At 42.3% G+C, this 72,089-nt stretch overlaps 3 protein-coding genes and 1 long non-coding RNA gene across 4 annotated transcripts; 1 reads left to right on the top strand and 3 right to left on the bottom strand.

Annotated features, from left to right (window-relative positions):
* The first annotated feature begins 9,054 nt into the window (after positions 1-9,054).
* LOC108882957 (early growth response protein 1-like) lies at positions 9,055-13,237 on the top strand. Its single transcript, XM_018675761.2, is given in 3 exon segments — positions 9,055-9,786; positions 10,625-11,008; positions 11,011-13,237. Coding segments are annotated over 3 exon segments (1,539 nt in total). The 5' UTR covers positions 9,055-9,575; the 3' UTR covers positions 11,955-13,237.
* Positions 13,238-38,745: 25,508 nt separating this feature from the next.
* Positions 38,746-43,615, bottom strand: LOC108882954 (cell adhesion molecule DSCAML1). The gene is made up of 14 exons (XM_018675759.2): positions 43,424-43,615; positions 42,967-43,305; positions 42,596-42,724; positions 42,023-42,190; positions 41,878-41,948; positions 41,467-41,713; positions 41,262-41,348; positions 41,065-41,136; positions 40,604-40,732; positions 40,321-40,485; positions 39,967-40,019; positions 39,652-39,754; positions 39,536-39,566; positions 38,746-39,443 (listed from the first exon to the last, which is right to left on the bottom strand). Exons 1-14 carry the CDS (start codon positions 43,485-43,487, stop codon positions 39,386-39,388), a joined length of 1,716 nt encoding a protein of 571 aa, XP_018531275.1. The 5' UTR covers positions 43,488-43,615; the 3' UTR covers positions 38,746-39,385.
* A 798-nt stretch (positions 43,616-44,413) lies between these two features.
* Positions 44,414-71,405, bottom strand: LOC108882956 (uncharacterized). The gene is made up of 4 exons (XR_001960852.2): positions 71,333-71,405; positions 68,868-68,989; positions 46,585-46,653; positions 44,414-46,504 (listed from the first exon to the last, which is right to left on the bottom strand). It is a non-coding gene; the product is annotated as an uncharacterized LOC108882956 (long non-coding RNA).
* LOC108882955 (hepatitis A virus cellular receptor 1 homolog) lies at positions 46,969-51,200 on the bottom strand. The gene is given in 7 exon segments (XM_051072231.1): positions 46,969-48,036; positions 48,196-48,290; positions 48,628-48,689; positions 48,919-48,963; positions 49,055-49,319; positions 49,321-49,397; positions 49,560-51,200. Coding segments are annotated over 7 exon segments (600 nt in total). The 5' UTR covers positions 49,603-51,200; the 3' UTR covers positions 46,969-48,023.
* Positions 71,406-72,089: the final 684 nt, after the last annotated feature.

The following is a 72,089-nucleotide window of genomic DNA, read 5'->3' as shown; positions in this document are numbered from 1 at the left end:
TGTGTGTATGATTATACAGTTTCCACACACACACACACACAAAGTTTATAAGTGGTGATTCAAGACGGTCATCTGAGGAGTCTATGTGCGCATCTGATTAGTTAGATAAGTGACTTAAATTAGATCAGTTTATTCGTCTGGCTGGCCTTAAACAAGACCACAGAGTCTGGGATGTCTGAGCCACAGCAACTGAGTGAGAATGAAATACAGACAGCTTCCTCTTTCCACCCATCAGCCGCGCTCCTCTCTGTCTCTCTCTCTCTCTCTCTCTCGCTGTCTTTTTTTCTTCCTTTCACTCTATCGTTTTCTCTCCAACTCAGCCTGGTGATATCACGGAGCAACGGATGTGATGTCACTTCCTGTTTTCAGTCTCGCTGCCAGCGACTACAGAAAGTAGCAGCTTGCTGACAGCTGTGAGTGGAGCTGGAAACATGCAAATAAACAGGGTCAAAGGTTAGAGCTCGCTGATTGTAAGTGTTTGTAAGCTCTCGCAGCTGCTTTTTAAAGCCACATTAGAGTCACTGAACATTTTCTCTTTGTTGTTTGGTATGTCAGCCACCTTAAGCTTGTTATTTGTGAGTTCACAGCTCCTCTAAATCAACTTCTCCAACAATACGGGTGCACACATCACTGTAGGTGAAATTTTTGCATAACACAACAAGCAAGGCCACATAGCTGGAGGCCAATATTCCTTCTTATTTACTGTATATTTATATATATATATATATAACTATATCCTGTATTATCTATTCTGCCAAAAAGAGCAGCGGTAGGAAAAGTCTAACTCCTTTTCCTCATCATCTGTCGCTAGTTGAGAGTCTCCTGGTGACAGACAGGCAGGCGCTGTGACACCCAGCCCTGGTAATAGAAGGCAATTATAAGCCCTGGCGAGAGCTGTGGCAATGGGGAAAACTTTTATACAGCCCCCCTCCTGGGGCGCTGACATGCAGACACACTGAAATTAATTGCTACAAAACATCAGACGAGCTTGACGCACACATGCGCATAGTCAAACTCCTGGAAAGGAGAAGAATGAAACAATACACATCATGCGACGTTGCATTGATGCTCGTGAGGAGGAAGAAGAAGAAAGAAAAGGCAGCAAAGAGAAGCAGCGAAAAAACAAGTAGATCCCTTCCAACAAATCATGTTTTCATCTAAATAAAGAAGCCAAAGACAATAGACTCGGGTACCTTGGAGACCAGGAGGACTATTTCTCCATGGCAACCAGTGTGGTGTGTGACAATGCCGCAGTGCGAGGGTTTGAACTGCTAAAGCTGTCTGGGAATGCAGAGATAGATGGGGAGAAAGAGAAAGAGAGAGAGAGAGAGAGAGAGAGAGAGAGACTGAGAGAGCTAGACCCATGGAGGGCTGTCTGTGTGCTCATAATGAGAACACACACTGTCACAATCCCACTGTGAGAAAAATGGAAGTTCACGACTTTCCAACTCACGTTATTTTCTTTCTTTGACTCTTTAAGTCAATACAGAGAGAAATCCTGTTCCTAACTAAATTATGACACTAAGCCTGTTTATGTTTCCAACAGTGCATATCCAAATATTCTCATACGTAAACATTTCTCTGGTGTTGCTATGGAGTTGTTCCCCTGTTTGGCTGTTAGAAAAAAAAAAAAAGCAGCACCATGTGGCCTTCGTAGGAGATTTATTTTAATTGTGTGGTGTATTGTGGCCAAGAGGATGTCAGGCTATACGCTGGGTGTGTGCTGTCAGCACACTTGTGGATACATGTACTCGCGTTGGCCCTTGGACATTATCATGTGTGTGTAAGTGGGTGTTTGTGTTCAATACGCCACGTGCATAGTGTGTTTGGATAGCTAGGCAAACACAAATAATGGAACGTGCTGGTGTATGCCTTTGTAGCAACTTGTGTGTGTGATCTCATTGAAAGGTGGGCTATAATAGGTAATATAAAAGCCTTACTTCCTGTTTGATCACTCCTCTTCATACGTGTGTTATGACCCTGGATTTAACTGAGATTATTGTTCCATAATCTTGACTCTGGCATCTGAAAAGAAGAAAAGAGGGATTTTTTTGGGTTCACATTGAGGCTACTGGATGTCTTTTACAAACTGTACATTACTGCAAGTTTCAACTCCATCCTCACCCATTTCTCTGTGTCAGCATCACCCAACAACCATCAACATGCAATGTCCTTTGTGTGTCTTTATTTTTATTTGCAGTGCGCTTTATAGAAATTCATTACACTGTCTGCCGCCAGCGTAGGCAGAAAAATATTCCCTCGGCTCAGCTGATCTCTCACCCACCTTTAATGTAAACACTGCTCACCAGTCACGTTTCTCCCATTAAGGTAAATGCCTGCATTATGTACGAATCTAGTCTCCTTAATCCAGTTGCACCATTAACCTGCACACCCAGTCGTTTCCAAGCCATAGCATGAAGAGAGGGAATGAGAGACAACTCTGACCCTGTTCATTTATAATAGATAATCTAAATTTAAAGCATTAGAGCAAATTGGATTAGTTATAATTACATATCACTTAAGGTGCTTTATGGTCTGCCTGCTGCAGAGTTTGAGTTTACACAATCTCCCGGTGAATCCTCAGTTCAGGTGACCCAAAGTGACATTTGACCCTCAAGCCTCAACTCCTGAAAAACCCATTGTCCCATAAGCCAAATGCTTCTGACAGTTATTCATTTATTCATTTCTCCCTCCTTCCAGTCCTTGTTTTTTTCTCTCTCCTTGGAAGCATACAACTCGTGTTGCAGTCAGTGTTGTTTGTCGTCTCTCTGCCTCGTCAGCCGTCATTCCCGTTGACGTGCGGCACTCGGAGTTAAATGATTATCGTGTGATTGTAAAGGATTGCGGGACTTTCTGATGGAGACCTGTCTCCTCAGCCCTGTAGGCTATCCCAGACTCCAGCTGGGGTAGAGGGGAGGTTTGGAGGGAGGAGGGGAGCGGGGAGAGGGGCTCTTACCTGAATCAACCTGTCGTACCTGCCCCCGGGCCCCCACCTGTCAACAACCCAGCGACAGGCGCTTTCTCTTTCACTCCCCATCTCAGTCGCTTTCTAGCTCCACTTCTCCATCACCTCCTCTGCCTCTGTAGCTCTCCTCACCCATTTATCTCGCTGCCTTTCACCCTCTCTACTCCTTCACTTTACTTTTGTTCCAACACTACAAAACAAATAACTCTCACCTGAGCAGATGTGCCTCTTCAGTGACTGTCATTTTTACTCTGCAGCAAGTTATTGGGAACAGCTTTGGCCATTGGACCCAAGGAGACTATTTGTCTTGGCAACTTCTGATCTGACTCAAAACTCAAATAAACTCTGAAGAACAACTTAAAGGTTTGTGTGCGTATGACTGGCTGTGTGTGTGTGTGTGTGTGTGTGTGTATGCCTTGCCTGTTTGTATAACACCAGGTTTGGACAGGTCACCCTTTGAGAGACAGGGTGATTTCAGGGTAAGTTTACCAAATTTTCAGTAGCTCAGTCTTTGTGTTTATAGCTCTTGTTTCAGAGAGGAAAAGATAAAAACCAAACTATCTTCCCTCTCTGGTCATTCTCTCAATAAACGTCAAGGTCCAAGAAGTGAGCAAGGGTGATGGCGTGACTGTCTGATGCAATAATAAACCCACGCTGCGTAAAAGCTGCTCTTCCACATAAACAGATGTGGACTGGCAGGGCTCCACCTGACTGTGGACGAAAGCAAAGTTTAAATTCTTGACAAAAATCTGAAGACTGTCGTAGAATAAAAACAGGTCTGTGAGCCTGGATGTTTTCTGTCTGCCCCGAGTATGTATGCGCATGAGTCACACCCATACGTGTTTCGCTAAAGACAACAAACCAGCTGCCGCTCCAGTCTGGACGCTGAGGCCACATCTTTCTGCCTCAGTCACTCCTCGTCTCTTCCTGTCTCGCTCTCTGCCCGTATGAAGACGTCAGCAGAGTAAAAGAGCAGTTGGGTTTTAGTCAGCTCAGTCACTCAGCCAAAAAGGAGCTTTGTCCCGGTGCAAAAAAGCGAAACATCCAGGGAAGCTTTGAAGTAAACTTAAAACAAATCTGGTCTGCTCTGTGCCTGATTTTCTTCTCCGTGAGCTGACTGACAGCTGATGAGGCTGGTTAACTGTTAAACATGTTAAACTCAGGGAGGAAGAAAAAGGAAAGCACACCAGAGGATGTTTGTGGTAGATGCTACACTCAGGAAAAATCCTGTATCATCGGGCTTTATCTCAGGTACATTTTGTACAAAGACTGTGAGAGGAGCCAAATCTTATCTTTCATCAGTCAATAGCAGCAGAGCAGTGCTTTTTTTTTTTTTACCTAGGCGGATAAAATTCAACAGCATTTTAAAATAGAATATTTTATTTTGAGCAGTGGCCTCGGTGGTCACTGATCTTTCACTTGATCTGCTAAGCTAATGTACTAGATTCTCAAGCACCACACACAATACACACTGATCTCTGAAGATGCCATACAACGAGCTGACCTGTTAAAACGTCAGTTCTGTCAACATGCTGTGGTTGTTGCCACCCATGGGTTATGGTATACACAGCCCAGACAAACACAGAAAAATGTTTTGTGACAACCTTTAAAATGTTACCCGTTGCTGTGCTGTGACTACAGCATGATGTGGGGAAGCCCCATTATTCAGAGCGCTACCGGTGACTCATCGAGAGCTAAAAGGTCAGGGGTCAGATCTTTTGTCACAGGCATCAAACAAACAGGCCGGGGGGCTCAGTGAGTCACACATCCTCGGGGACGCGGCGGGGTCGGTTTGGGGTGGGCTTTGCGCTGTGTTCGGTAATTGTCTCTCTCTCTTTCTGTCACACACCACCTTCAGGAGGCATCAACAGCCAGATAAGCTGATAGAGCGGGCATTCGATGCCGGGGTCCTGTTTCTGTGTGATACGCTAACACCGATCCTGCTCCACAGCCTGGGGGTGGGGGGTGGGGGAGTGGGGGCAATACGACAGGGAGGGAGGCCTGCAGTGACTGTGAAGTGCAAGCAGATTGTATTTCAAACATAAGTAGATCAGCTCCCATAGTAAAAGAAACAGCACAGTATATAGTATGTCGCTAACACAAGGCCAGCATTCCACAGTGGCATTCCTGGACTCTTCTGAACAGAGAAAATAATGTCTGACTGCTTCAGCACAGCAACAGGTGGTGCACTGTCTTCTACACTGTATTGTAATGGGCTGCGTTGGATTTCAATAAGTGAGCCAAGGTTTATGATGACTGGAGCGCTGAGTCAAAGTGTCAAGTATTTAAACAGACATACAGTACTGGACGTCTTCATCGACAGCAGTTTCCAGAATCCCATCAGATTCCTTTTGGCTTTTCATGCATGCCAATTAGTCCAGAGATTTTTCCGTGACCCCTTTTACAGCGCCAGTTTCCTCAACATTTGCGATAGATTTTTTACCCCTGTCACGCCACTTTGTCTTTTCCCAGGCGCATCTCACTATGCGTGTAAAAGGTCAGGCCGCACACTTCAGCTGGCGTCACCATAAAGCTGGGAGAAAAATGACATTTATCAAATACCCTCCTATCATGTCCTCTGCTCCTCTCCCCATCACTCGATGACTATGGGCTAATATTCAGCCTGTCACTCTGCCCGAGACGATCAGGCCTCCACTCTTCTCCCATTTAATTATCAACTCTCCTTGTGTGTTACACAGGCCCCAACACATCCAGGCCACATTTCATTTTATATCATCTTAAAGTCCACCGCTCTCACCCCCACCCCCACTTGGCAAAATCAAACTATGATTCTGCGCTCCAAAATAACCAGGTCCTCTCTCTCTTTCTCTCGCTCTCTGTCATTACATTATCCCTCCCTCCCTCCTTCTCCTCTGCCACATTATGTAACATCCAGGCTTTGGTAACTGTCATCGTCCACCTTCTAATCTTGGTCCGCCCATCATGGGAGCACACCAGGCTGAACACACCTGTATGCTAATGGGGAGGGATTGCATCACTGGTTGGTGTGGGCACCCAGGGAGCAGTGGAGGTGTGACGGAGGAGCAGAGGAGTGTCTGTCTCTCTATCTGTCTGTCTATCTGTCCTATCTCCCTGACTGACTGCATGGCACTGGCTGCTGACAAATGCCAGCACAAAGCTTGGTATTTGCTCCCACGTATAGCATGTGGGTGTGAGGATTCTCTCTCGGTCTCTCTACTTTCTATTTTTCTATCGCCCTCACCCTTCCTTCCCACCTTCTCCATCTCTTTTTCTCAACCTGCCTCCATCTTTTCGCTATCTACACATCTCTTCACTCCCTCTCCCCTTTCCCTTTATTTTTATGTTCCAACTCCTCTCTTCCACCTCTTCTCTCTCTTTTTTTGGCTTCCCTATCTACTTCCTTGACTTTTCTCCGTGGCAGATTGGAGCTTTATTAAATATTAACCAGCGCTCGTGCGGGGTGTGTGCATGTGTGTGTGTGAACAGGGGCGTGGTGGCTGCGTAGGTAATGGGAGAGCCTTTCTTTCTCTCTGGCTTGCAGCAGCGTGTTGGAGTTTCATCAGGCGAGGACTCCTCTGGCTGGTTTGTGTGGGCAGCAATGGGGAACACACCGAGGAGGACGAACCGGTTGACCCAAACACACACACACACGCAAACATGCAACAGTGTACACACATCATAAGCATCTACATTTCACACACACACACACACACACACACACACGGACTAATTCTCCTTCCCCTGCCCTTACAGCATCTGGCTTCCACCCCCTCCATGCATCAGAGTGAAGGGAGGCCCAAACAGCCACTGTGAACTGTTTATCATCTTTATTACTTTATTACTTTTCTGAGAGTTTTCCCTAACCTGATTTTATTACATTGTCATCAGATGATGAGTTCTCTCATCTGCTCTCTCTGCTCTTTCTTCTTTGCTTTGCCACAAATTTATCGACCACGGTAACTGATGCATGACGGCGGCGGTGGATGCAGACAGGAGTTTGGATTTGGTATCATCAGCTCGCCACACTTTGTGTAACTCACCATCATCACGGCCTGTCCTCTGGTCTTTTCCTTTTTTTCCCCTCCTTAAAGTAACGGGCCTTGTAGAGGAGTGGGTTGTCTCTCTCTTGGATGTTTGTGCAGTGGGAGCAGCATTTTCCTCCTAAAATACAACACTGCTGTGCAGTGCCACATACCTTCAAAAGTGATTAGATTGGATCATTTATACGTTTCTGACTGTATGAATAAACAACATTACACATTCTCCAGCTGCGCCTTCCACTTCGGGCTTATTTGGATTTTGTGAAGGAGCCTCTGCTCCAGATCATCCATAATATATGACAGAATTTTGCTATCAGTCTAATGGGGGTAAACAGAGAGATTTGCCAGAGGCTGAATGGGAAATGCCTGGGAGAGAATGCAATCCAGCAAAGACCAAAAACCTACTGTGTGTACCTGAATTATGTCTAACATTTTGTTTTGTCACCATAAGAATCTATCTATCTATCTATCTATCTATCTATCTATCTATCTATCTATCTATCTTTTCTGACTGTGATTCTATCATCATGCTGCACATGTAGATGAAGTTCAGCTTCAGCTCTGGTGTACAATCAGAAGACCTTGAGCGTAAACCCAATGACATTTGAAGAGCGGGGGGGGGGGGGGGGGGGTCTCACCTGCTCTGCCCTCTCCAACGCACCAGCAACATCTCTCTTTTCTCTCTCTCTCTGCCTCTTCTTCTTCTCCCTCTCTCTCTCTCTCTCTCTCGGGCCACCTCAAAGCGTCCGGCCCACGATGTTTCCCAATGAGGTTGCTCGCATATAGATCCAGTCAGCACCAAGGGAAACACATTGATTTCCCGTCAGCATCCGCCGAGGAGTGCTGGCGCGCCCGCCGAAGCTGGAGCAGCCGGGGAAAACATCGGTATCCCGCAGGCGTCCTGGCAGCTGCGCGCAGCGTTGTTAATGCGGCCCATTAGGCCGCTGAGTGGCAGAGAGATTCCCCGAATATTGAGCCGGGGACACCCCTCAATTAGACGGATCGCCCCGCACCTCGTCAGCATCCGCGGCTATCTGCTCTCATTAATCAATGACACAGCCGAGAGAGATGGAAAGTTAATTTAGAGGAACTTTGCTACCAGCCAGCAGAGTTTGCACAGTCTTATATTTTAAGCCCATGGCCTCAGAAATACCTACTTTCACTTATATCAAATGTCAAAATCAATCGAACATATCTGCTAATTATTCCTAATCAATAAACCTATAGGCCTATAGAAATGCATGGCAATGTAGCTTCCAACCATAACACTGTATGGAAATAATGTTCCAGGCTAAAAACATAAAGTGTAAAGTCACTCTTTAAACAAAGTCAGATATTATTTTTTCGCTTGTTTTGAATGAAAATGAATGTGTACCATAAACAGCCTCCACAAAACTGTTGCAATAGTGTTTGAAATATCCCGTTTGCGCTTTTTTAGCGCACGGGGAAGACAGTCTCACGTGTTCTAACATTAAGAAAATAAATGTAACACAGTCTGCCTGTTGCACAAAGTCTTTCATTTACAGTCTTAAAGCAGCCTTCATCTGAGGCTCGTGCCTTAAAACAGAGAAGCAGGATTCTGCTGCTGACATTAGTTATTGTGAGCGCTGGACATGATTTGCACTCCAGCCTCTCATTCACTGCCAAGCAGCGATCAGCGCTGCCTCAGGAAGTTCCAAATAAGGACAGGGAAATGGAAACCCACCGGAATAGGTCCTTATGTAGTCACGACCTTATAAGGCACGGCGGAGCCGAGCTTTCCGGCAGCAGCGCAGCCTGCTGCACAGATGGGAAATCCAAATCAAATCTATAGGGCGACGGGGAGAGAGCAAGAATTATGCTGCTGTCTCGCGGAGCTGTTCTGCTATGAAGACACATTGATTCGGGACAGAGGAAGAGCGGCGTTGTCTTCGCAATTTACTGCGAGAGCTTAATATAAAGTCTCTCCTCTCTGCTTTCCCCCCAGGCCAGCGTCATGTGTCCTCCACTGCAGTGCCTAAATATGGGCTTCCTCCGCTCCAAATATGGACATCTACGTCACGGCAAGAGGGTATAAAAGGAGCGGGGAAACCTCTCAGCTCAGAGAGAGCTCTGAGAGCCCACAAGAGCAACTGTTAGAGCAGAGATAGATAGAGAAACACATAGAACTCCCTAACTGAGAAATATCACACCAAAAGTAAAAAGTCAATTCAAAACAACATTCATCCAAAAAGGTCAAAACCTGACTGGATAAGTAATTTAAAACTGAGGGAAAAAAATCAAGATTAATCTGTTGATTAATTTTGATGCATTTTAGGGAATGAGTATAAAGGACACTTTTGATTTCTTCTGAAAAGACAAGTGGATCTTTACTCATCTCTGAGAGAAAAAGGAAAACAACGGGACAACTGGAGCACGAGAGTCAAAGGAGCAAGACAGAAAACAGCATCTTCCTCGGCATCAGCAGAAGTGTGCTGCGTTCCCTGAGCTGGGCTAAGTGATTCCCTCCACCTGCGAGGCACCGCTCTGCCAGCGTGCACCCAGCCTCCCTGCACTCTTCACCAGCTACCAGCGCAGCCTCAGCCCTGTAGCTCCAGCACCAGCAGAGGATGGCTGCAGCCAAGACCGAGATGATCCTCCCAGCCCTGCAGATCTCAGAGCCTCTGAGCTTCCCTCACTCCCCCATGGATAACTACCCCAAGCTGGAGGAGGTGATGATGCTCAGCTCTGCAGGGACCCCCTTCCTCACTGCCTCCGCACCCGAAGGTGCAGGCTTCGGCTCTGGAGAGCCAGGAGAGCAGTATGACCACCTTGCTGGAGGTAAGAAATGGAGATTTGCTTTTTTTTTTTTTTTTTTGCCTCTGGTTGTTTATGCTGCATGTAAAGCTGAGCTAAAAATTAGATCACATCTGCTGAGCTACACTAAACCAAGAAAAAATTCATGAAAAATGAGAAGCTATATAAACTGAATTATTATTTATGTTTTGCTGTGTATTATTAATTCATATTATTAACTGATCAGAAAACTAGAGCTGACATATTAAGAGATATTTTCTGTTCCGAATTTATATTAATTTGTTTTATCATGGCATGTGTTGGGAAATGGAAGTGAATTTGAAAATACTACAAATAGAACAAACACAGAGAAATTAGAAAGATCTGACTGAATTTATTTATTGATAGCTCTATATCCCTGTTGACTCTCAGAGGACTTAAACACTGCTCAGTCACCGCATGCCTCTAGACACTCCTACAGCTCAATTCAAATTGCATTCCTAAAACCAGCTGAACTGCAGTTTCAGTAATCAATTGCCTCGGGCTCTGTGATGGGCTTCAAGAATGCACGAGAGTGTGTGTGTGCAAGACAGGAAGACAGAAAGAATGAAAGAAAGATCGAGAGAGTGTGAGCAGAGGGAAATGCGAGTCTAGAAAGCTTGCGCAGCAGCTCTTGTTGAGGGTTTGGAAGAGACAGTTTTAGAGTTGAAGGGGGTAAAGAGTTTAGTTGGAGGGGGTTTCTCTGCGTGGGCACCTGAATGATCTGTCACAGAAGAGAGGGGTGACACACTGTCCATCGCTCTGGCAGGATTCCCCCCTCTCCCTCCCTCTGGATATTGACAGTTTGATTAATGTCTCTCCTTTCTCTGTGTTCCCCTTGCAGATACGTTACCTGATATCCCATTCAACTGCGAGAAACCAGTGGGAGAGCAGACCTACCCCACCCAGAGGCTGCCACCCATCTCTTACACGGGCCGTTTCACCCTGGAGCCCGCCACCACCTGCAGCAACAGCCTCTGGGCAGAGCCCATCTTGGGCCTGTTCACTGGTCTGATGAGTAACGTCGCACCCAGCTCCAGCTCTTCCTCCATTGCCTCACAGACCACCTCGTCCTCCTCTTCATCCGTCCCATCCTCCTCCTCTTCCTCCTCCTCTTCTACCTCTTCCTCGTCTCAGAGTTCCAGCCTCAGTTCCTCCATTCACCACAGCGAGCCCAACCCCATCTACTCGGCTGCCCCCACCTACTCCAGCCCCAACTCTGACATCTTCCAGACCAGGGCCAGGCTTTCCCCAGCTCGGCCGGAGCAGTGCAGTACCCTCCTCCTGCCTACCCCAACGGCAAGACTTGCAGCACTAGCTTCCCCGTGCCCATGATCCCTGACTACCTCTTCCCTCAGCAGCAGGGAGAGATCAGCCTGGTGCCCCCTGACCAGAAGCCCTTCCAGAGTCAGTCAAGCCAGCCCTCCCTCACTCCTCTGTCCACCATCAAGGCCTTTGCCACCCAGACTGGTTCCCAGGACTTAAAGAGTGTCTACCAGTCCCAGCTGATCAAGCCCAGCCGCATGCGCAAGTACCCCACCCGGCCGAGCAAGACGCCCCCACATGAGAGGCCATACGCCTGCCCTGTGGAGACCTGCGACCGTCGCTTCTCACGCTCTGATGAGCTTACACGTCACATCCGCATCCACACAGGCCAGAAACCCTTCCAGTGTCGCATCTGCATGCGCAACTTCAGCCGCAGCGACCACCTGACAACGCACATCCGCACTCACACCGGCGAGAAGCCCTTCGCCTGTGAGATCTGCGGACGCAAGTTTGCCCGCAGTGATGAGAGGAAGAGGCACACGAAGATCCACCTACGGCAGAAGGACAAGAAAGCAGAGAAGGGGGGAGCAGTGGTGGTGACAGCAGCACCGGTGTCAGCTGCTTCACCTGCCTCCAGCTACCCCTCTCCCATCACCTCCTACCCCTCTCCGGTGTCTTCTTACCCCTCTCCAGTCACCTCCTGCTACTCCTCTCCCGTCCACACTTCCTATCCATCTCCTTCCGTGGCCACCACCTACCCATCAGTCTCCATGTCCAGCACCTTTCAGTCCCAAGTCGCCTCCTCCTTCCCCTCCTCAGTCGCCTCCAACATCTACAGCTCCCCCGTCCCCACCCCGCTATCAGACATGCAGACCACTCTCTCCCCAAGGACAATCGAGATCTGCTAAGAAAGAGCAAAGAGAAAAAACTTTTTTCAGTCTCTCCGCACCTCTCCTTCCTTAAGGTTCTTTGAGGGGAAACGAAATCAGCATCAAAAGACTTTGTTTTCCCCTCCAAAAAGCACTTTTCTGTCTGCTCCCTGTGCAGCGTTAGGTGAATCTTGAGATTTACCTGAAAGAGAGAAAAAGACACATGTCAAGGACTGGGCAAAGACAATAGAAGATGAAAAGGGATTTTTTCCTTCTCTGTAAAACAAATGCAGCACTTCAAATGCATATGGGACTCAACAGATAGAGAGCAGTGACGGGTCTCTACTGTTTGCTAAACAAAATCCAAGAGACAAACAGATTGCCAGCAGTTGTGGTGCTAAGGCACGTTTGCCCTCGCAGGCACTCATACAGTACAAAAGACATTGAATGATATACATAAGCTACCATATATGTATATTGTACATGTGCCATGTTTCGTTTTTATCATTCTTTGGTACCATTGATGTGAAAAATTATTTGCATATTTGCATTGTATTATTTGAAGTGAGCAGGGCCATATTTTCTACATACTTTCTCTATTATGTAGTGATGATGCTGTGATACATTTTGACATTGTTTGAAAAAAAAAAAGCACTTAAGTATTCAAGCATGAGTAAGAGTGATGTTAGTTTCTGTTTGTAAATATCATCCACTGGTACTATCTCTTTCTCTCTTTCTCACATGTGACATATCGCTCGGTTATATGGAAAAATAGAGAAAAGAAAAAAAAAACATTCAAAAAAGAGAAAAAAAAAAACTAAACAAGACAAACGCTCCCGTTATTTGGTGCCTTTTGTGAAGCCTTGCTGATGTTGTGACTCGGCTGCGCGAGCAAGAGAGAGAGGATGCACTGCATCTCGCCTTAAGGGTTGAGGGAATATTTTTGTTACAGAATGTAAGTCATACTCAGAGGGAGGAGAAGGGACGAGCTATGAGGGCACCGCTTCATTTCATTAGAATGTAAGCAAAAAAGGAGAAAAATTATAAAGTATATTTTTGTAAAACTGAAATGTAAATATCCACATCTTCAAGAGCTGGAATGTTGAAGTTACCTACTGAGTAGGCATGGGATTCTTTTGTATGTTATATACATGCAGTTCATTATTTTGTGGTTATCTTTAATTTGTATTTGTGTTTGTTAAAACAAGTGACTGTTTCTGGCTTCTAAACACATTGAATGCGCTTAACTGCCAATGGGATATTTGGTGTACAAGATATCCTCCCAGAAATGAAATATAAATAAAAATATGAATATATATGTATATTTGTTTTCATACTTTATTGTTTGACTTCTGTGTTTTCAAATATTTCCATTGGTACTTCACACCATTTCATAGAGACATTACATTACATCCCACCCCTCATTTTGTCACGTACATCCCTCACACATGAACAACACATTCCATCATCCTCTGTGTTAATTGTATGCAGATTATTAGTGGATTGATACCACAGCCTCACATCGCAGAGAGCCGCCCTTTAATTTGAGGGAAATCTGCAGAGTATAATCTTATGGAAACTCTCCGTTTCAATCACTGTTCTCCAACTGAACCCTGTCTTAATGATAACACTAACGCATGACTCCCATGCCTATAAACACTGAAGATGAGGAATTCTTATCTAGATCCAACATGCTCTTGAAGATATTAAGCCTATCTAAATTTCCATTTCATTTTAGATTTTATGATACAACACCGGCCCTTACTGTTGAGCACACAGACTTCCAGCAATTTGATCTTTAGGCAAAATAGCAAAAAAAAAAAAAAAAGTGTGCTGTATGCTGTTAAAGAAATAATTTCTGGAAAGGGCTATTTTAAACCGATTGTACTTAGACATGCACAGGGTTATTTTCACAGGGTGCAGGTGAAATCCATCACACGATAATTACCTTCTTTTCCACAAATGCGGTCGGCGAGATGCTGTCACCTCGCAGTGAATGAGCTGTAACACACAATTGGGCAATATCTGTGTAGTTTAGGCTGAATTGTTGCACGGATGCAGCTGAACAGACTGGCCCTGAAGGTTTAACCGCTGTTTCTTTTGCTTTTTCAAGTAGAATATAATAACAGCTTCGTCGCACCATCATTATTCATCTGCTACTGTTCCGTAGGCAAGGAATTCTCGCTACATGTTTGAGTATGAAAATAAAACAGCTTGGTTTTTTTAGCCTATGTAGACAAGAAAACCCTGTTAAGTTTTTCCCTCTCTCGAAGCTTTGGAGTAATTTTGTGTTGTGAAATGCACTAAACCAAAATACTCACAAATGCAAACACAGCTAAAATAGAAAGCAGGAAAACAAGAAGAAGAGAGTGATGGAGGGAAAGGGAAAATAATTAAGATAATTGGTCTCCTGATCCCAAATTGACTTTCTAAATTGGGTCTGATGAGTTGTGTGTGTTTGTACCAGGTGTGTGTCTGTGTTTGTGTGTGTGTGTGTGCACATGTATGCGGGCATCTGTGTAAAATACACACAGTGACTGTCTATAGACTGACTAATGTAGGTGTTTCCTGCTGTGCGTCCGCGTGCTGTTGTGGTGATGTGTAAGTGTATAATTGTGTGAAATTTGCTACGTTAGCAGCCGTCATTCTGCTCTTGTCTTTCCTTGGTAAAAGCTCAGTGTCCCCATGAAACAGATCTACCTGGACACCGCCCTCTCAACTGCTGACACAATGTTCTGTGTGTATAACTGTGTGTGTGTGTGCGTGTGTGTGTGTGCTTGAGTATGCATAAACATTCTCAGATGATACAGCAAAAGGCGGCACAAAATAGCAGTGGATGGTAACAATGGTCCATTTTCTTGGATGAAATCTACACCATTGTTACAATTTAAGAAAAATAGCATGCACATGAGACGATATCACACAAACACAAATCAGCACTGTGGTTGATCTCTATGCTGAGTTAAATCATTGTCATGTTTAAATAATAATGTTCTCTACTCAAAAGAACACCCAGCTTTTTTGGGCAAATCTCAAACCTCCTTGTGTGGCTTAAAATCCCAAAATCTCTCATTTCCTGTCATTGTTTACAGCATTATTTTGGTCCCTGGCTGCAAATCAGGAGCCATTCAATAGCTTTTGCATCAGAACTTTCTCATACTACCATGCTTTTAGGAAAGTCTTTTACTCAATGTGAAAACCACAGACTGTGCCTCTCTCAGCCCTTTCTCATGTTAAGAGACAGCATTTCAACCAGTGTTGGTTACGCAGGGGAGGCTGCGGCTCGAGGTTGTCACAGTCCATAGCCAAAATGCTAGAAAGACAGACGGCAAATATCCCTCAAAGTACGAGGGAATTGTGTCGCCCATCACATCCTCTGACTCGAGGCTCGTCCACGCGTATCAAAGCGCTGGGGCCCGCTCTGTTTAGGGAGGTGTGAGGGGAGCGCAAGAGAGGAGTTGGGAGCGTAGTTGCGTCGTGGCTTCACTCTGTTGTTACCCACAACGGAGCCACCTCACGCCCCCAACGGGCTTCCACTTCAAGAGCCCTGCCTTTGTTCAAAAATGTATTTGTTCTCTTATTCTTTTTGGGAACTGTGTAAAACAAAAAAGGACGGATGGCGAAGAGAACCACTCTCTCTCCCTCAGCCCTCCAATCCCATCCAACTACCACCTCTCTCTCTCTCCATCTCTGTCTCTACCTCTCTCTCCCTCTTTGGTAGTGCATATTTTGCTGGAGATGCTAATGATCTCCCCCCTCTGTATTCTGATGCAAGGTCTGTCTACACTTTTCCCTTTCATCCACATACAAATGTGCTCTTATTGCCTCTTCGCCCTCGGGCCTTTTAAGATGCCTTTTTGAAATATGCCGTTTGATAAGCACATCATTGGCCAAGTCCCCGCAGTGATTAGAGTTCTCTTTAATGTGAGCAAGTTAGAGAGTGAATGAGGGGCTCCGGGGCCGCCAGCCATTCGTTTTCCTCTGCCCTCACCCCATGACATCTCCCAGGCCGCTGGGGAGAGCCCCGTGTCGGGCACAGGACGACCCAGAACCCTGCTTAGCGCACACACACCGCTGGCCATCCTCCATCCTTCATCTCCACGTGGAGATTAGGCACTGGGAGGGAAGACACAGGAGAATCGCCTTCATAGAGACACGTACGGTACTGTATGCTGGAAGGCTAGATTCCTGTACTTTATCACAGGAATGTGACAGGAGGACTTCTCTCTAATGTCTTTTAAATATGCTCCATTGATCTCACGTTCAGAGCCTCACTCTCCCTCGCTGGGATGGTTTTTTTATCTTGCCAACAGGGAACACTGAGACAGTCGTCAGGTGCTTTCTCCTGTTCTGCCTCTTGCACTCGGCACCTGTTGAGCCTTTTGGGATAAGTAGGTTATATTTAAACTGCTTGATTTCCTTCCTCCTCACAGGTACATTTCAGGTAGATTGCAACATTTACACAGACACGGTGTTCAGGAAACGTGCTCGGCATATCGTAGGTTGAGAGCAAGTCAAAAGCTGTAAGTACACAAAACCTGAACTAAATGCAGCAGGTCCATCTATGTTCTTTATGTCGTAAATGAAACACAGCTCCAGTAAACCTGGAACAACAGGTTTGCACAGAAAGACACGCAAACACATAACAGATAATCAAGATGTCACAAATTTGTCCTCCTTATCTGGGTTACGATGTGCGAATCTTTTTCTTGTGTGTTGGCTGCGTACCTGTTCAAAACACATGAGATACAAGAGCAGCACAACTAACAGCTCGCATCTTTGAAATTATTTGTGGCACACAAAAGAGTTTTTTGACGTATCACTTCCACAATAATCTACAGGTGTCCTGGCAACTTTAGCTCTACTTAATAAACCATGCTTGTTTGAAGTACATGGCTTTGAACAGACAACAAAACAGTGCATGCTTAAGTACCCCCAGATATGACACCTCTTCAACTCCACATCAAGTACACTACAGCTTTACAAAAGGCACCTGGGTGGCTCTGAAATGCAAACAGGCCCTCATAAGTCTTTATGTGTCAAGGCTAGTAAGTGGGCTTGAGTTGTTTTCTTTTCTGTCTGTGAGTCTGACTATCATATGCAATCCCCGAGCAGGGTCTCCGAGGCTGTGTAAATAAACGCAGTCATGCCTCTCGGAGACTTGTCTGTTTTTATCAGAGGGATACATGCTCTGCAGCAGATGGCTTCCTCCTGCACATTACAGGCTTCTGATGACACTGTACAAGACCTCAATTCCTGAATAACAATAATTCAAGTCTTTAGATTGGAATTACTGCACTAGCTCGCCATAATTCGTGACATCAGAGTAGTGGTAGATTAGTCGAGTGCTGTACTGCCCTAATTTTGAAGCTAAACTATCACTGATAGCTTACCCTGCTTTTTTTCCCTCAGAAATTTGTCTGTTTCTATGACCCATTTTATTCCACGCGAAGCAGTGGGGATGCATTTCAGGGTCACTGGTTTTGCTTGAACTGCAGTTCAACAGTTCAGAACAACCACCCAGTTGTCACAACATCCCAGATTAGAGGTGAGAGCTACAGTGCTGCGAGTCCATGTTTGTATATGTGTTTGTGTGTCTGCAGGCTTCGTGGCTGAATATAACTCAAGCCAAATCTACAAAATGCTGTTAGGCTGTTGTTTACATGTCCCTGGCCGTTAAGGCATTTGCATATTTTCATGTGAAGCACTGCTAAAACCACCAGCAAAAGGAGATTAGAATAATAAAGTTCATATAAAACCACTTCCCGTGATCAGATCAGGGCATCCTGTGTCTTACTCTGATACATCAAAAGCTGAGATAGAGAGACAGAGACCTAATAGAAAATCTGTGTTTTCCCCCTTCCACCCTCCCTCCAGATGTGCCCTGCAGTGACTTCACCACCTGTCATTCAAAAGGTGGAGGCCAGGTGTCTGATCCGACACCACAGCCACCTGTTCTGAGAAGCGCCGCACTCAAACTAAAACACTCACAATCGCGCAAGTGCACTGCTTTTCCACAGTACATCAGCACAGGCCATAACTTAATCTCATCCAGTGTATTTTGACCATGCGCTCCCAAATAAATAAATAAATAAATAAAAATCTCTAACCCACTTATTAGGTAATACCTGTGGAATGGAATAGGAAAAACAAGACCACTGGTTCAGGGCCAAATATAATAGAATCATGACTAACAGCAGTAGAAAGACAAGTCCTTTGTCTTGGTGTTTTATAGTTTTGACTTACACTGACAATAGTACTGTGTGCTGTGGCTGTGTGTGCTTTCATAATGCAGCACCAGGTATTACAAAAGCAGCACTTGTCATCCGGCTGCTGCTAAGCCTCATTTAAAGGCTGAGGCATAATCACATACAAAAAAATCCTGAGTGGATAGAATGTAGAATTAGGTAAACAGGTGTGTGTGTGTGTGTGTGTGAGCATATACAGTATATTCATGTGTGTGCCTATCTATGCCACGTGTGCCTATATGCTGCAGCCGTAAGGTGTTATCAGTCTCAGGGGCGACAGTGTGATCGCGAGGGAGTGGGAGAAGTGAGAATTGGGGAGGAGGAGGGATAAGGTGAATGTGTATCATCATCTGGCCAGGTTTCATTTCCCACCCCCTCACTACAGCTGTCCTCCCCGTTTGATGAAAGCCTTGCGCTGCTATATTTGTCCCACAATGATGAGGTGGAACTAATGGCCACTTTCACACCAGCTGATGTCATCAGTGCGCTGTGCCTGGGGAGCAGGAGGGTGGGAGAGGCTGGGGTACCTGCTGGGAGCTTCTGTGGTCCACCTCCACGTGCACACACCCACGAACACACTCACATGTATAAATGGTCATGGTGGCGGTAAATGTGAAAATGCTGGCAGTAGACCGTTAGCTTAGCTCAGCACAAAGACTGGAAGCAGGGGGAAACAGCTAGCGTGGGTCTGTCCGGAGGCAACAAAATCCACTGTTTTATTTACTGTGCAGACCTGAGAGTGGCATCAATCTCCTCATCTAACTCTCAGCCAGAAAACAAAGACATGTATCCAAAGTGTCCAACTAGTCTTTTAGGGTAAACTAATTTCCTGCTGATTTATAAGGACATAAATCTAAACAATCCATCCTCCTCTTCTCTTTCTCACTCTGTCTCTACTCGTCTGCCTCCCTAACAGCTTGTTAACAGTAAGCAGTGTGTGTGCCGTGGCGAGCCGAGCACAGCCACATCTCTGTCACATCCACACCGTTAGGTCCTCATTTAGGGCCTGTGACTGCATGCAGTGGCATGTCAGCATCTGTCAGCTCTGTCAAGTGTGTATGTAGGCTTTTACGCTTCCTAATGTGAAACAGTTGACAGGTTATTACTGCCAAAGTGAAGTCATGAGCGTTGACCACAGCTCTAACCCAACTTTAACCCGGGAAAATTTTGGCTCATTGCTGAAATGCTTTGACAAGGTGAGACAAGCAAAGTTTTCTATACAGTCAACTCAAACAACTAGCCTGGTGTAATCTGTACATTACTGTATCCTGGCTATCCTGTTTCCATTAAGATGCGTCTGTGATCAGATCATAAACTCAGTACGCTTTCAACGCTTCAATCGTTTGGCTATAAATACCTCAGATGCCCCCTCAGTGAAATTACCCCTTCAGCGGGCCTATCTCCTCTTGCCCTCCATCATTTTCATCCTCTAATGTACATGAAGCCGCCAGTAATGGTGCTAGATTACAAAGAGTGCGCATAGCTTGCATGTGTGTGCGTGTGTTTTTTTACGGCTCAGAAATATCCCTGCAGTTAAGTATAATTCACACACAGAGGGCCGCACATTTGACCCGTACACATGCATGCACACACACTTCAGTCTGCTCTCTCCACACCTCAGGGTGTGAGTGTATGTGTGTGCATTTAGCTCTGTACACTGCCGCTTAATAGAGTCCTCCGTTGTGAGTAATGACCCCAGCTCTTTTCTGTTATTCTATCCAGACCAGCGGGCTAAAAGCTGCTGTGAGGATGAGAATGAGTTTTTTTTTTTTCTCTTTCTCTAAAACAGTAAAATGAGGAGAAATTGCAGATAAATGAATGGTTGTTTACCCGCTGCGTTGTTCCCAAACGCACCTCATCCATCTTCCACTCAGTGTCTGCACTTTTACATTCCTCTATTTCACCTTTACCTTTAACATACATTGTTGCTCTTTTTCATTGAGTTGTAATACACATTTTTCTCTACATCCAGATATATATCCTTGCTCATGACTTCTAGATTTGAACCAATCCAGCACACACACACACACAAGCACACACACAAGCACACACATTTTCCGTTGCAGCCACAAACACCACCATCACTACTAGAGCCATGCCAGTGATGTTATGAAGCAGGGCTGTACTGCTGCTCCTCTGCTGAGCATTATGAGGTAATCATCCACAGAGACATGACAGCAGGGAAAAATGTGAGTGTGTGTGTGTATGCCTCAGGTTGAGGTGTGTGTGTGTGTGTGTGTGTGTGCGCATGCTTTATTTGCTTATTTGTGATTGTTTGTGTCTTGGACTGTATTTCACACCCTGCTGCCTGTCTACTGTCCATCCTCTCTCTCCATTTTAATTCCTTTTCCTCAGTCTGCTGCTTTTCCTTAGCCTGTGTGTGTGTGTGTGTGTGTGTGTGTGTGTGAGAGAGAGAGAGAGAGAGAGAGAGAGAGAGAGAGAGAGAGAAGAGAGAGAAAGAGAGAGAGAGGAGAGAGAGAGCAGGTGCAGGACTTAACTTGTCACTTAACAGATTTATGTCTGATTGGAGCACTTGCTGTTTACTAGGAAACATCTGTCTGTCTATCTGTCTGTCTGTTTGCCTGTCTGACTGGGAGCAGTTGAAGTTTATTGTCAACACAAATGCACAGATGGCCGATCAATAAGCAATGAAGCATGAGCCCACAACAAGGTTTCAGCCATTGACAGGAAAAAGTGTCTGGGTTTGAGTTTTTGGCACCCGTTTTCACAGCTTCAGTAAAAAGCAAAGTCGTGGAGGAGAGCAAACAGGTCACCAGCATCACTAAAGAGAGGCTAAGTGAGAAGAGCTCTAACACAACAAGCAGATGTCTTTCTGGACTTTGCTGCAAATTAAATGGAAACAGGATGCACTTTGAAGTCAGTGCTCAAAATATAATACAGGAGTGAACACTTGAAAGGAAAATATGTAAATAATTTTCCGTCACCACAGTGTTGAAGTGAATTGAACACGTATCAGGGAAGCAAGCGTAAATTTTCCATTAGCTAATAAATCAAAAATGACTTCTAAGCGCTGTTATTCTCAATGAAGCCAAAACAGTAGTATAGTACCTGATCATTTGAATTAGAAACTCTATTGAGTCATTTTAGGTTATAGCTAAAGCAAAACAAAGTATAGGGGAAATTCAGTTTGGAGCTAATGATGGTGCTAAAGCCAGGAGATCTGTAAATGTTAGAAGAGTTGTGGATACTTTTAACCCAAAACCACAAATGTGGATCTCAGAGGTAAAGTCAGAAGGTCGCCAAAATAATTTGGGGTCACCCTCTGAGGTCAAAACTTCATGGTAATGTTCATCCAGTAGTTGTTGAGATATTTCAGTCTGGACAGAGAGGTGGAACAACTCCCCAAAAAGCCTTAACTGGACAAAAATAGACTAAATCTGAATAAACCTGAGAGTCATAGTGAAAGCACACCTGTCGTCACAACTGTCATTGCCATACATAGTTATATGCAGATGAAAACTGCACGTTCACCATGATGTCTCCATGTCCTTTATGATCTGTACAGTAGATGCATCACTATGCTAATAGAGCAACATGTGCCATGTTACATTACAGACTGCACAGTGGGATACTGCATGTCATTACTGCAGAGAATGAATGCCGGCCTGTTAAGTGTCTGCTACAGCAATAAGCCACTAGCTGCAGGCTGCACAAAGAGCAAAGAAGGGAGACAGGGAGAGGGAGGGAGGGAGCGCTGGAGCTGAAACCAGAGAGCGGGCCCAGCCCAGCCCGACTGGCGGCCCACCACCACCACCACCACCACCCCTGCAGCCTCCCTCAAGCCTTCATGTGATCCCTTCTCCAGAAGCCAAGCAGTAGAGGAAATGTCAGTCTTCCAGCCAGCCAGGAAACCTCCATGCCCAAACAAGGAGCTTCCTGCCCTGACACAGCTCTTCCTGTGGGCTATGTAAGGACTTTCCTGCCCTCTCTCCGTCTCTCTCTTCCCCCCTTGTTCCTTCTCTGTGTGTCTGTCTCTCTCTCTCTCTCTCTCTCTCTCTCTCCCACTCTTTTGGCAGGCTGCCCTTCGGCAAGCTGCCTCAGTGCAAACCTTTTTTTCCTTGCCCTCTTGCTTAGTGTGTTTGTGTGAGTGTGTGTGTGCATGCGTGCGTGTATCTGTGTTTACATTATTTCATGCTGATCCAGCCACTCATAAAACAATACGGTATGTTGCAACACAATCAAAATATCAAATCTATTTGCAGTATGGTGTATGTGATGTGTAAAGTTCCCATTTTTGTCTATGCGTTGTATGTATCTACAGTACAGGGAATATCTCAGGAGAGCCTGTTGTGTTGATGGATTAACCTCACCCTGCTCTTTCCAGTTGTATATGTTGACCTGTTTTACAGACTAGTAAATGTATTTTAACACCACAGCTCAGGGTGGAGAACATGTATGGACACTGTCTATAACATAACCAGAATCTTAAAAGACACTTGGCTGTGGCTGAGTTGCCGCCCACCTGTAGAGCTGTCTGGCAGGACTTGTTTTGAGACACACCTCTGAAGTTCATGTGAGGATAACCTAAATAAACACACATTGAGTATTTAGGTTCTAACACACCTCAGCCTAAGAACATAAAAGCAAATCTGATACCTTGTGGAGAACAATCTTCTCTAGTTTTCATGGATAACAAACTCAAACTTCTCTGTACAATTCTAGGTGTGTGTGTCTGACACTTCATAACCAATTATGACACCCAGGTGTTCATATTATTGATAATTGGCCAGGTCCACTGTCCTCTTACTTCATTTAGATCTGATGTCACTCCCAGCCTGGCATCAACTGCCTCTGCTCATAGGCTGTGAGAAATCGCTGGAGCAAATAATCTTTTTGGAGATGGCAATGTCGCTCTGTTGGCCAGTCCAGCAATTTGGTCCAGATAAAAATGTCTCAACAAATATTAGATGGACACATACTTCTCTCTATGTCCATGCATGTACCCATTGAAAATAACTCATTTATCTGATTCTAGTTAAGTGAATGGTGGAGCACTGACCTACAGTGGTGCACTTAAATAGTTTTATTGTTACAAAAGGGGAAAGCAACACTTACACACTGTTACACCAGAAACGACCAGGTACTCTTATACCTCAGTTCCTCTGTCTGTTGTAACCTTTATTGTGCAGTGTGCCTAAATATGAGAGTTCAGACACAGACACAGACACACACACACACACACACACACACCATTGTATGTGTGCAGATTTGAAAGCGTTGAACACTTGTGGTCTATCACACAGAGACAAATCCCTGTCTGCCACCACAGCAGTATGTGGCACAGTATTTATCTTACAGCTGTAGTTAGCCCCGAGTGGTACATTTCATCTGTACCACTTTCAATTGTATTCAGACGTGGGAGTGGGAGCACAGGGTTGCCTCGCTGTGTCTGTATCTCTCACAAAGCACAGCGGCACGCTACTGTAACATTATCTGATTTATAGCAAAGGGGGGCGAGTGAGAGGCTTTGCAGCTCAGAGCAGGTTGGCAGCATATATCAGCTGGGTCTTTTGTACAGAACAGTGGGCTTTTTTCCTTCTGAAATACATCACTGCAAAGAGTACTGAATCACTGTTGGAGAAATTTATATAAATAAAAAGACTAAAAAGATCTGATTACAACCTGATTACAGAATCACTCATATTTGTGTTATCAAACTGGGAAATGTGTAGAATTTATATGATGATGATCTTTTTAATCTCTGTTTCAGACTCTGTTCCCCATTTATTTAAATACATGAATTCATTTAGTAAACTCTCAGGCTAAGAGACTACAAAATCAAATCAGATTTTATAAGATAGTTATTAGTTGCATCAACGGGATTACATAACATCTGGATCCTTCCAAATTTGCCTTTTAGTCCAACTTTTTATCTTCAAATCAGAGACATAATACTCCTCAATTTTACTGTAGGGTGTAAATCAGATTGTATATTTTCTGTTTGCCTCGTGGCTCCAGGAATTTGATATCTTGTTTTCTCTCTGCCTTTACCTCCACTGTAAACACTTGTCATCTCGCAGATGCATGGGCCACTGATTTAGCTGACTTATCTGATGAGATATGGGTGAGGGACTATCTAGAATACAGGCGTGTTATTATAAATGGCAGATAAATGTGAGTGCAGGAAACAGAAAGTCTGTGATGACAGAGGGAAGCATTTCATTTGGCCATGATTTGATTGTGAAAGAGGGGAGGGAAATCCCTCCACTTCTCTTCCACCAGTTCACTGATGCTGCCTGTTCATGCACAATGCTGTCTAAGAGCCTCTTAATAATCAGGCTGTTTACAGTTAAGTGCTCATATACTTACTGTAGGTCTGCTTTTTAGGGCTGATATCTTGATCACAGCTATTACTGCGCTCCTTCCTCGCCAAGTGATGCCTTGTAAAAGCTGTGTTCTCGCAGCACTGAGAGCAGCCTCCTCCACCTCGCCTGGATCATCTGTGAAAATACGCCTGACCTGACAAAAGGAATACAACAAACTTAGTATGTTTCAGTCTACAAAGGCGAGGAATGAAACCCACAAAAAGGGACTTTACGTTGCCTTTGAATAGACACAACAAAACTCTCACCACAGAGAATCACAAGGCTCCACTGACCTCAAAACATTTAGAGGCAGGATAGGAGGATGTAAACAGGCCATGGACGTCTCCTCTTAAAACCACAGTGATGGCACTCTGTGAGAATAAACAGATTAATTGATTTGCAGAGGGGGAAAGAATTTCTTTTGATCCTTGTAAATTGATTTTTTAAAAAGCTGTAAGTTGTCATTTTACAAAATGCAGCTGTCTGAAGCATCAAAGCTGTTAAGATTTTGTTCTGAAGGTGTTGTGGTTTGACAGGACGTTACTTGACATGCTGTTACAACACCTTGGAAGACATCACCATCATCACACTCTTTCCATCTCCCACACACACACACACACACACACACACGAATTGTCCACATGTAGACTCTCACACTCTGACGCACACATACAGTAACATGAGTTCTCTCATATGGCTGCCTGTCTTGCAGCAATTACATGATGTGCGGTAATTGCCAGTCTCTGAAGCGGGCTCTTCAGACACACTTCAAAGGGAGCGGAGCGCGTCCACGGACGCAATTAACAAGATCAACGGAGCCCAGATGAGCTGGCGGGCCCCGCGCTCCTCTCCCCATTGTTCTCATTTTCACTCTCATTAGCGAGTACGCGGTGGGTGGGGGGATGGGAGGTGGGGTGGGGTGGACACCTGCGGAAAAGCGGCGTGCACGGTGCAGGGAGAGAGAGAGCGAGAGAGAGAGAGAGAGAGAGAAGAGAGCGGCACGGAGGAGTAAACACCAGCGCAGCACGGGAACACTGGTGTTAATGATGGTTGTCTAAGCTACTGGAGGGAAGGGCACAAACAGCCAGTTGTGGGTGTCGAGGCATGTGAGGAAGCGGAGCCGACTCCTGAGAGACAGAGGTGTCTGTCCTTTTGTGTGTGTGTGTGTGTGTGTGTGTTTGTGTGAATGTGACTGATGCACCTGGGAGAGGATATCACCACGGCAACTGGATGGAGGCTGTCAGTGCACAGGAGAAGCTGCAGCTTCACTTTTCACACACATACACACACACACGTGGACGCACGCTCTGAGCACACACTCCACTTAAGTCAGCCTCGTCTGGTCCGTGAACATCTCTAGTGACACCTAGAGGACACCAGGTGGAAACAGACAGACAGACGTGCACACAGACAGATGGGGAGACAGCTGTGGATACTGTTGATTTACTGTCCAACACTAATGTCATTTCTAAACTGAAACCAGCGAGGAATTTCATATTTCTCCACATTTCCCCTGTGAAATTTATCACTGCCCCCTGTTTGAGATAACTGTAGCTGATGCTGAGTGTTGGAGACAGTTAAAGCATGTGATGATACATCACCGTTCATCAAAAGCTCCGCAAAATTTCCATCCTTCACTCATCTGTCTTTATGGCTGACTGGCCTCTCTCCACCAGCCCCCTGAAGATCTGAATATTGCATCTCTGTGGCACCAATTCAATTTCTGCAAGCAATAAACCAAATGAGTATATATATGGTACACTACAATGCATCTACCACCACCAAAGGGGAAAGCATTTAACTTTAGTTGTTGTATTCTTTCAAAGTTGGATTTCCTGCTGTCTAGACCACTTTAGTCTTGGTTTTTATTCGAATGCAGCCTGGTAGGCTAGTAAAAGCCAATTCGTTAGAGCTTTTAAGAGAGCCTTTCATTTGTTTCTCCTGAATGTTTAATGCTACGAGGCCCAGTGGTGCATAGGAAGACTTCGAAATGGGGGGGTGGGTGTGGGGGGGGGGTTGAATACTGAAGTGTGCCACATGTAACAGCAGCCAAGTCAACTTTTATCATGTAGAGGTGCATTAAAATACATTACTGCTGTTCTGCTCCGGAGTACCTCTGCGATAAATGGACCAGAGAGATGAGGAGAGAGTAATCACACTAACCTGACGCTTTTCAGCAATTTCCATCTTTGCCCACTGTGGGGGAAATCATCCAACTATCAAACATTCAGTGTGCAAGAATCTTAAAGCAAAGGAAAATGTGCGACTAGGAGTTTTTGCACAATGGCAAAACTGGACCAGGCGTCGTATTCACGTTGCACTGTGCAGACAAATGACATTAAAACATCTAACCCTGGCCTTGCTCTATCTACCCAGTCGTACCCTGCCCAGACCGCACGCTCCCCGAGCCAAAACCACAAGAGGACGAAGAGGGTGGGGGAACAGAGACCATTGGCTGGCTGCAATAACACCAGCTTTAAGAAGACTTTAGTTGACACCAAAAGAAGGCTGGTTTTCTTGTACATGCTATTGTTATTGTCATTTGGCTTTTATAAGCTGGAGTGAAAAACTGCTTGTGTGAAAACAAGGTATTAAAACTGTTGGATGTGTTCCTTCTCTTGGCAGTTGGCCTGTTGATGGTAATAGACTGAGCTAGCTATAGTTGGCTGCCTGGCTGTGATTTGTACAGCAAAGGCAAGTGCTTTGGAACAAATTGTACCATGCAACAGAGAGTATAGAATTTGCAGCGTTATTCTGGCTGCTTAAAGCAGCTCCGCTCCATGTGTAAGAAAGAAAATCTTGGCTGATGTACATTCATGTTTCTGCCCGTGTGCACATAGACACATTCACACGCATTCAGGTGCATATTCACACACACACACACACACACACTCAGAGGGACACACACACACACACACACACACCATTAAACCACTCTTGGCTGGTACAGATACGCGACATACAGCACAGTTTGGTAAATGTCTGTCTCTGCAGCTTAGCGAGAAAGAGAACACTGTGTGAATGTGTGTTTACATCTCAACTCCAATGCTGTGAACTTCGTTTCACAGCGGCCAGATGGAGATTTAGCATGTGAACATGCGCGCCACAGAGATGAAAATACACATGGTGAAAAAGGACTAAAAACAGAGAGTCTTGCCACTCTAATCAGGTCTGATGGATGGCGAGGGGGGTAGGGGTGGGGGTGTAGTTCAGTTACAAGGGTTTGGAAACTCAACAGTCATTGAGCAGCTGGGCTAACATGTCTGCATCAAAAAAGAAAAAAAAAAATCAGTAACTTAAAGTTCTCTAATCAATCATGAAACACGCATTACAAAAACAAGAGTATGACGCAGACAAAAGAAGTGGTTCTTTCAGGCCGTACATTTGTAAAGAAAAAAATAGAAGCCAAAAGAAAAAAAAATGTTTGTTTAAATACCTAAATTATGTAATTGACTGTCAGCAGTCACAATGTTTTAAAAATCCAGACAGATGTAGAAAAACAAAACTTTTGACCCACATCCCATCTGCAACTGTTTCTGCATTTGTGTGTGTGTGTGTGTTTGTGTGTGGATGGGAGTGGCCATGACTGGTAAGGGGACCAGCAGACAGACAGACAGAGAGCGCGCCTCGACTTTAACAGGGCCTGTGTAATTATGGTCAACCACACTCCCCACCACCACCTTTATTTATAGGGTTACAAACACACTGGGGCTTCAGAGTGCTTTTCCTTGCGCATTCCAGGACATGGGGACTTTTTGGTGGGGGGTGTAAACAAATGATATTTTAAGTAGCGTGTAAGGGGGGTTGGGATTGTGTGTGTGTGTGTGTGTGTGTGTGTGTGTGTGTTCACAGATTTCAAGACAGATCAAATTTGTACGATAGAAACAAGAATTTAAATTTATTTGGGATTTCTCAGATTCCACAATATGGGAAGGAAATCTTGGCTTTTACCAGACGTTCACACCAAACGGTCTCTTCAGTGGTTCTCATGAGAGTGTTTCTCCTTATTCCTCGGGTTTGGGGATAACTTTGATATACATGGCGAGTAATTCTCGCTAACTAACCTGGACAGAAGTCATCAAAGAAACATGCCGCTGAGGTTTGGTCAGAATCAATTGGGAGGGATGGCCTGTGGCCACAAACCTCTGAGGACAGTGGGCCCATTCGCCTTGTAGCCTTTAGGCATGGGCCACAGTGGCCCATGCCAGCCGTCACCTTGGGGGATGCGGCAGAGCGGAATCGAACAGGCATGCGAGTTGACATAAAGTGAAAAGAGGACGCGTGCGGATGCGAACTGGCAGCTGGCTATGTTTTCATGGATTCACAGAGAGCACTTCCAGTCCTCTCCCCCTCTTTCTCTTTCACTTTGTGCCAGTCGAGCACATCTGCTGCACAACTGAAGGAAATGTAAAATGTTCAGGATATCCTGTTGTAATGAAACTCCAGGTTGAATGAAAGAGAGGAGGGTGGGTGTAGGAGGGGAGCTCATGTGTAATGCCTGCCTGTTGGTGGACACATGACACAGAGCGGTGACGGGGCTGAGGGCCGCTTAGGAACACATGAGCAGGTCCTGAAAACCGTGTGTGTGTGTGTGTGTGTGTGTGTGTGTGTGTGATGTGGTGGGGAGGGCAGGGGGCTCATATTGAGTGCAGGTGCGCTGTGAGAGACTGAGATGGGGGCGGGGTTAGAAGACATGAACAGGGAAAATTAGGGGCTTTGATGAAAACCAAGGACATCTGTGATTATGGTGTATGTGTGTGTTCATGCATGCCTGACGTGCTTGGCTGCAGCAACCATCTATCTATCTATCTTTCTATCTATCTATCTATCCATGACTGACTTGTCTGAGAGCACTAAGGTTTTTCATAAACAGACAAAACAGGAATTCTTCATCCCAAAGGCAGCTCATATTCAGACGGGAGTGAAAGAGTTGGAGGTAGGGGGTCATGAATAAATCACTTAGCATCAGTTTGCTGTCCTCACTGAGGCTAAAACCCCCTATGCTCAAGCTGGTGGCATCTCACCTCAGCCGATGAGCTGGATAATTGATGGAACTTGAAATGACTCCATAATAATATCGTAATATCAAACTCCTACGCTCACGCGCGCAAATGCCCCTTCCCAAGCCCTCTGAGGACTGGCGCTTTTATTCTTGCAACAGTATAATTTTCTCTCTAATGCACTGACAGAGCAGCTGACCTAGCTGTAACAAACACTTCTCTGGATTTAAACCTCGTGCGTCTTTGCATGTCTCCAGGATGTGAGGCTGCCACACAATGCTTACTCGGCTTTGTGAGGCAAACGCGTAAAGAAGCGTACACGCAGTCTCTATAGAACCCAGATGGCTGACAAATAGGGAATCATACAAGCCACAGATAAACAGAGGAGAGAAAGACAGAAAGGGAAGCTCCTCTCAATAACAAGCGGCATGTCGTGAGCCTTTTCTCAGCAGTTGTGTTTACCCTCACTCAGTCCTCCAGGGGTAATTTGGGGAGAGGAAGAGAGACAGAAAGTTAGACAGAGCACAGAGAGACCAAAACTAGCAAATAACTGTCAGGAGGCAGCCTGTCTCCTTCAATGTTAGGTGTTTGTGCTGACAAACACACAAAGGCGAGTACGCAGCAGCACACTGATACATCAGCGCACGCACGTACGATAGTTTTTTACTTTCTCTCTGTCTCTTTCCAGATACACAGACTCTCAGAACCAGGGCTGAGCTTTAATACAGTACACGAGCATGAGGATCTGCTTTGTTGTAGTCGTTTGGCAAAGAGCGGTTAACGATGCACCTTCAAACTTAAGCATCAGTGACAATATCTCACTGCCATCCATCACTCGCTGCTGGCTCACAGAGCTGGGAACAGATTCACACCCTCCCCTAGCCTGCTCTTAACCAGCAGGAGGATGAGAAAATACCCAGACCAGGGTCAGCGGTTGGGTCAAGCCTCTGCCGACAACTCGGCCCTATCTGTGTGTGAGAGAGTCAAGGTGACATGGAGCAGGGGGGAGGGTGGGGGGGTGGTTTGGGGTTTATTCCTCGTTTCCACAGAGAGACATGGAGCCCAGGGTCAATATTGACCGTCAACCATCCGTGAGCTTGGCTGGACACCGCTTGACTTTTCAGACTTCATTCTACTTTAACAGGGGGAGGGAAAGTCAGGGGTGGGGACTCCAGCGTGGAATAAAACCAGCCTTAACAGCTTGTGCACACGCGCACACATGCACACACACACCTGCACATATATACATGCACATAAACCAGTCTCACTCTGCCATCTGGAGAAGACAGGCAGGTACGAGGAGGCTTTATGGTGAACTGAGTGGGAGTTGCAGCGGTTTGGGCAGGGTGACAGAAAAGGTGACAGAGAGAGGGAGAGAAACTGAGAGAGAAAAAAAAAGTGTCGGGGTGGGGGGGTGGGGGCAGTGAAATGTAAAATGGGATTATAAAAGCATCACTGAGGCCCCTTGTATTTGTTTTAACTGCACACGGGCAGACTATCTTGGCTGCCCGATTGTCTTTTGGAGCACCGTTCAAGCCTAACCTGGCGAGCCCCTCACCCACCTTTCCTACACACACATACACAGTGTTACGTTCCCTCCTGAGCTGAATACTCACACCACTGTGTTGTAGTCAGAGCGGACACCTCTGAGATATGGCCCATAATGCTCTCCTCTCACTGGCAGAAAGACAGAAGCAGCGTTTGGCCAAAAACAATACTACGTGAAAACACTTCAGACACCACCACAAACCCAACGCCACTCAAGGGGAACTATGCTATGGCTATACTGGGATACAACAGTCAATATTAAGGCTTTACTTTAAACACGAATATTGTCTAAGCAGACACAGGGATTCAAAATAAAAACGGACATGCTGACTGGACCGCTCTGATCTGTAGGCTTTATATGAAAGTTGTTCATGTCTTGGCTAGTAAGGACAAATCAGACTAAACAAGCGGTCTGCCTGAGCAACCCCCACCCCACTCCCCCCGAGGGAAGCTGCTCACACCGCATGGCAGGGCACAGCTGAAGCACATGAAGACGAAATTGATTCTACCAGATTTTGGCACTTGAGAGCGTTTTGGAAGTCGTCACTAGGGCCAGAATATCTAGCACGGAGAAAGTTTACGGGGACAGAAAACACCCCTGTCAGTCGACACGCTCACGTCTTGTTCGTGTCTTCATACCATTCCCGAAAGTTGTCTGTGAAGAAAAACAGAAAAAGATAGAAAGATGAGGATAGGCAAAAAATAAAAATAAAAAAGGGGGGGAGAGTAAGTAGAGGATGGAGAAAGAAGAGTTGCGATCATCTTGGAGAGACTGCTCCTTTGTTCTGTTGCATTAATCTGCTTTTTTTCCCCTCGTTCCCCTGCTCGTTCTTTTGATCCGCTGTTGGATCATCCCCTTGATGATTCACTAACAGCAAAAGAAATTAAATACATCGGATTGACAACCCGCCTCCCCCACCTCCCCCTCCCCCCACCATCCACTCCTCTCCCTGTTTCTCCCTTGTCTTTGCCGCCACTACCTCCCTCCTCATATCCCCCCCACCCCCTCCCCGAGGCCTCCATTTCTTCAATAGATAAGCAGCGGATCCGTTCTTTATCGCTTCACTCTCCATCTCTATCCCTTTTCCTGTCTTTCCCTTCTTCCCTCTTTTCTCTTTTCTTTTTTCCCCCCTCTGCGCTGTGTTTAATCCCAGCCTCGCGGTGGATGCATGTCAGAGATGTAATTCCATTGTTTAACATGCTCTTCTGAGCCCCCACCCCACCCCAAAACTCAGTCACTCCCGGGGCCACATGCATATTCATCAGCTATCAAAAACAAAAGGCAGATCACACTGTTTGTCATGTACTGCAACCAGCGCTATTCAATTCTCTCCCTTCTTTGCTGCTTCTGGAGGATTAGTGCATGTTAAACATATCTCAGACACACAAATCCTAAGTACTAACATATAGACATTCAATCAGAGAAAGAGAGTCTGTAGTTTTCTCAACATATGGCAGGCAAAAGCTACTTATACTTTCTCTCATATGAACAAACTGAGAAGTCTGGGGAGAGTGTGGAGAGCAGTGATAGTTGGGGGCAGTAAATGACAAAAGGAGTAGGAGATTCAAGAGCAGTGTTGGAAAAAGGGGTCAGTTATGCAAAGGGACGTGCATGGCTCGGTGGGACTGTAGGCCATTCATCAGGCAGTCCTGCACGGTCTGAGTGCCCGAGTTATAGTCGATCCCCAGGTCTTGCTACAGCCTTCTGGGCGATGTCAAGGATGCACCGGCGAACAGCTCCGGGTTCCAGGCTCCAGGGCTCCAGGGCCAGACAGATGTAAACACGGCCTGACCGCACAAGGAGGCGCAGTGCCAGCCTGCCCTCACCTCACACATAAACAGCCAAGGAGGCCACACTGTGGGGCCAGGGGGACAGACAGACAGCGCTGAACTTGGCTGGAGGCAAGGAGGGAAGGGAAGGGGCAGGAGGGGTGGAGGGGGTGGGGGTGATGGAGCAGGGAACAGGGAAAGACAGAGCAAGAGAGCATAAGGCAATGATTTTATGCTTGTTAGAGCAGTTCGCATTTCCAAAAAAAAAAAAACACTGTGGCATCAAGGCTCACTTGCCTTAATACAGTATGTATTCTATTGTTCTTATTATTTGCAGATCCTAATTGCAGTTCATGCCACCAGTGGTGTGTGCATTCGGTTGGATCTGCTTAGATATTTTCTCCAACGCCCTGTCGTGACAGATGCGCTGGGCTCCTCGGTGCCTGTTTGATTTATGCGTCAGGACAAATATGGGTCAAAATGAAACATCCAGCACGGTGGCTTCTTCTTGCTTGTTCTTCTTTCTTCTTTTTCATTCCCTTTGCACTTTCTTCTTTTCAAAGCTCGGCTCAGTGAGACTGTGTGTCTCTGTTGCACCACAGTCAGGTCGTATGTGTATGTGTGTGTGTGTGTGTGTGTGTACGTGTGTGTGCATGTGTACTTTTGTGTGATGAGACGTGACAAGCGCCTTCATCCTCCCCTCAGACGCCGCATTCCACAACGCTCCGCCACTCGCTCCATGTGGCGCGCTTTTCATCTTTCCTCTACCCGTTCCTTCCTTCTTCTTCTTCTTCTTCTCCTCCTCTTCTTCCCTCTCCTTGCTCTTTTCCTCCCCGCTCTCACAGGTGGAAGAAAGGCGCATGGAGGAATGAAAGGGACAAGATTCTAATTAGAGGAGGAGGCTGAGACAAAAGCAGGGGGATAACGAAGGGAAGCAACGATAACACATGTAAAACACAAAGCCTTAATTTTAGAGAGCATTTGGAGGGATCTCTCATTTCTCTCCCTCTACAATGAAGCGTGGCAGGGGGGGTTGTGTGTATGGGAACACGAGGGGATAGGATGTGATTATGAGCACGGAGCTGACAGACAGAGAGATTGGCGTGTGTGTATCTGTGGATATGCGAGCGTGTGTGTGTGTGTGTATCCCCACAGGGCCTTCAGCTCCCTCTGTTCATAGGGACCAACTTAAAAAACACAGCCATGTAAAAACATGCAGGCTGTTGTACTTTTAGCATTGTTTACTCATTTGGAGAAAAGTGCAACAAAGTACCAATTTATTTAAGTAACTGCATGTTAAACACCTGTGAAGAAGTTTTGTGCACAAGTTAAGTTGCTCTGCTTTATCTGTGTTAAGGCTGTCAAACAAAGGGTTAGTGACGACATAATATCGAGTCCATAATCCTGGATATATTTGCAGGGCTGCCTCTTTGCTTGGCCAAAAGGAACGGCTGACTGCTCCTCCAACTCTCTCCATCCCTCCCTCCAGTTTTTCTTGCTTTGCATGTGGATTCTGTCTATTTACTTATTTGTGTCGCCTCTGAGCCTCTCTGACATGCCGCTGCACCTCCAGGGTGTTTGGGTGATATTATAGGGCTTGGGGACTTTGGTTTCCTTGCCACTGCTGTGAAACTCCATTCAGATGATGAAACTGCGGTGCAGCTGTGTCTTCGGCTCACGGTGGGATGCTGGTGTCTTTGTGGCTCCGCGCGAGGCTGAGGCAAATTCTCACTGATGAAAGAGCCTGCAAATGTGCCTCTTTAGCCCAGGCCCATACATCTTCTCACTGAGAAGCCATTGTGACTGTCATCTGCCCATGTATGTGTGCACAAGTGTGTGCTGGTATTTGGGCTTGATTCAGGCTCCACACCGATCTCTTGATCTTCTTTAAGTGCCTCATACACATACACACACACACACCACTGTTGTCAGAGAAGCCATGCATGCACATATATGTACATTGTTAATTCATTGCGAAAGCACTGGAGAGAGGAAACAGGTTAGAGAGTTTGTTAAATTATGTTTTCAGTGTATGTGGCACAAATGACAGGCAGGTGTCGATTTTTTTTTTTTTTTTTTTTTTGACAAATCTTGCCAGGAAGTTTGGATCCTGTGAGTCACAGCCAGACTGAAAATAACAGCGAAAGATAACCTGGCAAAGCACATTTCCACAGAGTCTTCCCTGAGGTGATGCAAGACTTTAGACAAATGTCTTGTTTGTTCACCACTGAATGGCCATCTTTCAAGGGGTGGCATGCCAGCACAAACACATACTCACACACACACACACACAGATATGCACACAGGAGCAGATCATTTTTCTCCCTCATGAAGTAGGTAGCGAGAATATTACAAACCAAAATCATAACGCATCGCCGTAGGCCAGAGGTCGGACGAGGAGAGGGGAGGCAGCTGTGTAATTGAATTACTGTCTGACAGACAAGGGAAGGGAGGGATGGATGGATGGATGGATGGATGGATGGATGGGTGGATAGATAGATAGATGGATAGATAGATAGATAGAAAAAAGAAAGAAAGGGAGCTCGTATGTGTATCTGTGTGTGTATATGTGTGTGTACGTGTGACAGAGAGAGTGACAGCAAAGAGCCTTATCCTCCATTAATAACAGCCACTAATCCCCTGATGTGATTACCTCTCCCTCCCTCCTCTGCTCCCGCTCCCTCCATCCTTCCACACTCTTGCTCCCATTCAACAGCGCCAGCCACTTGTCTTCCATGGCAGAGCTCAGCTGGTCCAATCCCCTGAACAGATCCAAGACTTCCACTGTGTTCAGCTGCCAGGACGATGGAGGTCTTCCAATTTGACGCCTCTCCTTACTAGAATTCGCCTCTGGGCAGGTGTATAAAAAAAAACAAACCCAAAAGTCAGTGGTGTTAGTGTAGAGAAGGAAGCAAATTTAAACAGATTAAGACCCATGCCTCTGTTCAAAGCTCTGACACTTAATGCTGCCTGAATGAGAGGTGACGTGTGATATGAATCGTACAAGATATGGTTTTGGATGTTCAAACATTTATGGAAATATCTGCAAGCATTAAGGATTATGGGTGTGCAAAGGGAGGCAACAAGCATGTCAGTAAAGCTATTTCTGTCCTCAATGACTAGCTGCCAAATGCATTTTTTCCCCCAGCATTTGATAAACTCGCTACATCAATATAAAGTCTAGTGTGTTTCTATGGAAACTTAAGACCTCCGAGAAGGAAATTCGCCACTTAGTTCAAGATCTGCTCAATAATAACATGCTATGGTAAATCTTTTACAGTATGTCGAATTTAGGTGTGCAGCACACTGTACAACTTAAAGCATCCACACGTTGTCAATCGTCTGTTTAAACACACAAAAGATAAAAGCATGCAGTTCCATTTATGAAATCGGCATTAGTAAGTAAGTTTTTCGAGCTGTCATTATTTATTTAACTTGTGTGTAATTTGTTTGGTCAAAGGAATGAGGAGCAGTAAAAAAGAATCTGAAAATAATTCTTAAATCCTTTGCAGATCCGCTAAAGCATAAGTCTGAGTGATACAGACTGAAACTGCCACACATGCCTTCAGATTGTTCACATGCAAAAGCAGATACACATCAACTCACATGCACACGCGGGCTGATGCAGGTCCCTCGGGGAAGCGACAGTGCAGTACAGCACTGGGCTTGGTTTACTTGCTGATGTCTCCATGGTAACTGTTATGTCTGACCTTCAAACATGTGCACTGCCTTCCATCTGGCTCAGGTTGGCTAATCAAATCACATCAACACACACATAAATGCACTGTCAGATCTGATTACGAAGAAGGAGAATTTTTGGGGTGATTTTTAAATGGCTACTTAGGCATCATTCTCAGTTGAGGTTTATTATCAGGTTTGTTATCTTTTTTTTTTTTTTTTGATTTTGTAAAGCTTACACACAGCTTATGGTCCTGATTTTAAAATTACTACTTTGCCTTGTTTTCATTAGCACACTGACAGGCTGTAGGCCTAACAAGATGAAAAGTTTCCTTTGAGCTCTCTGAGTTTGTGGGGGGGGGGTTCAATAAAGACTTGAATGAATTAGTGCTTCTTTCATCGACAAATAGGCCATTCCCCAGCGCTCTGCATGCTTTCACAAACTGCTTCTGTGTCCCTCGTCTCTTTTTTGTTCCACTTCACCTCCCAGCTCCTTTCATTTCTGCTCTGCTCAGTGCTCTCATCTGCTCTGCTGTTCTTAAGTTCATAAGGCGCTCCAGAAGGGCCAACATCTGGAAGCTCCTTAGGCCCCTGGACCGTGCATCCGTTTTGGGGCAACAAGGCCTGGAGACCAGCCCCCTCCTGCGGAGCTCAGGCTTTTGGTGTGTGTGGTACCGTTCAGAGTCTCCGCTTCCTGAGCGCTGGTACCTTGATGTGGCCAGAACCATAGCGCAATGATTTATTACACTTCTAACTCTGGCCCAATTGCTAATATTGCCATTATTATGACCACACACTCCCTCCTACTTCCTTGTTCTCCCACCTGCAGTCTCACCCTGAAGCCTTTACCAGATACAGCTGACACAGCTCTGCATGGCTTACATAAGGAGGGTTGTGTTGTTGCCTTAATGGATGTTTGGTCTCAGTAGAAGATGTTTAAAGAAGATGGGGGAGCCATGCTATGAATGAGGTGGCAAAACTGTTGGGGCAATGACACATGTAAATTGACTGCAGGTCATCGAGATCAGCTGTTTCCATTTGTGTCCCAACTCCTCATCCTTCTTGTATTGACTACTGGTTTACTGGTGGCAGGAATGGTCCAAGGGGAACCAATGAAGGTGGGGGCGGGAGGTAAATTGGTTTCTGGCTGTGAGACCAATCAAAGCAACCTCATCAAAGTCATCCAACCAATGCTTCCCACAACCTTCCTTGGCTCTTTTCTTCTGTTTATGTAAGTGCCAACACAGTGTAATCAGCAGGGCCTGAACAGAGGGGAAGATGGATGAAAGGAGAAGAGGACGGAGAGGTGTAGAGATGGAGGAAAGCACCGGGAAAGCTCTGAGTTTTTGTGTACTCAAAGGCCACAGCGAGGAGGCAAAGGAAAGAGGGATAAGGGCAGCGGACGGCGGAAGTGAGGGGTCCAGATATGAGAGGAAGTCCAGGGAGGATGGATGTGGTCGAGCTGTGTTTACAGGCCATGGTTACACAGCGTACTGTGGCTTTGTGCGTCAGCAGCTCTGAGCTTGTGATGGGTTACCACTGCAAACCAATAATCAGGCAATATTTACATCACTGTAGACAATTAGTCCATTTCTCAGGAAGTGTAACACTTCAGAATGTCAATGGAGAGACAACAAAAACAGCAGTTCCTTCATTAGTGGCCGTTCTTAGAAAAGACATATAAACAAGGAGAAAAGGAAGTGGAAGCCCTGTTTTTAAACATCCATTCATATACTGTGTACATCCATTCATCTGTACACACATACAAACATTGATCCCTACTGTGCCATGTGGTCCCCGCTGAGACACAGGCTTGGGTATCCCCCCTGTGATCCCCCATTAGTGGGAGACTCCCTCACAGGCAGCTGCCTCAAAGCTCCCCAGAGGTATCAGATCTCCTCCTCTTCCTCATCTGCTTAATTAGGACAATTAAGAGATTTACAGGACAGATGGATTGAAATCCAGCTGGCTGCAGTGCCTGCCCCTGAGGACGGCTCTGTCGATGATGAGGTGAGATGATGAGTGAGAGCTGGAGATCAGCCGATGGTGGGATCACTGGTGGGACTCTGGTGCCCTCTAATGGTTGTGGGAGGATACTGGTCAGTGTTTTTACAGGAAGAGGTGAGGGAATTTAATGTCACAAAAGTCCCTATTTTCTGTATTTTGACGGATGATTTTTCAAGAAAAATAGATAGATTTTTTTGTCAGTGGATAAGTGGAAGTTAGATAAAATGCATCTATTGAAATAAATGGTTAGAAATGTATGCATCTGAGTTTTACTGCAATAAATCAAACTTTTTTTAGTGACAATATATGTACCATAATATGTTTTTTGAATTAAGTAATCATCTATAAACAAACAAACAAACAAACAAACAACAACAACAAAAACGAATTGGGTAGAGCGATATTTGAAATCAAACTTTTTTTCTCTTCAGTCAAACTATAATCACAACACTGCATTAATAATCACATTTAATCATGAATGTATTTGTGGTTGCACTATCTCAACTTTTACCAGCTGATTTAATTCAACATATTTCTAAGCAGCCAATCAAAGTCAATCTGTAATGTTAACTTCCTCAGTGGAGGAACTAACATAAGTTTATTACCATTAAAGAAAATAGTATAGATGTGGTACCATTTGATCGCACATATATAGTCTGATAAAAATAAAACAAGTAATTTAACGACCTGTTGTTGGCTATTAAAGCATAAACAACACAAAAAGAACAACAAAACAAAAAATGACAAATGAACCAACACGAAGGTGCTGTAACAAGAAAAATACTGGAAGTAATCTCAGCAACACTCAGTGAGCGAGGACGTCAGCAGTCTCAAAATGGCTGCTTATTTCTGAGTTTTGTGATGACACCGTGGGCTAAAGTGGAGTGTAACTTCTACAGCTCTTGTAGTGACTCAGAGCCTCTGTAACGTAGTACTCCATTGGTCATCCACCTGCAGACAAGAGAAAGAGGAGGCAGTTACAGTTAAGTGTCTTAAGTGGCTAAATTCTCCATATAAATGTGGGAAATGGTGCAATCACTCACACGCTCAGGCTGCCTTGTTTGTGTTTTATTCCTATGAACAAGAAGTATTAGAATCAAATTAAATTACAAAATTTTGTTGGGTTTCTGTAAGAAGTAAAACTCATACAAATACTCACGTCGTAGTTGCCATGCAGTTATTGTAGCAATAATCAACACCACCAGCACCACCGGCACCACAATGGCAGCAAGGTGACCATTATGACTCTCCTCAACACTTGCCTGGCAGAGAGGATTCAGAGACAGTAAAACTTTACCTTCACTGGAGACATTGCTGAACTTGTCTTGCAAACATTCAAATTGCATTAACAGGTTTTTGCCACTAGGGGGGGGGGGGGGGCTCATGTGACATAGTAACATTACACAGTGATTTGATTCAATGCCACAGTAATATCCATATTGTTGGTTATTCAAGCCCATTGTGTGAAACATACAGCGGCGTGAGTGTCAGTAGATACAGTGGTGACCTGCTTGCCTCTCTGATGACCTGTCAGACACAGGGAAGTAGTTTAGAGGAAGTTTTGAGAGCGTTGCCTTGTTAAACACACACACACACACACAAATTGAAATTACAGGGCCACATAAAGTGTGTCTCCTGTTTGAACAGAAATGTAGTTCATTTACTGTATATTATTGGGCTATCTTACAGATTGTGAATAAAGACCACTGCTTCTCTAAAGAAAACAATTTGCAAAAACACTGATCATGTCGTACCTGATGTGCCACAGCAATATACAGTGGAAAATTGCATTTAAAAAAATAGTTGAAGAGAACAAGAAACACAAGACCTGCTTCTCCAGTAGTGATGGTGAGGACATTGCTGGGTTTACTGGTGCCCAGACTGTTCTTAGCAAACATGCGGATGTTGTAAGTTGAGGGATTTATCTCTATTATGGTGGCCTCTGTCTGGTTGGGGCTGAAGTCTACAACTGTCTTGGTGTAATCCCATGAGGCTGTGGGGGGTTTAAAAAAAAGAGTTTACATAATTTTAACAAAGATCAACAATATTTCACAGTTAAATTACAGGTACTGTAGAAATAATTTAGTCACTTCATTGAGTTTTTCTCTCACCATTCACAGCTTTATACTCCAAGTAAAAGCCTGTAATGGGGCTGTCACCTTCAAACCCAGGAGTCCAAAAAAGGGAGATTGTGTTGTCTGTGACCTCTTTTAACTCAACTACTGGGGGATCTGGGGGCACTATAGGAGAAACACACAGCAGAGACACTAAGCAAACAGCTAAACTAACAGTTCAGTTTAATATACCTGTTTTTTCTGCAGTGAAAGAGACTGTGATGATAATGACATCATGTACAGATAAATCCTGGAGCTGTGAGTAATGGATGTAATGGGATACTAACTGCACTCATGTAATATGAACTGGATTTTGATCTCAAATAAAAAAAATATGTGAGTAACATCAACTCAGTGGAACAACTTTTAACAGCTGCTTGACATCTTCCTTTACTGGACCAAAAGAGTTTTACTTGTTCTTGAAAGGCTAAAATCTCCATATGAAACACTCAAAGTACCAGAGGTGATAGATGTGCTTTGATCCCAGACTGTGGCAGCAGTAACAGACTCAACTGTTGAAGTTGTGTGAGCTTGGGACAGAGAGAAAAAGGCATCATTAATATATATATATAAAAAACTAACGGTCATCATAAAGAAAATGTTTCTCAAGATGGTTAATAAGGAGCATGTTCCAACTCAATAACACAGACATTACCTGCAGTGACACTTGTCGTGTCATGTCTCCTCATTGTGTCAGCAGTGGAAGAAGACGCAATAGTTGCAACTGTTGTAGTTGTGTGAACTTGAAAGAGAATAAAATGAATTTCCAGTCTCTCTAAATAACTTAAATTGGCATCATGATGATAATTAAATTAATCTTTTAGTCATATCTTTATATGCTCTCATATTTCCTGGTTTACCCTCATCCAGAGTGGAGCAGAGAGGTGCAGATGAGGTAGGTCCAGTTCCTGCGTTGGTTTTGGCTTGTACAAGCACACCGTACTTAGTAGAAGGCTTCAGGTTGGTCAGGGTGAAACTCTCCAGCTCCCGCGTGGCTGTCACACTTTGGTGCTGCCACCGTTTAAACTGTTTGCCCGCAGGGTCATACTCTCTGTAGGTAATGCTGTAACTCCGCAGAACCCCATTTCTGAGCTCAGGCCTCGGAGGCTAGACAAGAGAAAACAAACACTCTTCGAGTCGTAGTTGTCATCCAGCCACAAGATATGAATATAAATCATGTTAGGCTGCTTTCCTTTACTATATAAAAACACACTTCTTAAGATTGTTGTTGGAACATATCTACAAATAAAGTTTCCCAACTGTGACTTTACCTTCCAAGTCACTCTGATACTATGAGAAGTGAGGGCCTCCAGCTGCATATCCAGGGGTGGACCCTCTGGTGCTGCAGGGAGGACAAATTTTAAAGGGGCCACCCAACAAGAACAAGAATACAGTAATTGTAATTGTTGCCTCTACCTGCTTCTTTGGTTGTGACTGTCAGAACGTTGCTGGCCTCGCTCATGCCCACACTGTTGACAACAAACACGCGGAGGTTGTAGGTCTTGGCCGGACGCAAATCCACCAAAGTCACCTGAGTCAGCTCAGGATTTGAGACTACAGTCCTTACAGCAGTATCCCAGGATGCTGTGCAACAGGCAGAGATAAATTAAGATTAGATTAATCAAGGTAAAGAATAACAATTAAAAACATTTGTCCACTTAATCTAAAAACTTAAAAACAAGAGAAAACTTAACTTAAAATGGCAACAGGTATGCAATAGGTGTTTGACAAGATAAAACAAGTTTTCTTGGCTAGATAACGTAACAATTTAATCAAGTTAAACTTGTATAAAATTGACTTTTTGACTTGAAACAAAGTTTAGTTTACTCACATTTTTAAGGGAATGAAGCAACTCGAGTTTTTAATTTGAAACTGAAGTTGAACCACATGAATTATGTTGACATACTCCGGAGTATATTTCTAAAGATATAATTAGCTACCTAATTTCCAAATTCTATTGAGGTTATTGGGATAGTTTTTTGAGCTTACCCTGTTTGTTTTTAAGATCAATCTTGTAGGATGTGATGGGGCTGCCGCCATCAAACGCAGGAGTCCAACGAACTGTGATAGTTCTTTCCTTCACCTCTCTTGTTTCCACCCTCACAGGATTAGGGCGTGCTACAGAGACAGATGAGAATAGAAAATGGCAAACAATTTAAATTTCATGTTCGTGTTCAAATGTCATTTATTGAGCAAAGTTTGCCAAACATGGTCACTCCAGCTTCTGTGAGAATTTTTCAGACATCACCTTTGTCTCTGGGAAATATAAAATGTGAAGGACACTCCTCATGTCTCAACAAGCAGGGAGTCATTTCCAGTAACTAAACCCAGACATTACAATTTATCCCTGTGGGTCTCACCTGCCACTACGGTCAGGGTCACCTCGTGTTTGTGATCATTGAACCAGCCTGGTATCTCCACACGGCAGCCGTACTTTCCCGAGTCACCCTCCTCAACCTGCCTGATGGTCAGCGACACATCGCCCTCGCCCAGATTACCCAGGAGCAGGTATCGCTCTGACAACCTGCTGGTCACTGCTGTCCCGTCTGACTTGATCACCTCATTGGCACAGCCACTGTTGGGGATGTCTCCTCGGCCCCAGCATGAGGAAAGCCTGCCATAGTACTGAGCATCGTAGTTACATATCAAAGTGACATCTGACCCCACTGTGGTTATGATGCCGTCTGTAGACACACAACCTGAAAAGGCAGAAAGTCCAGTTGGCAACAAGGAATATTCATTCAATTAAAACTACATTGTTAAAATCATTTTAACATCAATAAATGAAAATGCAGATCATCCACATGACTGCCTTACCTAGGAGTAAACAAAGAAGAAGACTGCAACACAAAGGAAGGTTTCTGCTGCCCAAAATAAACATTTTACGTGTCTGAATCAATCGAACGAATGGTTCACCTGCTAGTCGACACTAAACCAGACCACACTTTGGTTCCAGATTTGAAATCTCTCCAAATCACATGATGCTGTCCTTGATGTGCTCACATAAACAACTTCTGCAGGCAGAAGAGGAATGTCAGAAAGAGCTGTTTCCTTCTCTGTGGTTTTAGTTCCTTAACCCACAAATGGCACACTGTTTCATTTTGATGATTAGACAGAGACACAATCAAGGTTATCAACTTGCTGTCTTCACTGCTGCTGTTTGTTCTCTATCCTCGTCCTGGTAGTTGGGATAAAAAGACATTTTTGATGTCTCAACCAATCAAACTCGAAACTTCTCCCTTGTTTGCTTGGAGGAGCCTAGCAGAGCAGCTTTGCAGCCACAGAAATTCTGCAGTAACGTGTTTTTTTGGTGGGGGTTTTTTAAATGGAGAACACCATGGAAAATAATTTGTTCCAGTGGAAAATATTCCAAGTAACTCTAAAGACTCAGAAGCTAACTTAAATTCTAACTCTCACCATCAGTGTGTGAGCACGAACACAAGATAGTTTCAGATAAACATGCACCTTAATTTCCAAAAACGTATAACCCGTTATATCCTGATATACAACACAGAGTCTGGTTTACTCAGGGCCATGGACTTTCTGTATATCTTAAACTGCTGAGTAAACATTTGACCCTGCTGGATGTTTAGTAACCCAGCACAGGACTTCCTCTTTGATCACACCCCCAAAAAAGCCTACAGTACAACACAACTAACTACAACATGTCTGTGAAGATTCTCAGTCATCCAAGTCATGGTAAGTTCTGTATGCAACTAGACTCAAGGTTTCTGAAAATCCATTTGTATGGCACTTTGAGAAACTGAATTGAAAGCTGGGAAAGACACATACTTTTTCTTTCTCATTGTTACCTTTTGTATTTGCAGAAAAAAATCTTAACAGACATCAGATATTCTGTATTAGCACTGTACTATACACTTTTTTTTTTTTTTTACATGTCATTTATACAATGAAGCTCTAGCAGTGCATTACCACAAAAACTGACAGCAGTAAAGGTGAAAGTTACATAAAGCAGCAACAATTTGTCACATTTCAGATGATTTTCTCACATCAGAAAATAAATTCCTGTGAACACAGTCACAGTTTTATTCAGGGCATTTCCCTCACTGCTTCCGAAAAGATGCCTCCACCCGATTTCTTGGATTTTGCTTACATTGCTACACTAACTCATTGGAAATTTCACACCCAAAGCAGAAGCAAATTCAGCTTTTATAGTGACTATAATAAACAGCCGCATGTAAACAGGAACTGGAACAGGAACAGAGAAAGAGCAACTTTCTTCAAATGAAATGTGAAATCAGAGTGAAATTCAATAAAACAGGTTTTATAGAGAAAATCTGAAACCAAGGTCAAAAAGGAAAATTACATAAATAAGGGAAGACGTTATTTTCTTTTCTTTGTGTTTGTCTGGGATGTTTGAATTTGAAAAATAAGAAATCATTTATATGAAAACAAAAATATGTTGAAAGTGTGATTAACAAGGACCTAAAGTTTGAGACTGAACATAGAGTGTATAGCAACAGAAATTCATTCTTTTTACTAGGGAAAAAAAAACACAAACTGCTGGCGTTGATGAGTGCACAGTGTTTAGTAATATTTCAATAATGATGTATCAAGTCCAGTAGGTGGCATTGTGTCCATAAATATAAACCACCCTGAATATAATACAAAAATAGATTTTAAAAAAGAATATAGCATTGATTAATCAGCTGGATATTTGTGCATCTTCTCAGCTTCATATGACCTTTGCACTTCTCACTGCATCATTCAATGTGAACAGTATTCATGGGATGGAAAAAAGAAGCAGGGCCCACTCTCAGTGACTCCAGCTGCTCAATAGACGGCAGCTTTGAATGTGTTAAATTAATCTGAATAGCGCATGAGTCACAAACTATAATCCATTCCACACTTATGGAAAATAAAGACGAGGATTATTATTATGATAGAGAAGAAAATTGCTCCCGTCCTGCCAATGTTCTCCACTCCCAGGGAAGCTTTGAACTTTTCCTGCAATGAAAATGAACCTCATTATGAGGGACTGAGTCAATCATAATGTGGAAAATGTTTTTTAATATACAGTATATTGAAATAAGTTAAGAAAACTGAGCTTTAATTTTGTGGTCTCTATCTCTCTTCCAGCCTTTACCCACTCTCACACATACACAAAATCACTTCAAATTAACCACATATTTTACAATATGAACTGTTACTTTTTTTTATACTAAAACATTACTTTAGGCACAAAACATTAAGGTTTCAGTTATTCATCAGGAGCACATTACCACCTGTTTACATGATGAGATTTCATTTCGGAATTAAAGCACATACTGTACCAGAGTTGTGACAACACTAATGCTGAATAATTCTAGGTCACCTCCTTCTGCAATTCAAATATCAAGACTTCTGTACTTCACACTTCAATGCATATGAAAACACTGCTAATAAAACAATTGATGCAAGGCATGTAGATCTGCAGAAAAAATGATTTTGAAAGCTTAGTTCATTTATATTTTAGGCTGTCTTGCTGAATGCATGAAGGAAACTATTTGCCCATCACACCAGACAGGATCAGCAAAGACAATATTTATTCAGAAAAACTTGAAAGTGATACTGTCACTAAAAGACAAACAGAGCTGCTATGGGAAACTAGAACAGAATTAATGGGATCTTACTTGGATTTAGGCACACTGACTGATTTACAGCTGGGCCAACATTTACATCAAAATCATGTTGTTTTAATGTCTCAAACAAATAGTCTGGGTCACTGAGTCATTGTTAATAGTCCAACTGTAGGCAGGGAGACTTTATAGCTCCACAATCAATATCAGTATCAATGCTCTCATGAGAGACTAAAGACTACACATGAAACACACGAAGCACCCGAGGTTACACTGTTCAGAGACTGTGGCAAAACCCGAAGTGGTCCTGGTTCTGGTCCTGGTGAGAGAGTAAAAGTAAAATGCATCTGAAAAAAGTTGAATGTGTCTGTAGCGAACATTTCAAATTTGTGACTTTACCTTCCAGGTCACTCTGACTCTGAGAAGTGAGGGTCTCCAGCTGTGTTTCCAGAAGTGGATCCTCTGGTGCTGCAGGGAAAGCAAGTTTTAAAGAGTCAATCATTAAAAACAAACAAACAAACAAACTAGCTTTTTCCATAGATAAATACAGTGAGTCTGAATCTACTTTTTCTGCTTGTTGTGACAGTGAGAGTATTGGCTTTACTCCTGCCTACACAGTTTAAAATGTGAATGTTGCAATATACAAATATTTTGATTTCTATACTAATTACTAATTATTTGCATGCAAGTCTCATAAGCTGAAATATTTGCTGAGAAATTAACTTTTACATTTATAAACCATTGCACCAGTTAAATGTTGTTAGACACCAAATCCAAGGTGAGTTATACTGAGGTAAAGACATTTATTGGCTCATAAATGTAACATTAAGTAGAGAGTATCATAGAGTAGCAACATTTAAAAAGCATGTAGTTATTGAAACATTTCAGCTGATCAATCATGAAGTTTAAAGTTCCTGATACCAGAGAAGATTTCCTCACCTATGATTTCTTTAATGTTGCATGGCTGCACTAATTAATCAACAAAATACAGAAACAAAACAGGAACAGGATCAGTGCTTCAAATGAGCAGGTGGAACAGAAACAGAATTGGTTCAGTGTTTCATAGTTAAATTGAGCCAAGTTGTCAGACCAAACAATTTTATAATAAGCATGACAGATGTGTGGTGAAAATGTTATTTATGTGCAAACAAAAATATGTCCAACATTTATTCATTTTAACTTAGTCTTTATTAAGCAATATACATTTAAAATGTTACATCCGTCCTCCTTCCAAACATAAATGTGAGTAAGTAATACACACATTTCTTCCATACTCTCATTACCCTCCCTCTCTGTTCTGTCTTTCCCCACCAAACTGTGTTTTCACATTAATGAGGATTCATTAAAGAACCGCTAACATTTTGATACTGGTGTATTAAGTCCAGCAGGTGGCATTGTGTCCACGAGTTAAAACCATGCAGAGGCCTTTCATGGCTGTGATCAAATTTTCCATGAAACACAGAAGGCATATTTAAAAAAGCAAATAAAAGCAAATTAATTAATCTGCAGGATATTTTTGCATCTTCTGATGCATGTTTATCCTTTTTTCACTGCAGCCTGAGAACAGTGGGACTCAGTGGGACTGCTTCACCAGGGAAATAGGCAATCTTCATTCTCTTACTGATTAACAGATAAGAGTTCAAGAGGTTTATCTATAAAGCTGAGGAGATGGAGAGCATCAGCACATAGCAAACAGACACTACTTCAGCCAGAAGCTCCCGGTAAAAATCTGTAAACTCCTTTGTTCATGTAACGCTGACCGTCACTTGGGCATTGGAACACTTTCGTAAAGGTTCTCAGCAGGTGGGGTGTTGAGATGTTGAAGTGTCCCCGCAGGCTCAGACTCTCTCCCTAGTGAGAAGAAATGCAAACATGAAATGATCTAGTCCCGGTCTAAAGAAGGAAGGCCAACTCTCAGTGACTCCAGCTGCTCATTGACGCCCACTTTGAATGTGTTAAATTAATCTGAATGGCACATGAGTCACAAACTATAATCCATTCCACACTTACGGAAAATAAAGGACGAGGATTATGATTATGCTGCAGAAGAAAATAGCTCCGATCCTGGCAATGTTCTCCACTTCCAGGAGCTCTTTGAATTTTTCCTGCAATGAAATTGAATTTTATCATGAGGGACTGGGTCAGTTATAATTGGCACACAGTCTTAAATAATGCGTTGTAAATATACAGTACATTGAAAAATATATGTTGCAAAATGTAATATAGTTTCTCATTGTCACGCTTCACCTATAAACACGCACATGCAAAATCAAGTTGAATTCTTATATTTTTCAATTAAAAAAGGTGGAAAAGCCACAAATTTCAATGAAGAGTGTTTTTATAAATAAATAAGTATTTAAAATTAAGCATAATTATCTATATCTGCTCTTAATGTTTTTTAGAAAATATATTCCCTTATTTTTCAGAAAAACAGTATGATACCTCATTTCCAGTTACCGTTGGTGTTGGGTCATCATCTTCCTCAATCTCAAGCACAGATGTTTCTATAAGATTTAAAACCATCAGTCACAGCCATTGCTTAAAATAAAGTTTATACCTAAAACAATTAAAAGGATTAAATGCAGTTAACTACATTAAGTTAAATTCCTGAATACAAAACAGTGACAATGAAGCAATTCGTTAACAACATTTATATTTGCAAAAACAAAGAGATATTTAAGATTAACAACCTCCCACTTTTTAACATATTTATTTATTCACCATGTCTCCCACCAGTAGTAAGCGTCCAGTCCTGGGTAACAGGTTGTTCCACAGGAGCTGGGGAAAAAAAAAAAAACAACACCTTCAAGCTCGGCTGAAAAACACCAAAAATCTCATGATTAGCCTCAACAGTTTGCATGAGCATTACCTTCCTCCATGACCAGACGTATGTTGTCTTTAAGGTCATTGAACCACCCGGGGATCTCAACCCTGCATCCGTACACGCCAGCATCGCTCTGCTGAGCGTTCAGGATGGTCAGGGAAATATCTCCATCTGTCACCCTGCCCAGCAGCTGGTACCTGGAGGACTGCCTGAAATCTACAGCAGCCGTGCCGTAGGAGGAGAGGATGGTGTTGGAGCATTTTGACACGGGCAGCTGCCCTTGTCCCCAACAGAAACTCTGCACGCCATTAGCTTTGGGTGTCATACCCACAGGGCAAGGTGATATTATGCCCAATGAGGCCAATAACATCTCTGTTTTCTGAGGACACTGTGGAGGACAGCAGTCGATCAAACTGGATGATTCCATGCAGATTGCAATTGTAATTTTGAAATGTGAAGCCAACAATGGCACCCACTCACACACACACCCCTCCACCCACAGGCACACTACAAATACCAGGAAACAAAAAAGCATAGAATATCGACTTACCTTGGGTCAGGATGGAGAGGGAAAAAAAAAAAAGACCACGCATGTGTGTAGGCTATTGTATAACAATGTCCTGAAGTGAGGATAACATGAATTTCTTCCCCCACACACAATCCTGGAGGATGGTATCATGCACTGAAGTTTCAACTACCCTTTTCTGAAAATCAGGAAGGAAATGACTACGAGTCCTGTCTAAGTTCTGTCTTGAGTTCTTGTGATGTGCAATGAGCTCACTGGTAGAATGATGTCTCTCATGTGTGGTTAACCACATCTTAGTTTAACCATTGTCCATATACATATCAGTTGTCACCTGTAAGAAGATAATATATAATATTATATGCATCATGCAACCCGGCATATATTCAGTACGGGAAGTTTAATATAGTTAAGAGAAAGATAGAGAGATAAAGATATGCACTTTCTCAGTAAACATTGTAGCTGAATCATATACTGACATAAGCAGCTCTCAAAAAGTCTATTTTCATGTATGCTCATAGCTTCAGAGTAATAATAGTAAAGGCACATTAGAGAATAATGTTGTTTTCTCTGTTGGCCTCACAGAGTACACATTCTTTTTAAGTCCTCCATGTGTCCCTTTTCATCAAAGTTTTTGTAAAATTTATTACAATCACTAAGTTCCCTTTAGTTTCCCTGAACAAAATACTTCAAAACCCAGTCAGACTCCAAAACGTCACCTTCCACTCTCTTTTAATCCAGTGTTTGAAGCAAGTTGGCTGTATCCATTTTCTGTCCTTTATGAGTGAAAACAATACCCTTCACAAAATCCTACTCCTATTAGGTTTAAGAGGCAGCTCTCTTTAGAGTGACTCATAAACTTGAAATGATCCATTGTATTAGCTTAAATCACAGTGATATTGCAGACATTTTGTGTTGGTCTAATGTTTTTAAGGTTTTTTCCTTTTTTTTTTTGCAGTTAAAGTTATTTGTAATATTTGTTTATTATTTGTTTGTTAATTAGCTGCATTGCTTTTTGACTGTGAGGTAAATTTTAATGGTTCACATAAAGGTCTACAGTGAGTGTGTTCATATACATGCACTGACAGCACATAACATTTTATATGACTGTAACTAATGGGAAGGAAGAGTCTGTGTGTGTATATACGAGGACAGCAGCCTAAGGAAAATATTTTGTCTTTGCCAGTCTTTATCTGCCCTTCGCTCACCTCCGCCTGTCTCCACCTCCACTCGTCAACACTGTCAGCCACCAGTGAGCTCCTATACTGTGCCATAGATCACTGTCCTCCCACAATGATATCCTGTGTTTTGTCATTTCTCTCTGTGTCTCTCGCTGTGAATCACTTCTCCGATTCCCCCACCTAACAATAAACATAATCAAACTGAAACTTTTCTATTCATGTCTTATTGAAAGACATTGTAGAAATGTGTTAATATACATTAAATATTCACTTAAAGAGGATGGAATTTGTTTATCTTATGATTTTCCTGTTCTACTCCAGTTGTTTAAAACAAATAGATATGGTAGTCAGCGGCAATCCATAATGTTGAGTTTCTCTCAGAAGTAGTATTTACTATAATTACTAATTTAAAAATCATGAAAATGAAGGTGAGCCTCTGTGCAGCAGCAGACCACTCTTTCCTCCATAAAATATCTACTTCCTTGTTGTCCAAACTTTGCTCTAGTTGATCAGAGGTCAAACTGGAGTCACTGTCAATCTGCTTTACAAATAAAGGTTTAAAAATGGCATTCAGAGCAGGATAACTGGACTGGTCTAAGGCCAAAGTGCCAGTGCAGGCCAATCTCTGGCTGGGTGACTTTTGCTGATGTCTGATAAAATCAGAAGCAAACAGAAAAGGAGAAGTGAGACTACGAAGGTCAGTCTGTGTCATTTTTAGAAACAGTGAAGGAGGGTTTTTTTTTTTTTTTTTTTTTGCTGCCAAATCAGCTTCATTTCTTGAAACCTGAACGTAAGCACAGAGAGGCTGATCTTGAGTTTGTCTCCATGAAAGGTAAAGTAAGTGAAGAATGATGGGTACACTAATACAATACATACATCAGCTTCATTCTTTGTCAATTTGAGGTTTCCTAGGGTGATCCATCACAACAAGCAGACAAGAGGAAATATTGATTTGCAATATTGCTGACATCAGAAGATCCATTGTTACCTTTGGAGCAAACATGCTGAGCCGACAAACAGCTCCTCAGTCCATCAGATGACCTCTACTCCCTAAAAGTGTTTGTCTGATGAGAACCATCTGCTGAAGGGAATATGGGACAAAAGCATTCTTGAAGATGCTTTTCCACTCAGGCACATTTAACACATGTTTACCACCCTACATATTAAGGTAACTTATACAAACTTTAAAAGGGACAAAGTGGTTTCATGTAATTCTTTAGGTATGCGTGTCTCTATGTGATGTCTGGACCATTTACATGTATATGCCCTTATATAAGAAGGTCATTGTTAAACGAACATTACTAATGGAAAAGAACATACGGTACATGAGACATAAGTTAAATATTTTGACTTTAAACAATGGACAGAGAAAGGTTGCACTTCAAAATCCTTGTGAAGTGATGCAAAGTGTGAAAATTATTCATTCATTTATTCAACATTTGATGCCCTGATGATGACCTTCATGGTTGCAATGTTGAACAAATATTTTGGTTTGACAGTTTTTATGTGCCCACAGCTGACCTCTGATGACAGCTTGTCTTTGCTGCCTCCTTGTCAACACCCTCAGCTAGATAAGGTAAAAAGACCACAAAGACCACCTCTGAGCTCTTTGAGTAAACATTACTGCACTAAATTTGGAGTCATCTTCATGACACTGAGCTGAGGCCCTTTTGAACAATTTATATCTCAGCTATCTTAAGGTGGATTTATAGTTATGCATTAAAGTGTGCTATATGTAAGTATTTTAGTTTCAAACATTCAAAAATGAACAAAGATTTCAACAGGAAGTGAAGAAATAACGTTGATGTTATGTCAAAGACGTCTATGTATAGTGTTACAGAGATCTCTACTGAAGTTAGAATGCTAACTAGCTAGCCTCATCCCACCTTGTCATGCCACTTTGTACCTCAAGTGGCAATAATGAGTCACTGTAGCGTCCAGTCAGCCCTATGTTCAACACGCAGGGATGAAGACGTAATGCTGCTAAGAGGGCGTATTCTGTCCTCAATCGTGTTGAGAGAGGACCAGTAAATGCAATGATGGCTGAAGCTCTTGCTAATGACTATTATCACCACCACAACCACAACTCACTCCTAGCAAGAAATCATGTTCAGTAGCAAAGAAAAGAAATGATAGAGATAGAAGTAAAACAAGAGTTAACATTTCTTTTTTTTTTTTTTTTTGTTATTAATGCTAACATTGTCTATGTAGCAGTAGCAAAAACTTACATAGTGCACCTTTAAGGGTTACAGCATAGATTTAGAGCCTTCACAGAGCAGTGAAGTCTACACAGGGTGGAGGTCAGGATGGATGGGTGGGTCAAGCTGTTTTTGTGCATTAAGCTAAACAAATCTTGACCAGAACACTGATGCAAAATAAAATAGCTGTAATGTGTAACTGCTTTAGAAGGTTTTGACAAATGATGTAATCCTGTCAATAGTGACTTTGGACAAACAGCATAGTTTACTTTTAATTTGGAGGACTTGTTGGCCATAGCTACAGCAACTATAGATATGCCACAAGACCAGGGCAGGAACTGTGATTAGCTAACATGGGAAACTCAAGTTTCTGGTGCCAGAAGAGACTGTTGACTTGAAGCCTCAGTAGTTTTCAGTAACACATATATATCAAAGCCATCTGCAACCACTGCAAACCTTCCATTCACCATGACCCACACTCTCATCGTGAATGAAACCACACAATTATGGCAACTGTACAGAATAGTTCCATGTTCAGTAATGACTAATGAGTCAACAAAAACATTCCCATCGCTGCTTGGATCACAATGTGAATGAAACATGATTTTAATAAATCCAGCTGTTAATCCTATAAAATCTTTCTATAAATTCAGAAAATTACTTTGAAATAATGGGTTTTAAATTGATTCACGTTATCTGTGAAAAAAGGTATTTTTAATATTGTAACATTCTGGGTTTTATCACTTTTCTACCATGAATGAGACTCAGTCCAGAAAATTTCTTCACTAGCAAGAGATGATTGCAGATTTTTTTTTATGGACCTTATGTGGGAGAATCAAACGAAAATAAATAGCATATAAACTGAATATAGAGTGGGGTCTCTTTCTCTCCGTCTATTTATTTCTCATTTGCTTAAGAAAAAAGCACATGATCCAGTTGGTGAGCGTATGTCTGTGTGTGAGCAATTTGTGCATGATAGATTTATGGCTGCTGCTCCCGGCGACTGTGGAGCCCCGGCCCTTTCCCCACTTCTTACTTCCCACCCTCGTCCCCCCTGGGAGTGTGTCTCAATGTCCCCCTCCTCTCTCCTATTAATATCCCACTAGGGAGACCAGAGCTCATGGGGAGTTTGGGAGCGGAAACGCCTCGAAGCACTCCTGGAAGACACAAAGCTGGATCAGGGCAATGAAAAGAAAGAGAGACATAGATTAAGGCAAGTGAGGAGAGAACTCAAGTCTGAATGTGTGAAAGAGGATTAGAAAGCATGAGTAAGGAGAGGAAACAAGATGGAAGTGAAAGAAAGAGAAGATGAAGTAAGAATGATCGGCCGGGATGCAGAAGTTGGCACAGGACAGGATGTAGTAGTATTCACACTGTCATCTTCTAAAGGACAGAGAGTTACTTAATGTAATTTTACTCTGAACATTCCCAGTGTTTGTAGCTTCCTATTTTTCATCCCACTCCCAGTGTGTTGGGACACTGCCACAAGTCCTGTCTCTGTTACTCATCGCAGCATCGTTATGGAAGTTACAGTTACAGAGTGTTTTTCCCATAAACTATCTTTTCTGGATCAATAACTTTCCACTTGGCAAGGTCATCTGTGTTGCATACTTTGCAGCAGATTTTGGTCTAAAAATGGGCATGAGAAAGGTAGGATGCTGAGACTGTGCCTCCGTGCCTACACAGACTGAGGAAGAAAGGGCACTGCAGGATACAAAGATCCTTAACCGACAGCATTCTCATGAGTTCAGCCTTGTTCGGTGCAATCGGAGGGGAAAAATGTGCAAACATAAACATGCCCTTAAAGGAAAGATGATTAGGGATGTACAGAAGAGAAGAAGCTCTCCTGACCCGAGGCTGATACAGATCCAACTCTTTCCCTCCGCTGGGAAACAAAGTCCTCTTTTCATTTCTCACATGGCCTGGCCACCCCTACTACTAACACAGGACAGAGAGATGCTGAGAAAACCATGCGAGGACATGAGTAGGGGACCAGTATGGGAAAGATTACCCTGAGCAAAAGTCCCCTAGTGGAAGTCATCTAACAATGCTCTGACTTTTTAGTTTTTACAGGTTTGGGATAGCTGAGCCTATAGCCAACCCCCATCTATATATGATTTCTGGTTCTTCTTCACAACACAAGTGCACTGCATTCAAGTCAACTGAAAGCTAAAAACAGGGATACAACCTCAAATAATCAGGGGCAAAGAAGTTAAGCAAGCACAGGTTAAACGTTTAAGCCCTCTTGTTGAATAAACCCCTGTGGCTTTTATCAGAGTGTTTTTTCCTGTCGGCGCATCCGAGCAGACGGAGCCTGACTCAGCCACAATACTGTGCATCAACCCAAGGCCACGAGTCCTCAGCACTAAGCACAGCAAGAGTCAAGGTTCATGAGAACATTTGTGTTCTAGCTGGGTGCAAGCGCTCACACTGAGACACACACATGTGCATACATTCGTGCTGTTGTGTTGCGTGTTGTACATATTTTAAAGGTTATTTGTCAAGGACCACAACATGAAAATATAAACATCCAAGTCTGATACATAGCGCAGTCATGAAGCATTTTCATCCTCAGCCACTGGCCGAGTGACTCACAGTACAATTCACATAAACAAGACAAAATGAACATACAGTACAATTATGTGAAAGTGTTTATACAACTAAAAATAAAGATGTACTTTGCATACTAAATGTGAGTGTAACCGTGACTTCCTGCTGTCTTATGATATGATACAAGCAGAGGTTTAGACTTCAGAGAAAGCCAATTATCTAATTGTACTTAAGGTGATGAGAAAAAAATTCAACTGTTTTTGAAACGTAAATAACTCTCTAGAACAAAGGAAAAATGCTATGAACGCTGTTAATCAATCTGCAGCATTTATTTATTATCTATTCTTTCACCTCTATTTGGTTTAGGCGAAACAGTTATCACTGTTATTCAAATGTAATCAGTGTAAAAGTGACAAGAACGCTCATAACACAGCATAATAAACCATTGTGACAATAGCTCATAGACCCAAGAATCTTGCTGGCCATGGTGCTACGAGTTCAGTACGTCTGCAAAAATATCTTTAACATAGAATCAAACTGAACCGATTACACTAATGGTGACCATGGATGTTCAAAGATGGCACTTGTGACAAAATGATTCCCTGTTTCACAGCCACTCCTTTTTCAATGAATTAATGACCCTGGAAGTTTCAACCATCCCACTGCAGTTCCTGGGGGCCTGGTGGTGACTAAGAGCACCTTTTTCATCTCATGAAGAGATAAATCTGTTGCAAACTGGTGACTGCGGAGCTATTAACCTTGTGACCGGTGAGGTTGACTGAGCTTTATATTGAACTGAACATAAAAGCTTGAACCAGACTGAAACACTACTGAACTGAAGACAGTCAGAGGGAGAGCCAAACATCAGAATAGGATGTGGTACAGCATCACTTACTGGTGTAGGTCCTGAAGTGCATTTAAATGGTGATGTGATTGCATAGCTTCTACAGATTCACTGACACCTAATCTTTGAACTGAACAAGACAATTCAAATCAACAAAAGCAAAGCCATTTGTAATCTCCACCTGATAGCATTGTGCTAGCTCATCCGGCACATGACCCTCACCCTTGCAGGTTGTAGCTGTCCGTACATCATGGTGTTCAAGCATGCAGAGAGTTGACTTTTTCCTGTAAATGACATAAGCTATACATTCCTGACTGTAGTAAACTATATGGCTGGATAAAGAAAACAATGCTGACTTGGCTTCAGACAGGAAATGAAGCGGTGCTCTGTGTGAAAGTCCTGTATTTTCTGAACACAACCATCCACCCAAACCTCCTCATGGACATGGACTTGGTTGCTGTTTGTCTATAGACTTCTTCCTTTTCTCCTGTCAATAAAACGTAACTACTGGTCGTAATAAGCTGCTTGCGCCAGTGACCTGTAGGCTTGTTTTTTACAGGAGGTCAGCCTCAGTTAAAAACAAGGGGTCGGATGATTTATTACAACTCCTTTCAAGTCAGACGTGGACAGAAAGCTACAGCAAATACCTGCCTGGAGCATAAATCAGCAGGGTAAACTAACAAGTCCAACACTACTGCGGGAGGCTTTAGCTACAGGACACAATTTACTGCCACATGTTGTCAAAGGTTAAAACAGGCTCCTTCGAGAGGGTAAAGTGATGTTTTTGTCATTTTTTTTTCAGAGTAAATATTAGGATATATAAACATCTCACGCTGATTTAAAATGCCTCTCAAACATTGCCACTGTTTAATGTTATGTCAGTTCTCACATCACAGCGGGTGAGCCTGCTGCGCTGGGAGTCAGGGTCGAAGAAGGAATCTGTTCTTGGACCAATTTACCTACTCAAGGAATTTCAGGAATTTTCACACATACATCACGCACACACACACACACACATTTCTTCTTCCTCAAGTCGAGTGGTCTCATCTACAGAGCACATCATCCATCTTCAGCCAATGATCCCTGTTTATCAGACTCATATGGGGAACCTAAACAAAGACGGGAAGGAAACACACTGTCTGCATGGGCGGACACAATGGGGAGCTGGAGAGAGGGCACAGAGTCAGGGGGGAAAAAAACTCACCTGAGAGGGCAGATGTGACATTCCAGGGATCAAAGGATTTTCTATCATGTTTTTTGTGGTTGTAAAGATATTTATTTAATATCTGAAATATATGTTAGGGTTTTGTTACAAATTTTGCAGAAGCATTTGACCCACCAATTTAATTTGGGGAAAAAAGCTCCAACATGCAGTTTATTGGCGCAAGAAAAACAAGTGGTCAAATCCCACTTTACTGCTGTTATATAAGCCACTTACAAGTGAAAACAGACATGAACACATTCAAAATGTCCATTAAAATGATTCATCACATGATAAAACTGTGTATGGCAACAGCAAGTATGGTGTTGTGGGTCAATCAGGCAAGATCTAATGCTCATTTATAGTGAACAGCACAAGAAATATTTTCAACTTTAATCTTTTTGAATTCATTTTTGACCTCTGAAACAGCAGTTGACAAAATATTGTCTAATAACCCATTCAGCAGCTGGTCTGGAGCTTTAAATATCACATGTTCTTCATTAGCAAATTTTTGTTTGCTCAGTTGTCATAGAAATGTAGATTAACAAAGTTCATATTTCCATTTTAGCAACATGGACAGCAACATAGACTGTAAGTCTAATGACAACAGTGAAAACTCCATCTGCTCATGAAGATCATGTGATACGATGTTTCTAAATGGTTCTTGAGGTGAAATTGTTTTGAGAATTCACCCTTTTGTTTGAATTATTGAGATAAAATGATGTTGTTTGTTCTGATGGACTATCCTATGTAGATGTAGCTGCTCCACATCTCAATGATGAAGTATGGGAATAAAATACTATCAGGACAAATTGGAAAGTTATATATGAAATAGATGTTTTTAGAAAATAACTTTATATGGTAATGTTTTTTACTTATTAGCATTAAAAATAGCATACTACAGCTATTTAAGATTTACCAGACATCTCTGCATCTCTGTACAAGACTTAAAATAGCTCTAAAAATATATTTAGTGATACAAAGTGATTTAAAACTTGTCTTTGTGCCAAGAGCAAAGGCTACTGTGATGAGACTTTCTGACAAACCATCTGTGCATGGTGGGTCTCTCTCTCTTACTCACACACTCTCTCTCTCTCACTCTTTTCCCCCCTCTCTCTTTCTGGTTCATGGGTTTCTAGTAAAGTCAATCGGCCCCCTGGACTCAGTCATGAATGACCAATCAGTGAAATTACTCCCAGGTTACGCAATCAACCTCTCATCTCCGCTGCATTGTGCTGCACCCTGTAGACGGGGTATAAACACGGAGACCCTTCTTTATGATCACACTGCAGTCTCCTTGGAGACACTGTAGCTGCAACTGTGCAGCTCTCTTGGCCGGGGGTCTGGTGGGACGGCCTGAGTTTCTCACAGACGCCTGTGGCATTTCAATTAGGCAGAGAAAAATACTTCCACTTTGGACACAAAAAATAAGTGAGTTTCCTGTTCAAGACAGGAAACTGAGATGTTTTTTTTTTTCTTAGACTGACACAAATAGATGTAACTTTTTTCCAGCAGATGTTTTAAACAGAGAGAATCTCACTCCACAGTACAATTTAAATGATGTATCCCTGTCATGTGTGGCATTCAGGTTTACTCCACACTTTCTGTTTATGGCTTCAGATATTAAAAAGTCATTAGAAGAAAAGAGATTTGGACAAATTGCTGGCTGTTCCCTCGACAACAATTTAACGTGTCTCGTGAGCATGAAATCCTTGGAGATATACACATCTTGCGCTCACAATTTCTTACATCTGTCAAAACTACGCTTTTCTGTGTTTTTTCCACCTCCTTCCTCATAATAAACACCACTGCCAATAAAAGGCAAAGAGGGAGCGACTGTGAATGAGGGATGATATTGTACGAGCTCCTATTGTATCGTTGTTTATTCTGGCTGAGGTCTGTGGATTTCAAAAGAGCAGTGTTTGTACTGAGAGGCTGCAGTAAGTCTTGTCTGTGACTCTTTCATCAGTAGGGCCTATAAACACAGGTTCTTATGGTTACATAGTGTGTTTCTGATCACAACATTTTGGAGGAGAATCTCATTAAATGTTCTTATGAATAAAAGATTGTCCAAAATACCCCTTTTCATCACAGCTATTGCGTTACTGACAGATTTGTTACCAGAAGGCTTCATAAAGTGAAAGAATCAGCTGAGGATTTTTTTCATTTTACCTTTTTTCTCTTATTGTGGTGAAAAATTATATAACAACACTAGACATTAGTAGTATTAACCATCGATAAATCATGCGCAAATCATGAGAGTTAACATAGCATCATATTTACTGTAAATGAGAAAAATAAGAAAAGAAAAAGTTAGCTTTAGGAGAGAGTTGCTGAATATGCCACATTCTAATGAATGGTCATTTGATCTGTAAATTACTTGATATGCTAATGATAATCATTATCTGTGCAAATGCAAAATGATTCATAAACTGTTAATGTTTAATTAATGCATTTGCATTTATGCTCATGTTTAAATTATGTCTGTCAAACTATTCATTTGTTGAGGGTTCAGTTTCATTAAATATTGAATTATAAAGCTTCATCTGGCATCTGACAATATATTCTAAATGGTTTACTCATTTATAAAGTAGTTCAATCAGAACATTTAAAACCATTTTGTCTGTCGTCATCTGTATTAATAAAATATACAAACTGTGAAGCAGTTATTCATTTGGTGGCACCCCATGTACACAGCACATGGCTGTGGAAACTCTAATGAGAGACAAACTCACGCACTTTGTGCTATGAAGCTTTAAATTCACCGTAAAATTATCATTTGATCTCATCAAGATATTATCAGAGCTGGAGGCAGCATTAGCCAGGAGGGGACTGAAGGAAACATCAATGATATTGATGTTTCATGTTTGATATTTTTTGAAAAGTTTCTGTTGTGTTCCCCGAAGTCCACAGCCGTGTGAAGCAAGGTTCATAAATCAGACTCCACATGTGACTCAGACTATTTTGCAGTTGAACAACTTTCATTTGTATGTATTTAAATAATCATTTCATGAATTCCACAGCACATAAAAAAAAACATGAAAGTGACGGTTCATCACGAGGACATGTCCTCAATATTATATCAGGGATTTTAATGTTGCGCAAATGTGATAAATGCCGCTGTTAATGACCATTATCATGACATATGACAAATACTTGTTAGAACATATATTTCTAAACATATTATTTTAGACTGGTTTCATTGTGCTACATCTAATTTTAATGACAGATATCTTCTGTATCCTGTCTGCCTCTATACTATCAACTGCATAATGAAGATAAGAATGACCAGAAAATAATGCAGAAAAAAATCTCACTGGCTGTTTGCACACATTTGTTCTACAAAAGCTCAACTAGATAGCAAAATCACACACTTAACTGTCAGTGAGCCCACAGTGATCACAATGACTGATGTCTGCTGTAAAAACAAATGTACATGGAAGTTAACTGACCAGCAAGTGTATGCAGTAGAAGCAGCTCCACTGGTCTGAATGCTGTATTTAATCTTTTTGAAAGTACACTCACGTACACTGCATTCTGGGAAATGACAAAATGTAAAAATGTTGAACATATTTTTCTTGCTGACAAGCCTTCATTTTTAAAGCTGATAGAGTCTGACTGTGATAAGGTAATGCTGCAAATCTGTGGCCCTCTCGCTGTCAAAGCAACGCACAACAGAGCTGAATATGACTGATGATTTAGTGAGGCGCCCAGGCCTGGGAACAGTTCCCCTGAACACTCACAGTGAAGTCTGGGTGGAAGAAGCAAAGTGGGAGAAAACAACGCAAACGCTTGTCTGCACTATTTCCTGTAATGACAGTAATTAAAACACAGAGAAGATAGCAGCTCTGCTCCCAAATGGCATGCTGGCACATTTAAATGTCCATTGTGTGTGTGTGTGTGTGTGTGTGTGTGTGTGTGTGTGTGTATGTGTTTTAACTAATGCAGGGACTACAGTAATAGCCCTGAAGTGTTAATGGCTTTGGGGTGCAGTGTGAGAACTGTCAGACGGATGGAAGGCAACAGAAAAAAATCGCAAACACAAAATTGTTCCTTTGTCAATCTTTCACACACACACAGAGAGAGAGAGAGAGAGAGAGAGAGAGAGAGAGAGAAAAAAAAATGGGTTTAGAAATTAAAAATCTATTGAATAACATGCAACACTTCATTGCCCTCTAATGTTTTTCTCTGACGGTTATGTGTTTTCTTGTAATGTGTTCTACTAAGCACTTCCCTACTGAGGCAAGTTCACATGGCATTCAGTTGAGCTTGTCTTGTTGTTCTGCAGACATGGAGATATTTTCATTAATTAAATTTGTTTGGACTCACAGATTAAACAATAAAAGTAGATGGATATAATTGGGTCCACTGACTTGCTACAAGTCTGGCTCACTTTTCATGTGGTGAGTGGGCACTTCAGTTATGAGAGAAGTGGAAACAGCACAGCTCATTAAATACCAGTTGCTCCCAGTGGAAATCTCTCATTTCTTGGCTTCCACTTTATTGTGAGTGTACACATTAGTTTTTTCTTTAAATTATGACAACAGTCCCACAAGCTCCTCATCGTAATAAAATGCTGTTTTGTTTTATTCCAGGTTCATATGGGACAGCTTTCAGACTCACACTGACTCTACAGTTTTTAATGCATCCTTGATGGCATCCTCCATCACTTTTGACACTTATCCTCACAATGTGGAGCACATCATCTCATCAGCATGATGCCAGGCTGTCATTTTTATTGTGACAGCAGAGCTCATACCCTTCATGCTTAATTGTGCTCTGACGAACCACTGACAAGTAATTCATTACATTAAAGTTATTTTCTGTAAACCAACAATGGACCTGGGAATTGTTTGTAAGTTCAAAAAATTATTTTTTCTCAAGTTTCATTTTCTACAAAATCTGTTGTAGAATCTTGTCCCACAAAACTTTTCAAAACCCTGCAGAGGAAGTGTCATTTTGCACCTGCCTGTAAACCATTTTCACCACAGGAACTACTCACGGCACCCAGGAACCATTTTAAGGACTCAGGAATCTGTGTCTTGACAAGAGGGGCAAGGTCTCTCTTTAGTTCTTTTACCACAGTTCCTGGCCCTAAAAAATCCCTTACTATTTTCCGAGGGCCGTGGAACTTTAAAGATACAGTTTGCAGCACTGAATGTGGCTCAGTGGTTAAACACAAACCTTGTGGTTCCACCAACTTGCACAGCTTCGTTCACTCTGTAATCAAGTACTGAGTATCACTAAAATCAGTATTATGAAGAGGGGAGAATATTTCTTGTTATGTTTATTGAAGTTGGATTTTAGTTTCTGTTCCTTTAGTCCTGGAACAACGTGGTCAAAAAGGGACAGCAGAAAAAGAAGCGATAATAGTGTACAGCAGCAGCTCAGGATCAGAAACAAAAGTTTGTTGTGTACGTAAAGTAAAGAAAGTTGCAGTTGTGAGGAGCAACTTCAAGTGCAGCTGCAGTGTCTCAAAAGCAGACATTAACACAGTTCAGGCATCCAAAGATATTATGAACAATACCTTTGTAGTTTCTTGCACTAAATGCATCTATATACTGAATAATGTTTGGAAGAGTTCAGAGAATGGTGTTGACAACAGAAGTCAATTTGTCTGTTTGAGTTTAACATTATGTATAGCTCTGTATCATTAGCTTGTACATTAGTATTACTGTCACGGAAATAAATGAATACGCTGTCAAACAGCAGCTTGCCTTTTCGTTTAGAAACAGTTAAGTCTTGTGTATGGAATTTCCCTTTAATCACTTCTCAGCATTGTCGTTTTTTTTTTTTTTTTTTTTTTTTTTCCTTTAAGTAGTTTACATGGTATATTATAGATGGTCTAAATCCCTGACAAGTTTCACAGCCTTCATGCCAAGTTAAACTTAGCCTCTGGTGGTCTTGGACGACCCACTGCTCTTAGCAATCCAAGAAAACTATAAAGCCTGCATCCCTCTATCTTAAAAGCAGCCTTCAGCCCACAGAGTTACTGCTTTAAACGTTAAACCTCGACCTAATATTGATTGGTCGACTGTGACTGTACTGGTTTGATTACTTACTGTAGAAAGAAAGATATATAATACTGTTTGCTGTATGTGTTCAACAGTTACAGATGAATGGTTTCATTATAAATATATTTTTTCTAAAGGGGCATGTCACTTGACATGTCACAAAAATCCTACTATCAAACATACACAATCTGTTATAGTATATGTGTAGTGTAACGCATAATTTCACCCTGATAATAAAACTACAGCAATTAGCAAAAAATTTTAAGAAAACAACAGAGATCAATAAAATACATTGCCACATTATGACAAATAAGTTTTCATAAACCAAAAATATTTGATATGAAATAACAATAATTTTAGGGACATTTAGTATATATAGTATATTAGATTGAATGCTTTATGTTGTTTTTATGTATTATATATATTACACATATAAGCTTATTTTCTACCTCTATATTTCTACTCCTATACCTTCTGAGTCTGACTCATACGTTTCCGATCATATTTTCTAAAATGATCAAATTAAATAATTATTAAATTGATTTAATTATTTTGATATTAATGATTTGATGAGTTTGACAAATCAGTCCCAACTCAAGGTCCACTTGCTTTCTTTATTTCCAGAGCTTTCAGCGACATGACATGGTCTTCATCAGTGAATGGAGTTCGCCAGACCAACACAGCCACAGGGGTGACATCACAACAGCTACTGAGCATGTCAACAGATCCATCTCCATGGCAACAGGCAAATTCCATGCCACCAATGAACACAGTGTTACATGGCTGAAAAGCTCTGGTAAATTTAGTGGATGTACCACATTGGATTGTTTTGTCAAACTAATTATATTATGTTCTATACTTATTTCACAGATGCACTGATTCAGTGATTCACAAGCCACATAAATAGCATTTTAAAATTTTTCATATTCCTGTTAAAACCATCTATTCATCAAAGAATTCGGAACTGTACGAACCATGCCAGTGTTTGTCTGTTTATATAAGTGATCGCTATGGATTACAGCAGCCGTACAAAATGGTAGAGACAAATTGATTGAGACAGCTGTGGAAAAAATTCACTTCACTGATTGCCAAAATCCAGAGGCACATTCTTGCTCAGTATATTTGGGGAGACAAACTCCAAATATAAACCTCTCTTGGGGGGAAGCATATGATACATATGCACGTACAGTCATCATCTTCTCCCTTTGTTGTACAACATAACAACCACAACACAAGAACATGCTGCTGCAGGAGGAGTTAACTTTTTTCCCTGACTGTGGGATTGTAGTAGTTTGTTTCCAGGATTTCAAGCTGCAGACATGAAACAGACATTCCAGTGTAGCAAATGGAGAAATAAATAGAGCACGTTCTGTATTTGTCTGTGATGAGTGTACGCTGCTGAGGCTCTGACTTCCTGATCGGAGACGTTAAGACAACAAAAACTTCTAAAAATGTTCATACAGAACAATCTCCTCTGCACTTCGACGAACTGGAACATAACGGAGGCATGTTTGTTCTAAAAGTATCAACAAATAATTCTTACAAATGACAGCGAGTGAGGAAAATGTTCAATTGGTGCTGCTTCACAAGACAAAATACACACACACAAAAAATATTGTGTGGCCAATGATATTTTCCATACTATTGATAAACAATGTTGGAAAAAGAATTCAGAAAGAAAGTGGTAGTAACCAAGTACTAATACCACAATATAGAAATACTATGTTATAAGTTAAAGTCCTGCATTCAAAAATTAAAGTAAAAGTATCGGCATCAAGATGTGTGATGAAGTACACATCCTGCAGAATGACCCATTTCAACAAAACACATTAATTCTAATTACTGATGCATATATATGCCACAGGAGAATTTAATCCATAACACCTCCTTATTTGTTGATTATATTTTGTATTAATTATATGAATCTAGAGAGTAACTGGTGACCTAAGTTGTTAAATAAATGCAGTGAAGTAAAAATATTTGCATCAGAAATGTAACAGAAGTATGAAATAGTATAAAATGGGATTACTTAAATAAAGCACAAGTGCAAAAAAAATGTACTTAAGTAAAGTACTTGAGTATTTGTATTTAGGTACTTTCTGTCAATGTCTGTAAATTTGTGATCTGATTTATATGTGGACACATACACAAAGAAATGAAAATGTTTTTGCTGTGAATCTGAGGAAATCCAGTATCAGCAATGCCTGTTTCCACAGCTTACAAGTCATTTTTTGTTTTTAAAGGACATTATTTTACACCAGGGACACCCAAATATTGTTACACAACCACAATACTTAATTCTTACAAGTACTTAAAAAAAGAAACACATCTTAAAACCTCTGAGATCTACATCTACTTTTAATCTTTCCTCTGATAAATAGTTGCTAAGCTGAGTGCCAATTTGCCAGTGTCCGTCTGCCATGTAGACTCCTGTATTTGCTGTTAGCCAGTTTTCACAGAGTTTAAGAACAGACAGGCTGGCATCTTGTTCCAAAACAAGTGCAACTCTCATCCAACCAGTACAAACTGAAATAGAATCACTTTATTAGCCAAGTACATTTTACACACACCATGGGACTTATTCTCTGCTATTTAATGTAACTATTACAAATAGTGGTCAGTTGTTTACTGGCGCCTGAGAACCAGATTAAAGGCCAAGGCCTTGGCCCAGGGTGACGTCTGCTGACTCAACAGCGTCTGAAGCAAATTCAACAGCTATGAGTGGCTGAAATGACAGAACTGAAATTTTCCAGCAAACTGAAACAGTCACTTCCAAGTCAAAATGACAAAAAAAAAAAAAAAAACATAACACATTTTCTCGCCTCTAGCAGCATCCAGCCATGCAGATATTTCTGTTTCTTGATGCCGGTTTTCATTCCAATGCAATGGAGATGAACTGAATTTTGTTTGTGGTGCTCACAGCACTGAAAAACTTGACTCACTCCCAAATCCTCACATACAGACACTTGGTCAGGACCTCTTGGCATCACTTTTTTAGCAAACTACATACCCTTTTACTGTAATTTTTCAACATGAAATTCAGTCATCTCCATTGTACTGGTGAGGAAGCACTGGTATCTTAAAACCTGGGCAACTAAAACCAACTATAAAACCTAACCAAAAAGTATCTGCAGAGCTAGATACCACTAAAGATAAAATATTCAGTAACTCAGCAAATGATTTATTGCTTCCTAATTGAATTGAGCCTCATGTTTTAAACAGATATGTTAAAAAACACATCCTCATCACAGTGGAGCCACATAGGACAAACAGTTTTGTTCAATAATGACCTGCCTTTAAACTTCAAACCAATAAAATTATGCCACCCAACAGAAAGCCTACTGCAGATCCTGACTGTGTTTTAAAACTCACAGCCAATACAAATGCTACTTCTGAATTTAGAGAGGTCTCATTATGATGTCACTGCAGTATTTTTCTCTCAACCACCATGAGCTTTATGAGATGGGGGACTGTCTGTGCAAGATTTATGCAACATTGATATGAGACACTTCCTCCAAGCCTCTCAAGAAGTCAGAGTTCGAATGCAAGTGGTAGCAGCTTTAAACACAAAGCTGTCAACACATGAGTTATTATTTCAGATTCTTAGCTTTATGGGAGAGTAGAGCCTAAAACAAATTCCAAATACATTTTATGGAATACCTTCTCCAGGCAATAAACTGTGAGAAAAACTTTTCTTTTTTTTTTTTTTTTTTTTTTAAATACAAAGGACTTAAAGAGGTTATGTAAGAGTTATCAGAACGCTCCAAACATTCAATTATATTTGTTTTTAAATCAAAACAGTTATTGAATCATGTAATATGTTTCATGTGGTCTATTTCTGAACCTTTTCTCTGCTGTGCACCACAAAGCACATGACTCTCACAGTAATCTCGTAGACAGAAAAGTGGGAGAAATTTGTGATAAATGGGATGGTGTACTTTATGGTCTTCCAAAACAAATCAGTTTTCCTTCCTGACTGCTGCAACGTGGATCTGATGGGTCAGTGCTGCATTCTCTATAAGCAGACTGTTTATACAGGCCTGCATGCTTTTGTGATTTTATGGCTCACATTAATCACTCCTTATATACTTCCACAGGCCTTCTGTGACCTTGCATTGTTGGACTAAATGAGGAGAGTACAGGCAAGAAAACAAAACAAAACCAAAGAAAAGAAAAGCCTCCTGCTGTACTTTGTCCTGATTTTGCACAGCCAGTGCCGGTGCTTAAAGGGTAATTCCAGTTGGGAGACAGTGATGGTCACCTTTGAGTGCCCTAGTTCACTTCCAACTGTAAAACTACACCAAAGGGGAGATTAAAGTTCCTGTTGTTCTGCCATCTTTGTTGTTCAGTCCTCAGTGACCAACAGTGAACTGAAGAATGACGCTTGACCCTTTGGTATCACTTTATAATCAGCCATTCCTCATAACTAGCTTAACATTTCTAAGAGAACAACTGTTAACAAATAACTCTTGAAAATACACATGCTTCAACAAAACTCCAGAGTCCATGATCTTCACTTTTAACTATTTCCTGAAAACTCTCTTATTCATACAAAATATTGAGTTAAGCAACGTTTTGGCTTTTGCCGAGTTGTTAAAAATCTCTCTCACTGATGTTTGACCTCCTCCAGAAATCCTTTTTTACTTTGTCTTTAATAGTTGCATAAGTCTACTAATGAATTAGAGACAAATAAATGGTGCGCTGGAACACATATAAAGCAGTAAAAGAGGTTTTTCACAACCTGGCAACCCAATAAAATGTAATTATCAAGGGGTGTTTCACAAAGTTGGACATTACAGGAAAAATTGTCATAATCAAATAAGCAGATGCTGAGTTGTCCTGACCTTTAGTTCTGAGTAAAATTCCAAAAGCACTGGATCCTACATTTCTCATAATGCAGGTAAATAGCATCTTTTGTTAAACTTGCACTGTCTGGTAAATTACCACATTTTTTAATTTGTAGCACAGGCTCTCTCCTCAAAAAACTGCAGTCTAGGGGAGCCCCAGTGGCTTTGGGGTTAAGCTGCAACTTCCCTGGTTCCCCGGACAAAGACCTTTGTTGCATGTCACTTCCCATCTCTCTCTCCCTTAATTTCCTGTCATGTCTCTACTGTCATCTAGTGAGGGTGTAAATTGCCCTGCAGAACATACTAAAAAATATCTACATATATGTGTGTCCAAGCCCGGCCTGAGATAATGATGATGTGATCACTCCCCATAACAAGTGAACTGAGCCTCATGGGTAAAATCACTGGAGTGCGCCTTTAATGGCGCATGACCATTAATAAAGTCTTAGATCTTGCAAAGCCTTTATCATTAGCCTCATTATAAAATTGTTCTGACCTACCTCACATGGAGACACAGAACAGCACGTGGGGGAGGGGGGGGGGGTGCCCAAAGTGGAACCAAGCCATAGCCCTTTTGGCAAGCCCGGTCAGTTTTCACATGGGAAGCTGGTCGCAGCAGCCTCTTGTTGGGATTCGTGAGGAAGACAGAGAGAGACAGGAAGCCACAAATGAGAACAGAAGCTGTTTATATGGCCTTGTGCATACCAGACTGTCCATGTACATGCTTAGTTTACCCCCAGGGCAAGTGGTCAGATGCCCCAGGGCTGCGGACCACTGTGGAGCATGTAAACAAATTCCCAAATAATGTAATATCAGTGTCTCTGTGCCAGTGTCTCTGAGCCCACAGTATTGTTTTGCCCTGAGGCCTTTTGCAGTTTATGTCACTGTGACAAAGAAATTACTCCTGAGTGACTTTCTTTTTTTTCTTTTTTTTTTAAACAATAAAAAGTTTGTGGGTTAAGGGCTGAACAAGCTTGTGCAGTAGCTGGCTTACATCTTCAAGCATCATGCTGAGGAAACATTATAGTGAAGTGGAGAGTATCTGAGGTCACACTGTAATCTGCAGGGGTAGAGTGTAATCTTCCCTCTCTGAAGCAACATTTTTACATGAGCAGATTGATGCAGGAGAGATCAGTCGCAGCCAAAGAGCATCTTCTACAGCTTGACATATTGTTCCTTGTGCAGACAGGAAGTTAAAGTGCATGTTCTCTGCAGTTTTGAGCATAAAGATGAATTTCTGAATAAACTAAAACATCAGTCATCCCAGCCTTGTCAAGTTGTCAGAAAGTCAGTTTCATAACATGAATACAAGATGCTTAACAAGCTTAAGAATTTCCGTAGTTTGGGGCCGGATGCTATTCCAGTATATCTTGCTCCTAAGGGAAGCCAAGCTGATGTATCCTTTGGGGTTGTTGTGTTTTTTATCATCTTGACAGCAGCCGCAAAGGTTTAAATGGTGTTGTAAAGTATATTTGTTAAATGCACCTCTTTGTGCAGCTTCAGATAAAACAGCCCAAAACCCACAAGATAATGTTTATGATTGTCCTAAAACTGCTAAAAGTTTGAGGGTGGTAACATACAGTAAGAGCCTCCTCTGAGGGATCTAGGCCAAAGACATGGCTGAGATAATGATCAAGTTGGCCAACAGTTATCAGAATTCACAAAGACAAGCAGAGGAGGAAAAACCCAAACAACGCTCCACAGTGTAGCAGCTGCCATGGGTCTGGTAAGTTCAGTCAACCACAGTGGCTGCGGTCTGGAAGCAATTACTCCTGGCTCACAGTGACACTGAAATTATGACTATTACCACACTTTAGTCTAGAATAGGAGATCCTGGTAGATTTTGAAGGTAGTAATTTAGTTCGCTCTCTCTGATTAATTTTGACCAGTTACAGAAAGAGAAACCTTAAAGTGACACATGAAGTATGAAAATGGACACACAGTCATTATTACTTAGAATATTTGTGTTTAAATACATTTGTAAAGCCTTGCACACTAGAAATTATTGAAAAAACTCACTAATGATATTTGGCAATATGGAAGCCATTAAGGGGCCTACTGTGTGTAATCCAAGTCATGTTTATACTCTGTACAGATGGGTGACAAATACCAGTTTGAAAAAAAAAAAAGACAAAACAGCTTCTCATAGACTACACAAGTCTGTGGAAATCTACTGGATGACCACCATTCCTTCAAACAATATTCCCTCATTTGGTGGTGGAGAGCACAACACCGTTAAACCTGATGACTGTGAAGGCCACAGAATTCACAGATTCATATCATTTTTACACTCATCAAACCAGTCAGGTAACCTGTATGATTAATGCACAAATCAAAAACAATAAATGAACAAATGAAGAAAATAAACAATGTGAGGCTAGACACTAACAGGGAGGTTAGCGTAGAGTTATGCACAAAAAATGAACTCGTCAGAAAAATATGTAGGCAAATTGCAAATAAACCACCACTACACATAACCCAACTCAAATCACATCAAACACTCACTGTACCCACCCACTCACAGTAGTTAAGGTGACTCAAACCACTACAGCAAAACACACATGCAAGATGGCTGCTCTACTCCCTCTCCCTCTCCTACTCCTACTCCCTCCCTTATCTTGTTAAGGAGCAGAAAGCTCGAAGGTAGGGTATGGTTAGCAGAAAGCTCCTCAAGAAAATAAGGCAAAACAATGATCAGTTCAGTTAACGAGTCAAAGTCTGGGAAAAACAGCAGTTAGCTCCTCACTTAGTGCGTAGTTTTAAAAACTAAAAGAAGCAGATGCACATTAATATACAAATGGATACTTTACAAGGAACATTTTATGAAGCACATGCACTGTAGAGGAATATAATATACTTTGCTAGACTGAAACACAATGGAGTCTATATTTATAAAGAACCATGTTAATATTGTGTTAAAGAGACTAAACCTGTTTAAAAACATCTCTGTTCAGCTTTAACATACCTTTGTTCTGTGGCTTTAGTCCCACACCAAACAAATCTCAGCTGCTCTCTCAGGTGTTTCTCAGAGCAGGAAGAAAAGGCCAGGTGAGATTCCCACCCCTTTTATACACTCTGCCCCTTCCCTGGGTCCTAGTGCTAGACCTGTCTTTAGTTTATTCAGGGGTCCCAGTCAGCCATGACAGTAGCCAGGTTTCCATTCAGATGTAGTGCAAGTTTTAATTACATTTTGAGATAATCTGCAAAGGAAAATGCAAATTGATGAGCATTTCCATTCACTGCTGTTATGAGTTGGCTGTTATGGTAAATTGGTCATTGGTTGTCACATGTGGTGAGAAATCATGGCAGAAAAAGAGGCCACAACAAGATGATGTGATTAAAAGAGCATCCAGGGTCAACAGGTGAAAAGCAGTGTAGAAAACATGATGGAAATATGGCAATTTTTTTGATTCATGTAGTACATTTGAGGAAAGTCACAGTCTCTTTATTGCTCCACACAGATCTTTTTGTCTCTGAGGTGGCGTGGAAGCTTTAGAAGATGTTTAAGTCACACACTTTTTGTGTATGTCATGATTTATTTGCTCAGTGTCATATTTTGCTTTTATCGATACACCAACTTTTCCTCCTCAGTCAAGTGTAAAAATGTTTTTGTGATGTTTTGAGATGTTTTCAAATTTGCTCTCACACTTTGTAATGTACAAATTGAATGTGTTTTTAAAAACAATAAAAGTTGAATGGAAACCCACCTAGTGCAACACCAA

Source organism: Lates calcarifer, linkage group LG8 (genome assembly GCF_001640805.2).
Source record: "Lates calcarifer isolate ASB-BC8 linkage group LG8, TLL_Latcal_v3, whole genome shotgun sequence".
NCBI classification, from domain to species: Eukaryota; Metazoa; Chordata; class Actinopteri; family Centropomidae; genus Lates; species Lates calcarifer.
The sequence above is the reverse complement of the archived record's forward strand: the minus strand, read 5'-3'. Positions and strand labels throughout refer to the sequence as shown.

What these genes read in the sequence shown, in the direction of transcription:
- LOC108882954 (XM_018675759.2), bottom strand. Translation starts at nt 43,487, where the DNA reads ATGTTTATTTTGGGCAGCAGAAACCTTCCTTTGTGTTGCAGTCTTCTT. An exon ending in CATCACTACTGGAGAAGCAG is followed by an intron (nt 40,020 to 40,320) that starts GTCTTGTGTTTC and finishes TGTGTCTGACAG; the next exon opens with GTCATCAGAGAGGCAAGCAG. An exon ending in AAACAAGGCAGCCTGAGCGT is followed by an intron (nt 39,444 to 39,535) that starts GTGAGTGATTGC and finishes TCTTGTCTGCAG; the next exon opens with GTGGATGACCAATGGAGTAC.